At 41.1% G+C, this 72,089-nt stretch overlaps 2 long non-coding RNA genes across 4 annotated transcripts; both read left to right on the top strand.

Annotated features, from left to right (window-relative positions):
• Positions 1 to 22,141: 22,141 nt before the first annotated feature.
• On the top strand, positions 22,142 to 51,122 carry LOC141515326 (uncharacterized). 3 transcript variants are annotated; one of them, XR_012476302.1, is made up of 6 exons: positions 22,142 to 22,335; positions 24,223 to 24,537; positions 40,496 to 41,953; positions 43,797 to 43,879; positions 49,507 to 49,687; positions 50,410 to 51,122. It is a non-coding gene; the product is annotated as an uncharacterized LOC141515326 (long non-coding RNA). The 3 variants fall into 3 exon arrangements; XR_012476303.1 differs by lacking the exons at positions 49,507 to 49,687; positions 50,410 to 51,122 and having other exon boundaries at positions 40,496 to 40,584; positions 41,744 to 41,953; positions 43,797 to 47,182; XR_012476301.1 differs by lacking the exons at positions 49,507 to 49,687; positions 50,410 to 51,122 and having other exon boundaries at positions 43,797 to 47,182.
• A 1,777-nt stretch (positions 51,123 to 52,899) lies between these two features.
• LOC141515325 (uncharacterized) lies at positions 52,900 to 57,953 on the top strand. Its single transcript, XR_012476300.1, has 2 exons — positions 52,900 to 53,006; positions 57,889 to 57,953. It is a non-coding gene; the product is annotated as an uncharacterized LOC141515325 (long non-coding RNA).
• Positions 57,954 to 72,089: the final 14,136 nt, after the last annotated feature.

Genomic DNA, 72,089 nt, shown 5'->3' with positions numbered 1-72,089 from the left:
AAATGTGAAGGTAGAACTAAATGACTTCTGAAATAGCTCCTGGATCTAATTTTGCAATCCCATAATCTCCCCAGTGATCAACTGAGAAATGGAAGGGTTGTTTTAGGTGGCTTCTGGTATTCTCTTATATCTCCAAACCTATAAACCTCCCAAATCTTAGAGCTTGTAGACCTCAATGACCATCTCATCCATGCCATTATGAAAATCCAAAAAAAAAAAAAAAAGAATGACCACTAAAGCAATTCAAACAAATGGCAATCCAACCTTTTTTTTGAAGACTTTAAATGAGGAAGACCACTTTCTACCCCTGAAATAATCTATTTTATTCTGATTATTCAAAGATTTTCCTTATAATCCAGTCTAAATTTGCCTTTTTTGCTGCTTCCCCCTATTCTTTCTAATTCTCTCCTCTGGGTCCAAACTAAACAAGCTTAATCCTTATTCCATTTGATTACTTTTTGGATCCTAGAATAGCCAACATTCCCTGTGATATATCTCCCCTAAGTCTTCCCTCATTCTGGATAAACATCCCAATTGCTTCTATCAATTATCATGCACTTGAAGTCTATAAACATCCTGGTTGTCTTCCTCCTCTGGACTCTCTCCACATTATCAATGTCTTCCTGAAAATATGGTACCAAAAGCTGAAGAGGGTCATAACATTTGGTACTAGAAGCTCTATTAGCATTATTCTGCTCTTTCCTCCCCCTAATTAAAGATTTTATTTATTTTGAGTTTTACAATTTTCCCCCCAATCTTACTTCCCCTCCCATAGAAAGTAATTTGTCAGTCTTCACATTATTTCCATATTGTACATTGATCCAAATTGAGTGTGATCAGAGAGAAATCATATCCTTAATGAAGAAACATAAAGTATAAGATATAGCAAGATCAGACAATAAGATATCAGGTTTCTTTTTACAAATTAAAGTTAATAGTCCTTGGTCTTTGTTTAAATTCCACAATTCTTTATCTGGATACAGATGGTATTCTCCATTGCAGAGAGCCCCAAATTGTTCCTGATTGTCGCACTGAAGGAATGAGCAAGTCCATCAAGGTTGATCATCACCCTCATGTTGCTGTTAGGGTGTGCAGTGTTTTTCTGGTTCTGCTCATCTCACTCAACATCAGTTCATGCAAACCCCTCCAGGCCTCCCTGAATTCCCATCCCTCCTGGTTTCTAATAGAACAACATTATTCTGTTCTTACCAATTCTTTTTACAGATGGGAAAATTTAGGCCAAAAGAGGGGAAATTACTTTTGTGTAGAATGATTACCCTCTCTCTCTCTCCCTACTTGTTTATGTGCCCAAGCAATTGCCTAATCATGTATGTAAGCAAATAAAAGACTGGATATTCAAAATAATGGAAATAGGCCTTTCAAATGATCAGCTAAAATCTATCACTACTCTAACTTCCACCCAGGAGTTAATTTTTTTTTCCTTTCTGGAGTCTGAGAACATAAATTTCATCTCTCATTCACATCATCACTATTGTTCTGTTTCAGGTAAAATGTTATTTTGAGTTTTATCATTCACCCTTTAAAATTGCTTCCAGTTAATATTTTTCTAAAGATATTAGAGCATTATCTGAATCCAATATTCCAGGTGTGATCTTATTCATACAACACTGAGGAAGAGGAGGGACCTTGGAGCAGAGGATATCAGAGACTTCCCTAGTTCTAGTCAATAAACTCCTCTCCATGCAGCCTAAGATTGGACCAGCTTCCTTCATTTGTTTGTATGCCTGTTTATTTGTTTATTTGGTCATTTAATCATTCATTCATCAGTTTATTTATATATTTGCTTGTTATCTTATACTTCCATATTATAATGTTATTTGAGATTGAACTTGCAGTTCGTCTTCTTCCTTTCCTGTTTCCTTTTTTTACTTTCCCAAATGGAAGTTGCCCTGTTAAACCTGTTTTTGTCTTACTGACTTTTGCAAATACAAATGAGGAAGTTTGAATTTATCACTAGTGAAATTTTAGCATTTGAGCTTCACTCCTCTAGCCAGTTAAAAGGTCCTTCTAAGCTGGTAGAAACCATGCTACCTTAATCTAGTCCTCGCATTTTAGAGATAAGAAAACTGAGGACAAGAGAGGTAAGCAATTTGCTCAAGGCCACACAGGGAGTAATCTCTCATAACAGAATTTTATCTAGGTGCCCATCAATTCCTTATTCTACTTTACTGTATATTTCCATTAAGCTGGAACTAGTTGCCATTTTTATATAATTATAACTTCCAACCTTGCTAATATAAACACATGTGACTATTTCATGGGATTCATTATTTGTACTAATTGAGTTAGAAAATGACAGGTGAGTATTATGCTTGAATAGAGTACTGTCCTCTCTTTACCAGGTGACCCAAATAATCCCATTTAAGAACTCTTTTAATTGGACCAATATAGGCATCTTCTTTTAGAGATGGAAATTCTTCTTAAAAAAAACGGCACTGGCCAATACTTTTTCCATTGTGATCACATTCCCTCCCCAGGGTGGGAAAGGCCATATGTTTATGTTTCTACCCACAGGCAAACACATACAACATGTATGTACCTTTGTGTATGTGTGTAGGACTAGACCCATGAGTCACTCATATATGCATATGTACAGAGATGCCTATCTAGGTGACCTTGGCCTGTTTGCAGCCTCTCAAAAGGAGAACCTTTATATACTTGTGTCAAAATAATAAAGGGGGGATAGAACACCGGTTCTGGAGTCAGGAGGGCCTGAGTTCAAATCCGACCTCAGACACTTAATAATTACCTAGCTGTGTGGCCTTGGGCAAGTTACTTAACTCCAGTGCCTTGCAAAAAGCAAAATAATAATAATAATAATAATGATAATAATAGTGCTAATGATAATAATAATAATCAGTAAGGAGAGAGATTTACACATAGTTAATGTTATGTGATTGCCAACTTGGCATATGTGTGTTGTTTGGGGGTTTTTTTTATCACTCTCACTCTGCTCCAAAGAACTAGGAAAGAGCGGCTAGGTGGCACAGTGGATAGAGCACCAGCCTTGGAGTCAGGAGGACCTGGGTTCAAATGTGACCTCAGACACTTAATAATTACCTAGCCGTGTGGCCTTGGGCAAGCCAGTTAACCCCATTGCCTTGAAAAATCCAAAACAAACAAACAAACAAACAAATAATGAATGAATGAATGAATGAATAGATAAATGGATAAATAAATAAATAAAAATTAAAAAATTAAAAAAAACAAAGAACTAGGAAAAACCTTGAAAGAGATAATGTCAAAGTTAGGAAGGCTGGAAAGAATATGGAATGTCAGGACCAGGAAAGCTCTAAGAACAGAAAATATCAGAGCTCTGAGTCCCCCTTAGAATAGAAAATATCAGAGCTGGAAGGGTCCTTAGAACAGAGAATATGAGAACAAAGAGGATTTCAAAAACAAGACATGTCAAAACTGGGAGGTTCCTTAGAACAAGAAATGTCAGAGGTGGGTAAGACCTGAGGAAGAAGAATGTCATAGTTGGGGCGGGGAGAGTCATGACCAGGAAGCAATAGTTTCTTCATTTTACAGGCAAAGTAAGTAAAGCCCATAAAAATGGCTTGTCCCTTGGGGTGACTAGGTGGTGCAGTGGATAGAGCACCAGCCCTGGAGTCAAGAGTACCCGAGTTTAAATGTGACCTCAGACACTTAATAATTACCTGTGTGGCCTTGGGCAAGCCACTTAAGTCCATTTCCATGCAAAAACCTGAAAAACAAACAAGCAAACAAATAAAGAGATAAATAAAAAATAAAAACTGACTTGTCCCAAGTTGCATTGCCATTTATTGGTGGAACTACTATTTCTTTTTGGTTATCCCACAATTATTTTCTGGAGAGTTTCCTCTCCAGAAATCATTTCTCTTAATGTAGTATCTGTGGGTATTGGGATTTAAAAAGAAGGCAAGGAAAATTCACTGTAGAAAGAAGAGTGGGAAGAGGTAAGGGGGGGAGAGAAAGAAAAGGAGATTAGAGAAGGCAGGAGAGAGGGAAACAATGGAAGAGGGAAAGGAGAACCGAAAAGGGAGAGAGGGAGGAGGGGATATTTCTGCATTTTTCCATATTTTTCCACAAGTAATAAATAACCCAAGACCCACACCAGCCCCCCTATTGTGGGCCTGAAGCATCTCATTACCGGAAAGCCTTGGGTGGTAGATGAAGGTGTGGCCATCTCAGCCAGCGCATTACATAACCTGGGCATTTCTAACCGTTGCACTTGCATGTTTCTAAAGGATTATTTTCTTCCTCAAGTCCTAGATATTATAAAAAAAAAATCTGTTCTTCCTCCTCGCTCACACAGACTGAAGTCGCTTGCATCCAATTCCCAATTTTTCCATCCATTTTTTTGCCTCCTTTCTCTGATGAGCCCATCATCAACGTGGTTTGAGCCCATAGATACTGAATCAAACACCAGCTTTTTACAGGCCTAATTACAAGTCAATGACATCTCTTTTCCAGTAACTGCATAGGTGGTTGTGGCCAAGTCCTATCAGTCTCTGAGCTGTAGATCTTCATACCCTGCTCTCCGTGGTTGATCTTTATCTGAGCATGAAGCAATTTCTACCTCTCTCTCTCTTAGCCTGGTAGAATGGTAGAGCTGGGTGTGGAATCATTCATGCTATTGAGGCCTCAAGAAAGGTAACAGATGGGGCAGCTAGGTGGCACAGTGGATAGAGCACCAGCCCTGGAGTCAGGGGACTGATTTCAAATCTGGCCTTAGACACTTTATTTTAGGGTTTTTTTTCCTTTTTTTTTTTTGGCAGGAGGGTTAAGTGACTTGCCCAAGGCCTCACAGCTAGATCATTATAAAGTATTTGAGGTTGGATTTGAACTCAGGTCCTCCTGACTCCAGGGCTGGTGTTCTATCCACTAAGCCACCTAGCTGCCCCTGGCCTTAGACACTTAATATTTACCTAGTTGAGTGACCTTGAGCAAGTCACTTAACCCCATTGCCTTGAAAAAAAGCTAAAAAGAAAACAAAAGAAAACATGGCCCACATCACATTCATTGAACTTTAGTGGCAGATGGGGAATGGGCAGAACTAAGATCATCAAGTCCTTAAATTACTTATAATTTCATCAGAGTAGCACCTCCCTTAATTGACATTGGTTGCTTATCAGTCAACAAACATTTCATGTTTCCCTATGTAGGTAGGGGATACCATCAAAATCAGAGAATTTTAAAACTAGTGGGAAACTAACCAAGAAGGGCTTATCCAAGTTTATGTCCTAAAACCTTTTGAAGTCTGGGAAATGACCCCATTTTAGAATAATGCAACTATTGCTATTTCAAGCTACTGACACTTAAAATTACACTAAGACTTTTAGGACACTCTGTATTTTTATATGCAGAAAATAAACTATAGAGGATGACAAAGAAAACCAATTATATTAAAATGTAAGTTTGAAGTTATATTAAAGTAAGTTATATATATAAAGTATATATAAATATTTATAACAAAATAAATATATATAAATATATATGTATGTATATATACATATATACATATATATATATAATATATATATATATATGTATATATATATATAGTAAGTTATATTAAAAAGTAAGTTTTCTTTGGGTGGCTAGGTGGCGCAGCCCTTAGAGTCAGGAGTACCTGAGTTCAAATCCAACCTCAGACACTTAATGATTTCCTGGCTGTGTGGCCTTGGGCAAGTCACTTAACCCTACTGCCTTGCAAAAACCTTTTAAAAATAAAAAATAAAAAAATAAGTTCTCTTAAGTTCACAGGTATCAAGTACAGAACCCTTGCTCTGGTCTTATACAATGCCAAAATTTATTGGGTTTTTTGGACCAGACTAGTGATTTCCTTGGAATAGAGACCAGGGTTACTTGGGGAGTAGCATAAGATTGACTCACCAATGCACAAACATCTATTAAGGACTTAATTTTTGCTAAGAACTATGGAAATGTTTGAAATACAATACAAGGGAGGAAAAGATAGTTCCTGTCCTCAAGGAGCTTGCATTCTAATGGGGAAAGACAACATAAAAAAGGGAATTTTAATTGAGGGTTAAGAGAAAAAGATATTGGAGAAGTCAGGAATGCAACATGATAGAAAATGAAGAGATCTGGCTTGCCTGGACTCTCTTTTTAAATGGCTATCCTGAAGGGAACTGAGTGGGATCTCAGAACCTGAGGATACTTCTAAGGTATGAGTTCTAGGCTTGAAGTGGTCCCAAGATGTATCTACTGATGAAGGTGCTCTGGAGGTTGGTCATTCAACTGTATATCATAACCTGGACCACAGATAGACATTCTTGCATTGCTGACTTTTCCCATGTAGCTGCTTAGTCCAAACTCTTGAGAGTGATTTTATACCAAGATCTTTTAGGATGCTCTGTAGTAAAGATGCAGAAGTAAAAAGAGGAACATCAGGAAATTTTTACCATCTCTAGGAAGACCTCCCAAATTGAACTCTGGGCTAGATATCCTCTGTGATGATAGCAAACAATTTTGAGCACATGTCTACTTAGTTGATGCCTCACTTGAGATTAATGATCAAAGAGTTATCCGATATGGTTATCTTCATTGTTGAATATTTCAAGGAATTTTGTATGATTTTGACATATACTTGAGAGGCAGTGTGACCTAAAGGAGAGACGTGGGGAAGACTTGGGGTTCCATCATTATTGATATATATATAGTGAGACCCTGGGCAAGTCACTTAGACTTTCAGGGCTCTTGGCAATTCTCTATAACCATTCATCGAAGAGACGTTATCAGACTGAGTTATGTCATTAAAATGTTCCCCATACCAATGAAATCACACATCCAATCTTCATCCCTATGGGGATTTATTGGTGAGTCAGTCTCATATCAAGGAAAGACCTTGTTGGAAGAGAGCTATATTCTGCTATGTAATTGTAATGCTCAATCGTGTCCCTGAAGAAGAAAAGAGATGTTCTGTCCTCCCTTCTTTAGAGAGATAGAGTACTGCAGATATGAAATAGTAAAGATACTGTAGGTTTGAATGATGCATCCATTAGCTTTGCTGAAACACCTTTCTCTTTGTTCTCTTTATAAGAAATATTTCTCTGGGTAACAGAGGGACATATTAAGAAAGTAATGTATTAACAAAAGATACCAATAAAATCATTTTTAAATGAAGTTTTGTTTTATAAAATCCATTGTTGTTGTTAGTATTTAATAAGAATGGATTCTGTATTCTCTAAACTTCTCATGCAAGCCTGCCTGGTTCTTTCTAATTCCCTCATCAAAGATGCCCTAGACACCTGTCTAGATAATTCTTATTCAAATTTCATATAAATGGGGAAACAGACATGAAAGGAGAGAATTAGTGATATTGCCTCAGTCCCCTTTTTTGTATCAATAAGATTAATGTTTTTCTTGTAAGAAAAATAAATCTGAGATTTTTTTTCCATATCTTGCCTATCATCTCCTCCTCCATATCCCTTCAGAATCAATGTTTTAGCATCCTCAAAATCATGTCCCAGATATGTATATTTGGTTTAGTTAAGCTGTTTTTTTTCCCATTCTTTATTTTCTTCAGGATCATTTCCACTGCCTCTAGAAATACTATGATGTTAGAGTTCAAATATGGTAGTTCTATTGCCCTATATATGAAAAAAAAACCCTTTTCAAAATGTTATTTTGTTGTTAATGTTTTTAAAGATATGGGAATGCAGTGATGAACAGCCCAGTTTGAGCCCAAGTCAAACAAACCACAATAATAGAATGTATTTTTAAAAACTTTTAGATTTTATTTTGGGAGCCCCCCACTTCTTTCTTAAGCATCTAGTATGACTAAAGAGTATTACATGTGAATGAGTTTAGATAAGATTTGGTTCCTGCCATCTTATAGCTTATAATCTAGTACAGAGATAAGACATCAACTGAGATATCTATAATGTGGAATATTTTGATAACTACAATAAATAGAAAGGTAATCCTCTGTGTGAGATCCCAAAGGGAAAGGGGGGGTAAGTTAAGCCAAGAATTCAACCTGTAGAGCAGATGTGTCCAACATGTTGTGCCCTTTGATGAATGAGTTTTGAAGCCTATCTATAAGGCTTGATGGATTTTTGTTGGGTGATGCAGCCCAAAAGAACTAACAACTCTGCTCTCAAGCATGGGTGTCCAGTCTGTTTGCTCTTCTGGGATGCATCATTCAGCAAAACTTGTCAAGGGTCACATAGAATTTAATATTTATTTATGACTGCAATGTAGCCCTCATTATCAATGAGTATAATAATAAAAGCTAATGTTGCATGAATGAACTTTGAGGATCACATTTCTACAGTCTAGACTGTATCTTAATTTCTCATTTTTCCAGAGAGATGGTAATAGAAGGTGAGGCTAACCATGCCTGTGATCATACCACAAAGTCTACACAGAATGATCTCATGGCCCAGTGATCCCAAGAGTCTATCTTCAGGATGGATGGAAAGGCCTTTGGATCCTTTGGATATATTAGCAGGTGAGATGATATTAATGCTTGGGACCTGGAGGGCAAAACCAGGACAACTACTTTAAGGCCTTTTTACAGTACTCACACCCATCCCCAAACTGTCCCTTCAATCATAAATTAAATTCATAGTCCACATATTTAAAACTGAAAAGGGCATCTAATCTAATCCCTGCATTTTACCGCAGAGTAAGAAAATGATTTTCACAAGTTCATATGGGTAGTAGAGTAAGCAAGATTTGAACTTGGGTCCAGCTGTTCCTTAGCACTCTTCCTGCTGAAGCAGTAAAAATGGCTGCAGTCACCCTAAATTTCAGCTGAACATCTAACAAGAGACACAAAGGGATTCTTGCCCTTACAGGCTTGCAGGAAAGACAAGCTCTGCACAAAGAAGACAAATAACAATAGAAGACTATATAGAAGTGAAGATAACAGTCACTGAGAGTAAAAACTTCTAAGAGGAGTCATAAATGTCTGTCACAAGGGGCTGTCAAGGAAGATTTCCCTAGAAAGTTCAGAATTGGACTGAACCTTAAAAGAGTGATGAAGGCCTGGGCAAGTGGATGGGAAAGGAAATTTCAAGTTAGGGAGAGCTGACCCTTCAGTCTCCTTCCACACGAGCTCATAGGAATCTGCTTTATAGGGTCCCTCTGGACTTCATCAGTGTTGTTCTAACAATGGATAGACAGACGGATGGATGGACGGATGGAAAGAAAGAGAAAAAGAAAGAATAGACAGATACAGACAGATGATAGATATGAATAGATGACAGATATAGGCAGGTTGGTCAGAGAGACAGACAGGACAGACAGATTATACATAGACACAGAGAGTTAAGGCAGATTATAGATAGGTAGACAGACAGACAGATAGCATAGACAGACACAGACACACCGGCAGATAATAAGATAGACAAAGATGATAGAGACAGACAGAAAGACAGACAAATAAATAGATGATGGATGGATAGATAGATGATAAGGTGAATGGACAGATAGAGAGAACAGACAGGATAGACAGACATCTTAGACACAGTCAGATGATTGATAGATGGATGGATAGAAAGATAGAAAGAAAGATAGATAGCCGCTAAATAGAACAGACAGGATAGACAGACATCTTAGACACAGTCAGATGATTGATAGATGGATGGATAGAAAGATAACAGGTAGGTAGATAGAACAGACATAGGATAGACAGACATCTTAGCAGTCAGATGATAGATAGATGATGGATGGATAGAAAGAAAGATAGATAACAGCTAAGTAGAACAGACAGGATAGACAGACATCTTAGACACAGATGATAGATTGACTGACAGATCTATATTTTGTGTGTATATAAAATATACATTGCACACATGCATACACACACACACACACACACACACACACACACACACACACACACACATCTTTCTGTGGTCTGTAGCCCAGGGCTCCTTCCAGTTCCAGCCTCTCCTGTTCTACAGTTAAGGTCTGTAGAGCCAGGGCTCCCAAGCCCTTCCAGGCCTGGGCCTCCTGGCCCTCCCGGTGGGCTCAGCCACCCTGGGCCTCCTCTCCTCCAGCCGCCCTGATGCCCCCCCGGGTGGCTTCTTGTAAATTGTCCCCAACGCTTAGTGGCAACACCTTGCCAGGCCCCCAGGCTGTGCCGCTCTGTTCTCTATGGGCCTTGGGGCGCCGAGTCGTGGCCATTGGGCTCTTCTGGCTCTGGGTTCTAGGGCTGGGCTGGCTCCTCCCCCTCCGCTGGGACATTGTTTGGTGCTAGGCCCCCTCCTCTGCCATCCGGCGGCCCTCGGCCTGCCCGCGCCCCCCACCCCTCCTGCCCCTGGCTTGGGGCATGGGGGCGCCAGTCGCCAGCGGCTGCCCAAGGCCGCCCCCCGCCTGCCAGCGGGCCTGTCCTTCGGGGCGGGGCTTGGCTGACTTTTCTGCGGAGCTGGAGCCAATGAGGAGCCGGGGCCGGGAGAGAATGGGCTGGGAGCTGGCGCGGTGCGCAGAGCCGAGCCGAGCCCGGGCCGGGCCGGGCCGGGCGGGGAGCCGGGGAGGCCGCAGCGGGCACCGCGGGCACCGCGGGCACCGGGTAAGAGCGCGGGGCTGGGGGGCGGGGGTTCGGCGGCTGCCGCAGCCCGGGGGGGGGGTGCAGCCTGGGCGATGGCTGGCCGGGGAGGGGGCTGCCTCCATCCCCCCGCCCCCGCCAGGTGCACCTGCCTCGGAGGGAGCTGCAGGGTGGGGAGCCCCCTGCGCACCCCCGGGCCCCGGATCACCTGTTGCTCAAGGAGAAGGGCTGAGGAGGCTGTGGGCTGAGTCACGGGAGGGGAGGGGTCTCCCTGCGCCCCGCACCCTCAGGCGGAGGGGAGCGCGGCCGCCAGCCCCCCACCCGGCCCGCTGCGCCCCATCTGCAGGATGCGCTGCTGTGTCATGCCGGCCCTCCGCGTCTGGCCAGCCGGGGGGGGGGGGCCTGGGCCAAGCGAGGAGGGCATCGGGGGGCAGAGCCTCCGGCCGTGCCCACCTGTGAGATGTGAGCCCGAGCTCTCACGGGCGCCATGGCCGTACCTGGGTGACCTTGAGCCGGGGACGCCACCTCTCTGCTCCCCCTTTGCTCATCTCTGAGCACGAGGGACTCTGGGGGCCTCCCTGCACCAAGGTCTGTAAGGCATCGGCTCTGGATCTCCATTTCCTGCTCCTTTTAAAGGAGCCCCTGGGAGTCCTCCCAGCTCCAGTCTGTGCGCGCGGGCTTCGTGAAGCCCGTACTCTTGGTCCCCAGGCTCATGCCGCCCCCCAGTTCTGACTTCAGAGTCCCAGGCGGCGCAGCGCATCAGCCCCCAGTCCCTGACGTCGCACTTGGGAAGCGTCGCCTTCCACGGCCCAGAGCAGCCCCGCCTGCCCCGCAGGTGGGCAGAGGCGCAGCTGCGTGACCTTGGCCCGGTGACTTTACCTATAGCTTTCTGACCGAAAGATAATGGTGATGATGATGATGGTGCTAGACGACTTGGCCTCTCCAGTCGCGCCCAGCTCTCAGGCTGTGGCTTCAGCAGCCTCAGAACCCAGCGAGAGACTGGCCTTTCAGTCCTGCTCTGCACTCACCGCGGCCCTGACCAAGTCTTCTCACCACGAGGTGATTTCCATTTGGAAAATGGAGGTTTCAGTATCTGCGCTCCCTCATTGCAGATTTGTCATGGGGATCTCCTTCCTCTCCCTCAATTCCCACATCCCAATTTTACTAATTGCACACACACACACACACACACACACACACACACACACACGCACATACACGCACACTCTCCCTCTCTCTCTCTCTCTCTCTCACACACACACACACACGCACATACACGCACACTCTCCCTCTCTCTCTCTCTCTCTCTCTCTCTCTCTCTCTCTCTCTCTCTCTCACACACACACACACACATACACGCACTCTCTCTCTCTCTCTCTCTCTCTCTCTCACACACACACACACACACACACACACACACACACACACACACACAGAAAGAGTGAGAGAGAGACAGAGAGAGAACACGAAGACAGACACATTCACCGTTCATCATAGACCTTGGCTGTTTGTTAAGTCTTATTGAACTGCCCTGATCTAATCATCATCTTCTGGTTGACTGAAATTATTCATCTGTAAGCTTATCAGAAAATTCTAGTGTGCTGTGTAGAAGGGGCCAAACACGGTGAGAGTCACTTATGGGACTTTACCAGTGGGCAGCCTTGCCTCTCCCCCAAAAGAGCAGAAGGTGTCTACAGAAGGTAGAGGAGGGACCTCATGGTTTCATGAATGAATTTCAAAGTTCCTTTGAAATTTGAATCCAGAAACTTTACTGGAGCCTCTAGTTTCTCAAGTGGGAGGAGGACATAATGGAGGTGCTTGTAAGTTCAGAGTGTGAAAAATTGGAGAAGCTCAAGAAGAATTCCCAAGTCTAGGATTAACTCTTCAGGGACCATGGGATATTACTGAATTTCAAGTTATAGACTGGCTCTTAGACTGGCTCTGTGTGACCTTCAGCAAGTCACATAACCACTCTTTATCTCAATCTCCCCATCTGTAAAATAAAGGTCCCTTCCATGTCTAAATCCATGATTTGATTGCTACCTGCATTACCTCGGGGAAATCACTTCTCTCTGAACATCTGTTTTCTCCACTATAAAATAAGGGGCTTGGGTGCCATATTCTCTTAAGTTCTAAATCCTCTAATTTTCTAAACCTCAGTCCAAAGAACATTTATTTTTAGCTTCAAACAGAAGTCAACATAGAAGGAAATGGCCTTCGAAATGAACTGATGATGTTCAAAGGGAGCCCTTTGAACCTGATTAGGCTGAGGAGAGGGAGAGGGAGAGGGAGGAGGAAGAGAAGGTGCAGAGAAAGGGGAGGGTTATTAGAAATTGGCTTCCTCATCATCTCTTTGCCAAAGAAACGCACACTGCAGCTAGGCAAAGGCCTAGCTGGGGCCCACTAGAGAGAGAGCCCAGGAAGATCCTACAAATAAGATGAGATTAGACTGCATTTGGACAAGCTTTTTGATCAGGGCCCCCAGCATTCACATTTCCCCAGACTCTGTTTCCTGTATTTTTGGAAATTAGGCTAACCCTAGAATTTCCCCCCTACACCTAGAAGGAGGCAGCATTTCTGTCAGCAATAATCCCATGGTGTCCCCCAAGAAATGATGGCATCCTCTGATTTATGACTATATGAGAGAACTGGATTTTGGGTTGGCCTGGGATACTTATACATATCCTATGAATCCACAGTTCCTAAGATCAGTAGGATTTTAGACTTGGAAGTTTAGATATTATCTAGTTTAAATATTTGATTGTAAAGATAAAGAGTCTGAGCCTTAGAGAGCTAAAGCGACTTGCCACACAGAACTGGGATTCAAACCTAGTGTTTCAGCTCCAAATTCAGTACTCTTTGCCTTTTTGCATTTTTTTCTGTGAATAATCATGTGAAAAGAAGATGGCAGGCAAGGAGGGGAGAGCCATTGTATTTAATGTAGAAGTCAAGATATGGATGTAAGATTTCCCAAGATGGTCCTTGATGACCTCTCTCAGCCATAGCACAGAATAGGGGGCAAAAGCCCTGAAACGAAAAATCAAAGGACCTGGGTTTAAATCTCCATTCTGACACTACTTGTAGGAGTTGGCAAGTTATTTCCCTTTTCTGAGTCTCAGACTCATTTTTAAAAAGAAGGCATTGGACTAGTCTCTGAGGGTCCTTCTGCTATGAACTTAGGCTTCCATGAAGTCATTCAACACTTCTCTGCCTCTGTTTCTTCATCTTTAAAATAAGGGAGTTGGATCAAATAACCTTTAAGGTCCTTTCCAGTTCAAAATCTATGATCCATGTTTTTTTTTTTTGTCAAATAAATATAAGGTCTGTGGAAATTTAGGTTCACTTTCATTTACTGGTAGACACTAAAAGTTTTAGTAAACACGACATGTCTGTGCTTTGAAGAAAAGATGGCAGCTGTTCGTGCCTAGTATTTCCTCTCTCCGAGGGATCTCTATTGTAGGATTTTTTTCTTACTGTATTTCCCTTTCCTCTTACACTGATAAGGCAAAGTGTAAGTATACTAATGTGCACTATGTCTGTCACATAAAACATTTTGGACTTGGATAAACAAGCAAATTGGAGCTCAATACCTTTATAAATTCAGAATCTGCATTGTGTCAAGGATCTTTAAAGGGGAAATGTGAAGTATTCATGCATTGTTTGAACATCCATCTATTCCAATCTCTTATTTTTTTCAGATGGTGAATAAGCCTCAATCGGGTTAACAATTCAATCACCAAGCCTATAGTAAGCCCTTCTTGTGTGTGTCAGAGATTAACGTAAGCTCTGGCGATTTAAAAAAAAAACCAAAACAGTCTTTTGCCCTCATGGAAGTTACAATATAATAGAGGAGACATCATGTGCAGAAATAGGGATGTGGCAGATACGTGCAGATTAGATGGAGGGTGAACTCAGAGGAGAAACTCTGGCATCTGAGGGACTGGGAAAGACATCTTGCAGGAGATGATTTTTTTTAAGGGAGCCAGAAATTTCAGAAGGTGAAGGTGAGGAAGCAGTGCATGCTAGATATGGGTGCAGCCAATGCAAAGGCTTAACCAAAGAAACATAGGGAGTTCATAGCAATATTGAATTTGAACTCAGATCTCCTCATTCCTAAAACAATGCTTTCCATTTATCAACCTGCTTTAGTCTGATTTTCCCTGTTATATTGGGGCCTTGTTTATCCTTTAGCAATGAAATTGACCATTATGAATGGTATCTCAATGGGTGCATGGACAGATGGATGGATGGATGGAAGGATGAATGATGGATGGGTAGATAATGGATAGATGGATAAATGGCTAGATGGATGGATGGATGGATGGGTGGTAGATGAAGTTTCCTTTCTTTCAATTCTCAGTTTGTCTAGGTATGGGTTGACCTAAATATTCTTTGGGATCTCTTCACACTCTGAGATGGTATGACTCTGTGGATCTACAGAAGTGAAAAATGAGACTGTACCTCACCTGTCTTAGAGAAGGGGATATAAACAATGTCTAGTCTTCAGGCAGTGCCTGAAGGCCACTTGTCAGGAATGTGGCAGGAAAGAATTTTGTTCAAATATGACTTCAGATGAGGGTAGAAATAGCATTACCTCTCATCTCCCAATCTGTGACCCAGAACCAAGATATTTAAGGGTCTGAGGTGGGGGTGAGGGGGGGGGGCGAATGCAGCATAGTGGATTGTAAATTGACCTGATAGTATAAGGCACTGACACTTAGATACTAGTTCCCTAACCTGGAACAGTCATCTAATCCCTCAGCCTCAGTTTTTTAATCTGTAAAATGAAGGGATTGGATTTGACCTCTAGGGTCCCTTCCATTTCTAAATCTATGATCCTGTGACTAGAATATTATGTCCTGGTGCAGAGGAAATTGAGCTGATATCTAGAATATTCCTTGAAGAACAGGATTCCAGTCATGTCCTATCATAGATTCAGAGAGCTGGGATGTCTTCCAGCTCTGAGACTCATGATTCTAGCTACATCCCTAGCACTTAATAAATGTTTTTGAGTGATTGATTCCCTCCAGCCTGGAAATTAAGGATATATGGTTCCTTTCTCTTCATTTTGCTGACCTGTACTGGCAGAGAGTTCCAGACATTTTGTTCCAGACAAAGGCAGGGTCAGATGCAGCAGATTCATCTCTGTACAAAGAATGAAGATGAGTGGGAATGGGTCATTTAGCCCCCCCCAAATCCAAGCTTAGCTCTGGATGCTGCTTCCTGAGGGAGCTTATGATCTCTGGGGCATGCTCAGAGAATTTAAGGTATCATCTAGCATTACTGAGGGCCTGACAGGAAATAGACACTGGTCCTTTGGTTTAATTAGAAGCAATTCTACTGCTGCCTATTTCCTGTAACATATATATATATATATATATATATATATATATATATATATATATATATATATATATATATATGATCAAATTGGCTCCGTCTCACTCTTGAGAACTATACCAATTCATATTTATTTATTTATTTATTTGTGTGTGTGTGTGTGTGTGTGTGTGTGTGTGTGATCAGATTGGCTCCATCTCACTCTTGAGAACTATGACTTGAGAGGATCCAACTGATGAATGTTCAGAAAGGGTGAATCCCAAGTGACAGTCAATAATCCCTTTTCTTTCTTCCTCCCAGGTGAGGTCCAAGAAAGGGTTAAGCAGCTAGCAACAGCACTCTGCCTTCCCAGGATGGTTAGCCAATGAGCATCCTTCCTGATGATGTAATGTTCGGGGCTGACTACTCATTGGTTAAATCTATTGTTTCTTTTCGGGGTGGGGGAGTGGAGGGGGAGAAACCCAAAGGGTTAATTATTCTGTGCACTGGATAGATGGGGTTTTCCCTCCCCCCTTCCTTCTGCCAGCTGTGTGGCTGGGTACCAGGCTTAGTGGAACCATCGATTTCTCCTCTGCCAACCAACAGCTGCAGTTCCTTCCTCCTCTATTCTCATTTCATCTCTCCACACCCAGCCATGAGACACATGTGCCTTCTAGTACTACTCCTGGAAACAAGGGGGTAGAGAGGAGGAGAAGGATTTGGGGGGAAGCAGGAATGGCAGAGCTGAGCAGCACAGCCTCTCTCTCTTCCCCAAGGGGAGGCTAGCAGCCCCAGCTGGGCTCCCTCCTACCCTCCTGAGAGCCTCCTGGCAGGCTCTATAGAATTCATGCTGGTCAAACAGAGCCAAGGCCACCAGGCTGGTTGGGGAGAAGTCACCTGATTTGATGAGAAAAGCCCTATTCACCAAGGGCAGTGAACAAGACTGTTCTGCCTGGTGGGCTCCCATCTGTACTGCTCTGCTCTGCTCTGGGGAGCACATTTTAGCAAGGGGTATTTTCTTTTAATCTGGAAAGTATCCATAGAATAGAAATCTGGATGGGGAGGGGTCTCATGATGAGAGGGAGGAAGAAGGGAGGGAGGGGATGAGAGATGGGGAGGAGAACAGGAGTAGGAAAGAGGAGAGAAGGAAAGAGAGGTAAGGGAAAGTAACAGTTGGGGAGGAGGGAGGGAGGAGTGACAGAGATAGAGAAAGGAGGAGAGAGAGATCATAAGAGAGAAAGGAGTGGGAAAGAGAGGGAGAGAGAATGAGAAAGAGATAGGAGAGGGAGAGAGAGAAAGAAAGGGAAAGAGAGTGAGAGAGAATAAAAAGGAGAAGGAGAGAGAGGAGGAGAGAGAATGAGAGAGAAAGGAGTGGGAAAGAGGGAAAGAGAATGAGAAAGAGATAGGAGAGGGAGAGAGAATGAGAAGAGAAGGAGGAGAGCAAAAGAGAGGGAGAAAGGGCAGGGAGAAGGAAAAGAAGGAGAGATCTTCAAATATAAACTGAAATAGCACTTTTCAGTCAATCATTTAATGAGCATTTATTAATTATCTATTATGAACCTCCACCAACCTGCCCTAGATTTAGGGAAATAAAGAAAAAGAATCACTACTCATAAGAACCCTATTTATTTATTAAGTTTATTGATTAACAAATATTTATGAAACATCCATAGTTTATCTCAGAAAATAAACATTACAAATGAAACTGTATCTAATCTCAAGGAGCAAAAAACAAACCAACAAATGTGTATCTATAAGGATATACAGAATAACAAGTCAGTCTATCAAGTCATTTATCAAAAAACTACTATAGGGGCAGCTAGGTGGCAGCATAGTGGATAAAGCACTAGCCCTGGAGTCAGGAGGACCTGGGTTCAAATCCAGTCTCAGACACTTAATAATTACCTAACTGTGTGGCCTTGGGCAAGCCACTGAACCCCATTTGCCTTGCAAAAACAAACAAACAAAAAAAAACTACTATATGTCAGAGAAAGATAGCAAAGCGGGGTACAAAGTCAAACATGAAACCAAGACAGCCCTCAAGGAGTTTCCATTCTAATGGGTAAGAAAAACCATCCATCTCAATATGAAAGGGATTCCAGGAACAGTGCCCCCATTTAACTGATAGGAACACTAAGGTCCAAAACAGTTAAATTATCTTTTTCAGAGGTAGGATGTGAACCCAAGATGCACATTAGACCCAAGCAGAATATAGATCAAACACCAGATTTGCACAAAGCATGGGGAGACTATATTTTACATGAGAGAGACAAAGAGCACAGACAGAGAGACCTGGGGTGTAGAGACCAAATGGAAGGCTATTTAACAGTTGAGTCAGGAGGTGATGAGCCCCTGAACATGGACAGTGGGTGTGGATGTGATAAATGTTCTAAAAACTGAATGGCCAAGAATTGGCAGCTGATTCAATGGGGGGAAGGCTTCCTTTGGGTATGGATTGTACTGCACGACTACTGAGTTTCCTTCCATCTCTAATAATTTATTCAATCAATGAACTCTGAGAGGTTGCTTCTCTCAGGATGGGCTTAAATCCTTCTTGAAAGCATGTGCAGTTAAGGCCCTAATCCTTTTCAAATTGCAAAGACCTGTTTATAGGAATCAGTTTTCCCTAGAGTCAATTGAATGCAAAAAAACCAGGTGTTTGGTCCCCTATAGCTGTTTTCTAGGCTTCGCTAAAACACAGACTGCAGAGATTAAAGGATAACAGAAGGCTAAGAACATTGGCTACTAGAACATCAGAGCTGAGACTACCTATAGAACATGGAATGTCAGACCCGAGAGGATCCTTAGAACAGACAATGATAATTTGGATGAATCTTAGAACAGTGTCATGACTGGAAGGGCCCTTAGAACAAAGGCTACCAAAGCTGGAAGTGGCCTTAGAACAGAGGATGCCCAAACTGGGAGGGTCCTTAAAACAAAGGATAGCAAAGCTGGAAGAGGCCTTAGAACAAGGAATGTCAACGCTAGAGGGGGTTGAGAACATAGAATATCAGAGATGGGAGGGGCCTTAGAACAGGGAAAGTCAGAACTTGGAGGGACCTTAGAGCAAAATATCTCAAAAGGGGGAGGAATTTTAGAGCAGGGAAGGTCTTAGACCAGAGAATGTGAGAACTAGGAGGAGCTTAGAGACTGAGCTCAATCTGGTTTTGTAAATGTGGGAATTGATACTCAGAGACAAAATTTTAAAAATCATTACCCAAAGCTACACAAATAGAGGCAAGACCAGGACTCGAACCTTGGTTTAAGATCTGATCACTTTCTTCAGAAGGCTCAGAAAACCAGCAATCCCAGGTCAGAAGTCAGGAAACTTTTCCACAGTGGATATACTAAATTTTGCCTATAATCCTTTCCTTCTGACAGGCTGAGATGAGGGAATATGGGAAGGGTGAGGTGCTGAATTCTTCCTTTTGCCATCTTGTAGCTATACTTGCCTAGGGAGGATGATGAGGGTCTAATGAGCATGGTAGCCTGATCATAGGGAGAATAATGTTGGGGCCACATATCCCTGGAAAAACGTGAGCACAATTCTCAGTATACCAGTTTGGGATTATCAAATCCTGGTCTGGATCATCATTATTATTATTATATTATTATTATTCATTACTAATGTGCTACTTGGTGATACTTTCAAAGGAAAAGGAAGGACTTATAGGACACAGAGCTAAGCACTTTACAAATATCTCATTTGAACCTCACAACAATCCTGAGGAGTAGGTTCTATCATTACCCCCATTTTTCAGATGAAGAAACTGAGGTAAATGGGATAAGTGACTAGGCTAGGGTCACATAGCCAGTAGCTATCTGAGACTGGATTTGTACTCAGATCTTTCTGACTCTAGGCATTACACCATTTAGCTTCCCCATATAGAATCTCATTGGTTTTAGCAAAAGTGCACATTTGGAGCAAAGTAACTTCAGGAGTGATATTGACTCTCCACGGTCATAGAGAAAAATGTTTTCTATATGTATTATATTCTCATCTAAAGGGTGGTCTCAGCTTTCCAAAGGGCTCTTATCCCAACTACCCTGCAAGCTAACAGGTGAACATAGTAGTCTCATTCCCATTTTGCAGATGAAGAAATGGAAAATGGGAGAAGTTAAATGACTTCCCCAAGGTCACATAGCTACAGATCTAGAATTTGAACCCAGGTGTTCTCAGCACCTTTTGCAGTGTTTCTTCCACTATTTTACATTTCTTGAGGTTTGGGAGAAAGGAAGTTGTTCTCTTTCTCCCAAGAATCACTCGGATGAACACAAATACCCATACTTTATACAAGATATTGATTTATTTCTTTAATTTATTCATTTAAAGACATTTTTATTAAACATTTAATATGTTCCAGACACAATATTAGGTGCTGAGAATTCAAATTCAGTGCTTCCCCTCATGTCTCTTACACTCTAATGAGGGGAAGATGATACATAAAAGGGAAACTGAAGAGGAAGGTTCCCTATGCAAGGTGAAAATGAGGAGTAGCTGTTCTGAACCCTTCCCCAAATAATGGAGAAGATGGTGAGTCTGGCCTCTTCCCCAAAATGGAGGTTCCAGGAACAGGAGGTTCTCACCAATGGGAGAAGGTACCTCTAGACAATTCTAGAGGAGAGAGGAGAAATCTGAGATATGTTAGTGAAGTCCATATTAAGCATCTACTTAGTCCATCCTGTGCCCCAGTTTTCCAATTATTTCAAGAAACAGGGTTCCTGAAGCAACAACTGCTGGGAATACAAAACCTCAGTTTGCTTATCTGTAAAATGCGAGCATAGATGATCTCCAAGATCACTTCCGTCTCTTAATTTAGAATTAATAAATTGTCCGCTTTTTACTAGCATGACATTGGACAAATAAGTCATTCCCTTCTCTGGGTCTCAGTTCACTCACCTGTAAAATGAGGTGGCTGGACCCGTGGATCTCTGTGCTGCCTTTGAGCTCCAAATCTAGATTTGTCAAAGAAGAGATTAGGCCACTTCTATAGGCCAACCAAGAGGAGGAAGGGGCGGATCAATGTCCATGGAATTCCAAGACAATTCCAATAGGCCCTCCATGAAATTGCCATTCTGCTTTCTCTGAATAAAGGAAAGCATGTGGGTGAAAACTGTTCAAACTGTTGAGGGGGAGACGTGTCATATGGAAGCTGATGACCTCCAGAAATAGAAAAGCTGTTATAGTAAGGCAGGAATCTTTGACTTCTAGTCCTAGAGGGTGCTGCTGACTAGGAACGAGAAACAGGAAAGAGATCTAAGATCCGGGCCTGCTTCCTTATTTGATAGATGGGGAAACTGAGGTCCAAATGGGGAAGTACCCAGTTAGAGGAGAAGCACCCGGATCAGAACCCATGATTAAGAGGACATCGATAGGGACATGGATTTAGAACTAGAAGCTAGATGCCATCTAATTCAGGATCACCCAGCTCACGGTGATCTCAGACACAATTCTAACCTAGTTCTTGTTCTGCCTTGATCTTCTTGTGGTACAAAGTTGTTGCCACCTTTCAAGCTTTATTTTTGGATTAGAAAAATCCACACACCTCCTCATTCCCCTCTCCTTAACCTTGACACCACGAAACCATGCAAGGTAAAGATAATATCCATCACTCATCTCAATTTGATTAAAAGGGTTGAAAAGGGATTTTTTTCCCCCACTGATCATTGTGAGGTGAGTGGTATAAGGAGAGCCATGTGGAGTGATGGGCATTTTGCCTCAGGGTGCTGACAGGACCAGTGTTTTCTTAGCAACATCGAAAGACTAAAGCATGGGAAGTAGATATTAAAAATGAATTAAAACAGGAAGATTCCAGATGACAGAGTAGGTTGAGTTCACACACACACACACACACATACACAGAGCAGCGACTTGCTCAAGGTCACACAGATAAGTAAGTAACAGATGTTAGTCCAGAGTCTTCCGGCCTGAGAAAAATATTTTTCTATTGCCTTAAACTGGCATCTTCGAGACCTGGGCCATGCTTATCGGCTTGCACTAATTAACTGGCTCCTCTGGGTAGTGGCAAGGCTAGGCCCGCCCCTAGGATTCCTTTCCCTGACTGCATGTCTTTTTGATTGCTTGCAAGGCTCAAACAAAAAAGGCCGAGAGAAAGATGCTGAGTTGTCCTGGCTGGGCTGGAGGAGGGAGGAGAGGAGGGTGGGAGGCGGAGGGCGGCATAAATGAGGGGTTTGGCCAGGGACTGACTCATCCAATGGGGCCGGGCTGTTCTCCAGAGAGCCATCGGGGATGGGGGAGGGGGAGGAGAGGGGAGGGAAAGGGGAGGGAAAGGGCTGGAATGAGGCAGCATTTTACTCCAATAGCAGAACCACAACGTGAGGTCTCTAAAGCTTCTGAGTTCCTCTCTGGCCTGCCCTACCTGCCTCCTTAAGACAAGATCTCCCTCCCTATCCTTCAGACTTTCCTTTCCTATGAAATGGGCCCAATCTTTGATCAAGGTGGATCATTTGGGGCTGCCGGAAGCCGAGACCATGTAAGTACCTTGTTTTAATTTTAGGCTCTAGGGCTGGGAGGGAATCCTCTCATAGAAGAGGGAATAGGCAGCCCAACCTGGGGAGGTGATTACCCACAGCTACCCGGGAAATGGGTGACCCAGGGTTTGGAGCAATCTGTGACCCTTCTGTTTCAGTTCTCCCCTCACCGCCCATCAACCTTCAAGCAGAACTAGCTAGCCAACATTTATATTTATTTTTGAAGTGATCTCATTTAATCTTTGTAACAGTGCTGTGAGATAGGTGATATGATTATCACCCCCATTATAGAGATGAGGAAACTGAGGCTGAGTTCAAATGATTTCCCCAGGCCCAAAAAAGCATAGTGCCTAGATGGTGAGATTGTGGGGTCAGGAATACCATTTTTTTCCAAATCTGGCAGACCTCGGCTGTGTAGACCTGTGAAACTTGCAATCGCCTTGAGCCTCAGTTTCTTTCATTGTACATAAAGGAGAGGATGCAGGATCCTTCGGCATAACTAGATTCAGTGTCTGAAACCTGGATCTGCTGCCTTTCTGCCTCCTAAATGAGGGAGAGACCTTGAGGCAGTGAAATGATTCATGGCCCTACTAGCTCTTGGAAGGGGGAGGGGGGCTTTTTAGAGATTCTGCCTCTTCTCTCTCAGATCTGGGGACCTGAACTTGGCAGCTGATCTGCCAAGGGTATCTGCTGCAGATCAGAAAGGCCAGGGAAGAGGCTCTGGCCACAAGGGAAAGACCCCAGTGGTCCCTCTGAAAGTGGGTTGGCTATCCCTTCAACAGCATTCTCAATGCGGCTGAGGCTTCTATCCACTGGCTGCTGCATTGCCGTTCACTGCAGGAACTGGGGGGGTGGAGGGAAGGAGGAGGAGGAGGAGGAGGAAGAGGAGGAGGAGGAGGAGGAGGAGGAGGAGGAGGAGGAGACAGAGGAGGTAGAGCAGCAGCAGCAGCAGCAGCAGCAGCAACCTCAGCTCCAGGGGCTGAAAAATCCCTTTGTTGTCTGGTTGGGGCAGTTGGGCAAGATGCCAGCCTCTTTGGGATCAAGGAAGCTGGAGGATGGCTCTGGGGGGGCCTCCCTATTCCAGAGCTGGGGAGCTTTCTGCCCCTGCCCCTCAGGTCTGCCGAGGCAGCCAGCCCTCCCCATCATTGTCTCTGCCTTAAGGGAAAATGACTGCTGCTTGGCTGGGGCCCAGCCTTCCGAGCTGTGCCACCGAGAAGCTTTGGAGGGGGGAGATGTGGGTGGTGATCCAGCCCAATCTCCAGGCAAGCCTCTGCTCTGCCTTCCTCCTTTATTCCCCAGCGGCCTGCCTTGAGGGCTGGTCCTCTGGACTCCAGAGATCTGGGTCCGACTCCCACCTCCGAAGCTGCATCACCACAGACAAGCTGGCCACCCTCCTCTGAGGCTCAGCTCCCTCATTTGCCAAATGGACCAGTAGCAGAAATAGCAGAAAAAGCAGCCTGGAAGAGTGGATGGATGAGAGTCCTGCCTGGCCTTCCATGTCTTCCTTCACAGCATGGAGGGAGGGGAGGCGAAGTGGAGAGAGAAGCAGCCTTCAAGTCTTGAAGACCCGAGTTCAAATCCCATCATAGAAATTTAATCATTATAGATATGAGCACCCTGAGAGGCTCTTCAGCCTCAGTTTCTTCACCTTTAAAAGCAGGGTTGTTCTGAGGATAAAATGAGATTACAAATCTTAAAATGACATGGCTATTGTCCTATGATCCTCTGCTTGCTTTTTTTTGGAAATCTAGAATTATCAGAAGAAAGTCAGTAATTATTTGTCTTTAATAAATGAATAGTTATTAGGTTTTTTCATATAGTGCATAGGCTGTTTTTCTAATAGACTCATTCCTTGATTTCTTAATTCCAATCCCTTCATTTTTTATCAGAGAGGAAACCGAGGCCCAGAGAGGTATAGCACCTTGCAAGGTAATACAGCTTAAACTGACAAGCACTTTCCCAAGCCCTCCCTTCCATGGATAGAATGGATCGACATGGGTAGGATTTGAACCTGCTCCTGACCTTCAGCCTGGAGGGTGTCTATCTTTCATTCGGCCTTTGAGGCTGCTCTGGGGAGATCTGATGACTCAGCCTGTCCAGAACCAAGGGGCATTGCAGACGCTTCACAGGAATGAGAAAGACTCTGGGGACAGCGAAGGCCTAGGAAGAAAAGGAAGAGAAGGAAAAAAGAACTGGAAGGAAAGGTAAGACACAGAAATCTTGACTTGGGGAGCTGGGGGGCCAGTGGGGAGGAGGCTCCTGGGCTTCTCTCTCTCTCTCTCTCTCTCTCTCTCTCTCTCTCTCTCTCTCTCTCTCTCTCTCTCTCTCTCCTCTCTCTGTCTCTCTCTCTCTCTTTCTCCCTCTCTTCCTCTCCCCCTCCCTTCCTCTTTCTCCCCTTCCCTTGCTTTCCTTCCCATCTCCTCTTTCTTTTTCTCCCTCTTTCCCCTTTTCTCTCCCTAGCTCCCTTCCCTTCTCTCCTCTTCCCCTTCTTTCTTTTTCTCTCCCTCACTCCTCTCCCCATCTTTTCTCTTTCCTTCTTTTCTCTCTCCTCCCTCTTCTTTCCCTTTCCCCATCTCCTTCTCCCTCTGCCCTCTCTCCACCTTTCTCTCCCTCTCCCTTTTTCTTTCCTTCCTTTTTTGATACTAGAGGTAGTTGAGCCCCAGAAAGTGAAATCATACACATTGGATAAGTCAATTCACAGCTAGACTTGAACCAAGATTTTTTTTACTCCAGCCTCAGGGTTCTTTCCACTCCACTAACCTGCCACTGAAAACCTGAGAAATGGGATTGATAATTTTGTACAGAGAGAAGTAGAATTTGTTACCATTCGCATTAACTTGGGAATTTTTCATTTTATATAGTGCCAACTCTATGCAAAGCTATGTACTAAGTGCTTTTCAAATAAATAAAGGCTTTCTAAATTGTTATGCATAGATATGCATATATATCTCCCTATCTCTATCTCTATTTCTAATTCTCTGGAGAGAGAGAGAGAGAGAGAGAGAGAGAGAGAGAGAGAGAGAGAGAGAGAGAGAGAGAGAGAATTTGATCCTCATAACAATCTTGGGAGACAAGTGGTATCATTATCTCCATTTTACAGTTGAAGAAACTGAATGGAAAAGGTGAGATGACTTTCCCAGGGTCATACATTTGTGGTTTTTTTTAGGCCAGATTTTAATTTATATCTTCCTGACCTCAAGTCCAGGGTCCTTTCCATGGGGCCACTAACTTCCCCAGGAGTTTTCACTGGAATAATTATGAGACAGAAGCTCCTCTCTCCATACTTTATACCCATTCCTCACTGAGGTTTGGAAATGATATGTGTACAGTCATGGTGACACAGTTAAAAGATCACCGGGTTTTATATATATATATATATATATATATATATTCACATTGGGACTACAAGGTCTTCATCTATGAAATGAGGTGGTTGGGCTAAATCTCTTCCAGTTCTCAGACTATGGTCCTATTACCTTACCTGGAAAGGGCATTAAACCTAACTCCTCATTTTACAGCAGAGGTAACTGAGACCCAGAGAAAGAAGTGACCTGTCCAAGATGATGATGGTCATATTGATGATGATGGTGATGGGAATGATGATGATGGTGATGAATGATGATGATGATAATAGTGATGTTGATAGCATCATTTCTATAGCACTTTACATGAATTATCTCATTTGATCCTCACAACCACCCTGGAAAATAGGTACTTGATTATCCTCATTTTTATATTTGAGGAAACTGAGGTAAATAGTTTAAGTGACTTGCCCAAGGTAATAAGCAACTGAGATAAATTTGAGCTCAGGTTCAAATAAATTGTTTAGACTGATTTTGAATGCAAGTCCTCTGGCTCTCGATCTCATTCTCTTTCTAGCAGAGCAAGTTTTCCTTAATAGAATACTGTGATGCCTCTGATGCAAATATGATTGTTCCCATTTGGAGTTCAAGCAGTAACCCTTTGGTTTTTGTCCTTATGTTTCTCTAGGCCTACACAATATGTGTGTGCTACACATTATAACTAGATTTGAAATCAGAAACACCCATTGGAATGCAGCCTCAGACACTTAACTGAGTGGTCCTAGGCATGTCATTTAACCTATGTCTGCCTCAATTTCTTCATTTGTACAATGGGGATCAGTACTAACCTCCCATGGTTGTTGTGAGAATCAAATGAGATACTCATTTTAAAGACCTTAGCACATGTAGAAACTATATAAATGTTATTCTATTTGCTTCCTATGAGATAATAAGGGCTGAATGAATGAAAGAAACTGAAGCTGAGAGACTTTGCAAAGTGGAGAAATTTCTGGCTTGGGAGACTGGAGATCTAGGTTCAAATTTCAGCTGGGCTACTTATTACCTGTATAATAATCAGTTCACATGGGTGGCTCTGGGTTCCTCATCTGAAAAATGAAGTGATTGGATTGAATGACCTTTGAGGTTGCTTCTAGATCCAGATTTTTGATTCTTTGTAGGGAAGCAACTTGCCCAAGCTTGTGCAGCCAGTTAGTCCATCAGTCAACCAATAGGAATTCATGAAGCGCTGACCATGTGCCAGGCAAAAAGACCCAATAAAACAAAAAGGAACTTACCATCTAATGGGGGAGACAGCATTTAAATAGATGGAACCAAAACAGGATATGGACAAAAAGCTTTCTGAAAGGGAGAATTATTAGGTTAATGACCAAGTCCAAACTTTGACCCACATGTCTTGACTCAGTTTCCCACTCTGCATTCTCTCATGAGTAAATGCAGTAACACTTACTGAGCCAGACACTGCCTGGTGTCCAACTCAGAACTAAGAGAAATTTTCCCCCTTCCTTAAGATTTCTGATCCTCCTAGACTCCAACTATAAACTTTTTCTCCCTAGGGTGCCCCTTGGCAACTCTAGGAAGGTTACAATCAGATATCTGTCCCAACCAGGTAACTGTGGGTAAGGCCAGGTGATAAATAGGCAGGAAATACTCACCTGTACTTGGCAACAGAACCCACACTACCCATCTGTCTATTAGCTTCATTTCCTGTACTCATAGACTCTATGAGAGTCCCCTTTATTTCATTCCTCTCCCTCTCGGGTATACTCCACTTGTTTATTGATATCCTTTAATATAATAATTCTGCCCCATAACCCCCTCAAGTGTAAACTCCCAAATAGAAGCATCCAGAATCAAGATACAGTTTAAGTCAGCTTCAATATTCAGTAATCCAAAATTCAAAATCATGGCTTTCAGATTCAAAACCACAGCTGGCAAGACACCAATGAATCTTTTACCAGGCAACAATACTTTTTAGATAGAAGACTAGTTTTGAATTTTGAGCTCAAATTCTGCCCCTCACTCACTAGCTTTATGACCCTAAGTCATATAACATTCATCACCCTTGGTATCCTCAATAGCATAATGGGGTGATAATAATAATAATAATAATAAGACCTATCTCACAGCTATATCTGGAAAATACTTTATAAAATGTAAATTGATATATGAGTTCTATCTGTTATTACCACATGAAACTAGAAGGTACATGGGACAGCTCGGCATTGCAGTAGATAGAGGGCTGGCCCTGGAGTCAGGAGGAGCTGAGTTCAAATGTGACCTCAGACACAATGCTTGTTTAACTATGTGACTTTGGATAAGTCACTTAACCCCATTGCCTTACATAAAAAAGCTACATTAATTCAGAACAAAAGGCATCTAATTTTAAAAACATTAGGTAAATAAAAAGAAAACACTTGCCTACACATCCATACACACATGAGCACACTCTTCTACAGGTCTCCACAGCCCTGGTGGGAGAAGAAGGCCACATTAAGAACATACTTAGCTTAAGAGATATATGGGAGAATGAACATATGGTTCAGACAACTCTAGGGTTGTATCCAAACTGAAATTCTCCTCTAGAAGGACGGGAACAGCCTAACACATATCCGACATTTGGGGGGGGGAGGATTTCAAAGGGTTCTCAAAGGGAATAATTAGGATCCTATGTAAGAAATTTCTATTAGGAAATCATCCCAAGAAGGATGGAATAGTCTCAAAAATTAAATTCTGAAGACACAAGGAAGAAAAGGGAGGTTTTTAATAGAGATTGATTTAGAGTTGACAGACAACTCAATGACCAATTTACATCTTCTGGAAAAGGGAAAGAAGGACCATTAACAAGGATACACCATGACATGGTCCCCTAAGAATAATGTCAGTAATACTAACGCTCAGAATGCCAAGTGTCACAATAATTGGTCCTTTTAAACCTAATGTCCATGTAGTTCCTCAGTTTCAGATGAAAAGTTAGGAACACAATTGCAATTACTCTGAGTCACCAGTTAGAAAAACAAATTGGGGGGTAGCTAGGTGGCACAGTGGATAAAGCACTGGCCTTGGAGCTAGGAGTACCTGAGTTCAAATATGGCTTCAGACACTTAATAATTACTTAGCTATGTGACCTTGGGCAATTCTCTTTAACCCCATCGCCTTGCAAAAACCACAAATTTGTCAGAAGCTTAATTCTCTGCTTTAGTTTACATTACTATTTCTCTCTGCTTAATCCCTTGCCTCTTTCACTTAGGGAAATTCTGCTTATGAGATCCATTTGGATTAATAAAGAAAGGCAATTATTAAATTTTAATATCTCAATAGGCATTGAGTAGGGAAATTTGGGGAAAAAGAAGACTTTTTTATTTTTATTCTCTTTTTTTAATATCTCTCATTTGTGTAACTAGTGGGTCCAACAGGTAGAATCATCTTGAGACTTCTGCCCAGAGACCTATAAGCCTAAGGCCTTTCTTCCTATCTCCCTTCTCTGATACCACTCGCTCATACCTTTCTCTTTCTGTTTTTGAGGTTCTCACTAGTTCAGTTTTGTTTAGCTCCACCCTTGCAAAAGCCAAAAAAGAAAACCAGCTACAATAATCCTAATCATACACAACCTATCCTCCAATGGAATTTGGCCATAGATGACTGATGAAATTAAGCGACATTCCTATAAATCACTGGGAACCTGCAACCTCAATCATAGAATAATAGGTGCTCTTTAGAAATGTACAAAATGTGATTCAAAATGAAGAGGGGTTCTATGAGTAGTGCTAGTTGAGTACTGGGGGATAAGGGAAAAGAGTATTAGAGATTAGAAATCCACCAGTTCCGTCATTGGAGGTCCAGGCCTGAGTAGTGACTGGTATAATAGAATGGAAAGAATAGCAGACTTGGAATCAGAGAACTGGAGTTCAAATCTAGTTTCTGAAGTTTACTTGTGTAAACTGGTGTAAACTGGTAACAAGTCAGTTAATCCCTCTTACTTCTGTTTTCTTCTTCCATAAGACATGTGATCAACACATTGGCCGTCTTTGATTCTGGAGGTCCAATGATGGAGCAAGTTTTGTATATCCTAATCAAGAAGTGATAGATTTAATGTATATAATGAAACCAAAAAAACAAATTTGACACATCCACATTCAATGAAGGGATTTGTTACTGCCTAACTATGTATATTTGTTTTTCTTTTTTTTTTTTAACAGGCAGAGGGTAGAGGTAAGAGAAAATGATTTCTATTCATTAAAAAATTAATTTGAAAATGTGAGGGTTAGGCTGTATCATGTATAAAGCATAATCTCTCTCTCTCTCTCTCTCTCTCTCTCTCTCTCCATACACACACACACACACACACACACACACACACACACACACACACATGCACACACGCACACATACACATTTATTATTTTATACTCTCATATTTCCAGGAAATTGGCCCCAGGTCTTTAATCAGCAAGTACACACCACAATTATTTAGACAGAAAGTCTTTAGACTTTCTGTGGGGGTAATTCATCAAGTTTTTACAGCCTAATGGAAAAATTCCTGAAGGATATGCAATTCTCTCTGCCCCAGTCATGCTGTTCAACAAGCTATCCTTTTAACTGGAATTTGGTTTCCTGAATGGTAATTGGAATAAAGATAGATAGGACCAATTAGTTGGACTCTGAATGGTAAATGCTTCACCTTGGTAGAGGAAATATGATGCATTGGAATTATGTATGGATTTATAATTAGAGGATTTGGGTTCAAATCTTACCTCTGACCCATACAGGTTATTGGTAATTTCTTCTAAGCCTCGGTTCCCTTATCTAAAAAATAGGGGTAGGGATATTATCCCCTCCATCATATACTTCTTGTAGCTATTAAAAAGGATTATGAGAAGCATTTTTAAATACCAAAGAACTATTGAAATTTTAATGATGAATTCAATTGTTGCTAATTATTCTAGAGACCATGTGCCCTTAGTTGTTGAGCTGGACCATTGTGACAGGGTTTTCCAAAACACCACATGTGAGCTTAGGTAAACTAAGGTGGTTTCTTTGATTGTGCTTGGATGTCAGAACTCTGGATGCCCCTATTATCTGTCTGCAACACTAGACAACTTTCTTTTTTTATTTATTATTTTTATTCTTTAAATATACATTGATATATTGATACATTGATTAAATATACATTATATATTATATATATATATGCATGCAATATAATACATTGTTTTCTTTTGTTTTGATATCATCATCATTTTCTAATTCCATATACACACCTCTTCCAAGCAAACCATTCATTGTAAGAAAGAATCAAAAAGAAATGGGTATGGGGAACACAGCAAATCAGGCAACCATTGCAAAAAAGGGAAAGCTACATTTACTCATCTCTTCTTCAGGGCCAGGTTGTGCCATATAATTACATAATGTGTGGTTCATCCCTGTTTTTTTGTTCTTTCCATTTGTGTTGTGATCCTTGCGCAAATTGTTTTTGGTTCTGCTTACTTTGCATTGCATCAGATCATATATGTCTTCCAATGCTTCTCAGAATACTTATAGTCCATCATTTCTTGTAACATAAATATATACTGTGACATTCATGTCCCACATTTTGCTTGGTGAATTTCCAATTAATGGGCATTAATTATATTTGCAATTCTTTATTACACCAAACTGACAATTTCTTTGATCTCAGCTAGTGTATTTAGTAACCCATGCTCCAAAAAATATGAGGCATCAGATTCTCTCTTTAAAGTTAATGTTTGTACATGACCCCATACCTATTTTGATCCCTGCTTCTTGAGGGTTTCCCAGTGATGCTTTGTTTTGATCACTTTAGTTCTCTGTCCTAATAAGTCTCCCATATGCTAACTGTCTTAACTGGACCTTCTGATTTTCCTGGGTGATTGTGAGAATCATGGGATCATAGATTTGAAGGTGGAAGGGACTATAGAAATTTTCATAGATCCCTTGGCAGTCCACTAAAACCTATGGACCCCTTTTCAGAATCATGATTTAAAATGTTCAAAATAAAATACACAAACTATCAAAGGAGATTAATTATAGTGACAGCAAAAAACTTTCACAACCCCCCCCCCAGCCTTTGAACCCTTGCTATAGTTCAATTTCCCTATTTTTACAGTTGAGGAAACTGAGGTTTAGAAATGTCATGTGACTTTCCCAAGGTCAAACAGCCTGTGTCAGAGAATGAATTTGAACCTCGAATGATTCAAAATTTTTCAAACACTTTATCAACAGTAAAACACTTAAATGTCCACTTTGATGCTGTTATTTCTGTTGTCTTGTATTCTGTTGACCCACCTGACCTGATCCAGGACTTAAGTACAGAGAAAATGTCGAATGGCTATTTCCATTTAAGGAAATGAGAATCTTCCCTTGGAGGAGAGAGGGTTCAGAGGAGATATGAAAATTCTCTTTAAGTATTTGAAGAGCTCTCGGCCAGACCAGGAATTGCCCTTGTTCTGCTAGCCTCAGAGGTCAGAACTAAGAGTATTAGAGGGAGGGGGGAAGTTGCAAAGAAGGTGATTTAAGCTTAATTACATGGGAAAGTTTCCCAACACCAAAGATGTCCAAAAAAAACCAAACAAAAAGTGAAAAGAGAATTCAGTTTCAGCTGGGTCAGGCTGCTGGGGAAGAATCCTCCCTCCCTCTACAGGCAATTATTCCTCTGGTCTTAGCTGACCCTAGAGAAGGAATTAGGAAGCTCCCTGGTCTGCGTCAAAGGGAGCTTTCCAACATAATGGTCTAAACACATACTTTTTAAGGACATAGAGTCCAGTCTGCATAGCAACTAAATCAATTGCCCAGATACTGGATCATGGATTTGTGTTTCTTAGCTGTGTCATCTTGGTCAAGACCCTTCCTCATTTTTAAAATAAAAAGCTTAGGTTAGCTCACTGCAAAATTCCCTTCCAAAGGGGTGGCTAGTTGGCCCAGTGGGGTGGCTAGGTTGCTCAGTGGATAGAGCACCAGCCCTGGAGTCAGGAGGACCTGAGTTCAAATGTGACCTCAGACACTTAATAATTACCTAGCTGTGTGCCCTTGAACAAGCCACTTAACCCCATTGCCTTGCAAAAAAAATTTAGAAAAAAATTCTTTTTAATTCCCTTCCAAAACTAAAATCTATGATTCTAAGAGGGGAAAATTTGAAGAACAGTCTATATGAAAAAAAATCTGGGGGTCTTAGTGAACTGCATGCTCAATATGTCAACATTGTGATGGAACTGCTGGGAAAAAAATAATGATTTAGCTTTAGTCTCCACTAAGAGAGATGCTGTGACTCAAACCAGGTTGTATATTACCATTGCCTTTGACCATGGTCAGGCAACTAGGGAGTGTTTTGTCTAAATCTATGTCCTATGTTTCAGAAAGGATGTTGACAACCTCAAAATGTTTTAGAAGGAGAACAAATGAAACTATGTCGTATGATGATCAGCTGAAGAAATGGAAAAAAAAGACTTGTGGATGGGGAGAATAAACAGGAATTATTTTTAAATATTTAAAGACTATCATGTAGAAGAGGGATTGGTCCTAGAGAATTGAAACTAGAACTTATGGGTACAAAATAAGAGACAGAATTTGGCCTGAGAAAAGGAAAAATACAATTACTTCACAAATTGCTGCCTAAAAGTAAACTTGCCTTCATAAGCAATGAACTCTTCATCATTGAAGAAGCTCAATAGGCAAAAAAGAATGATAATCTCCCCAGTCTCTATCCCAATAAGTCTTTTATATCAGAGATTCTTATACAGGCTTGAGAAGAGCTAAGTAAATCTAACTCTTCTATTTATTTCCTTTGTGACCCAGAGAGAGTCTCTTTATCTCAGTTGCTTTCTCTCTAAATAGAAAGCTTGAACAAAATGGCCTTGTGAAGCCCTTTCCCTCCCATCTCTGGGATTCGGTGTTTCAAGGACCCAGCAGCACAGCTGATCAATTTTTTCATTTTGGGAAGTCTTCTGAAGTCATTAGATGAGATTCCCTAAGGTCATCATAATCTCTTGTCAGCATAGACCCCATTGCAGGTGTGATTTCCTGCCTTCCCCTCAGCATCAAGGGAGCTGCTGTACTAGTCCTAATGAGAGTCATCAATCATTCCAACTCCAGTCCTAAGGCCTTGAAAATTAAAACCCATAAATCTGGGCCCCAGCTGCCAGAGAAAACAGACCATGGCTATTGCTTTGTGACAATGATGTTAATGCTTTGACTAAACCCCTGGAATCTGTGTTTGGGGGATTCCCCTCACTCCACTCAAACGGGAGAAGTGCAGCCTGGGAAATTTATGAAAATTTACTTTCCCAAAATGGGCAGAGTCTTGCCCAAGCGGCTATGCTGTGGGGTCCTAGGACTAATTAGCTCTCCTTTCTTCTAGAATTTATTATATCGGCCACATAAGAAAATAAAGTCAACCTGGGTGTTGGGGGAAAGAGTGGTGAACCAGGGTGAAAACAAATTCTAATCCTAGCTCTGATAATAGCTGTGTGACCTTAGGGAACTCATGTCTCTTTTCTGTTCATCAATTTATTGATCTGTAACAAAGTACATGGTACCCCATAGACATTTGATATATATTTAATGGTTGGTTGGTTGGTTAATTGATTAAAATGATAAATCTAGGATCTTGGATAATCTCTCAGGTCTCTTCCTTCTTCAAAGTGGCTAGATTCTCTGTGACTAGATAATTCTTTGTCAAAAATATAGCCAAATGTATTCCACCACTGGGAGGGAGATGAGGCCCAGTGATCTCCAAGACTCTACCCAAGGCTAATATTATAACACCCATAGGTCTTTCTCATCCATTATCCTATAGAATGGAAGCCCCTTGAGGGCAGGTACTGCCTTGATTTTTGTATTTAACTATTCATCACCTAGAAGTGGCTGAAGAGAATCAACGGCTACAAAATATGCCTTGATGGACCTCGATGCCTCTTACAGTGCCTGGCACATAGGAGCTTCATAAATGTGTGTTGATTTATTTATTGATCTCCAATGCCTAGCACTGTGTCTGGCGACAAAAGCTTCAGAAAAGTACATGGAGTGACGCCTCACCATCATCATAGGAGCAGAAGGAGCATGTTCATTGATTGATTGCCAAGTCCAGTGCCTGGCACATAGGAGTTTCATAAATGTATGTTCATTAATTTATTGATCTCCAATGCCTAGCACTGTGTCTGGCACATAGTGGGAGCTTTATGAACACATCTTGAATTATTTTATTTAATCATCATAATGTACTTGGAAAAGAAAGGACTTGGGGGTGAGTGAATAGTTGGGGGTCTCTTAGAGATCTCCATGGGTAGATGAGAGGTCTTTTATAGATCTCCATGAATAAATAAGAGGTCTCTTAGAGAATCCCCTACTTCATCAGACAGATCATTGCTTTTCTAGAGATACCCGAATCCCTCCCATGCCTAGAATGTCTTCCCTCCTTCCCTCCACCTCAACAAGTCTTTTTCTTTCTTTAAGCTGGGACTCAATCACCATCTTCCGTATGAAACCTTTTTCTGATCCCTCCCAAATTACTATATATATATATATATATATATATATATATATATATATTATATATATATAACTACTAACTACTTTGGAAATATTTGTATTGTTCGATTTGTGTATGTATATGTAAATATGTAGTTTGTATGGACTATTCTCTTTGATTAGACTGTCAACTCTTTGTGAATAGGGATTGACTTCTTGGGATATAAGCCCAATAATGGAGTCTTCATTATTCTTTATACTTGTATTCCCCCCTGTGTCTAGCAAAGCTGGTGTTTAATAATTTCTGCTTGTTAGATGGTTACTTTAAATAGTTTTCTAGCACTTTGGGGAAATGTCATCTTCTACCACATCAGCAGTTGGCCGACATTTATCATTGCCTTCCATTGTTTCTTCCAAATAAGTTTTTGTTGATTTCTGTTGTGTTTTTTTTAAGCATCACCATAATTTTCCTGAGTATCACTCCCTTCCCATGCCCAGAGTTATCCCATAAAACAAATAATGTTTCAAACAGAAAAAGAAAGGGGAAAATCCATATAAGTATTTAATAAATTGTGGACCTCCCACCCCTTCAAAAGCTTGGGAGGCACAGTATCTTCTTGCATCTCTTCTGAGTAATATTTATTCAATTTTTATATAATTACACTTTTAATGTAATTTTATTTTTTAAATGTACATTATTTAATATATTGTTTACATTATATTATGTTATATAGTATGTTAATTATATTAATATGTATTTATATAATTATACTCCTTTATAATAAATATAACTTTCAATATTTTAGTTGTGATTTCTATTTTCCTTGTTTCTGATATATATCTTATTTTTGGCTCTATTTATATCATTATTCATCGGTTCTTATAGATCTTTCCATGTTCTGTATTCATCATATTTGTCATTTCCTACAGCTTAGGCATATTCTATCACTTCCATGCACCACCATTTATTTAGCCATTCACCAATCAATGAACATCTACTTTGTTTCTGATTCTTTGCCTTTATCAAAAAAGTGTTTCTGTAAATATTTTACTGTATATGGAGACTTACTTCTTATTGTAATTGGCTTTCATGGGATGTAAGTCTCTGGTTCAAAGAATAGAGACAATTTTGATATTTTATTGTTCTAATTCCAAATTGCGTTCCAAAATGGTGGTTCATTTCACAGTTCCACAAACAATGTATTAGTATGCTTATCTTTCCACAATTATTCCAACATCGTTCCCATTTTCGTCATCCTCAATTTTCAGTGTGAGGAAAAATCTCACAGTTGTTTTGATTTGCATTTCTCTTATCATTAGTTATTTATATCATTTTTCATGTGGTTGTAAATAGTTTGTAGTCTAATGAACTGTTGTACTTTTTTCATATCCTTTGACCTTTTATCTATTGGGGAATGGCTATGGTCCTATGTAAATCAACGTTATCGGTTTACATTTAAGGTAACACATCCTTATCAAATATATTTGATATAAAGGGTTTTTTTCCTCCCTTTTTGACTGCTCTTTTTCTTATGCTGGGAAAATTAATTTTGTTTGTGTAGAAGGTTTTCAGTTTTCCATTCTCTAAATTCCTTAAAAGGAATTCAAGTAGGTCCATTTCTTTATCTGCTGTCAAGCTGACTTAGTGGTCATAAACCTATTTGAAATGAACAATGGCACAGATATTACAGGGTCATGGTCACTGACTTATCCATATAAAGAACATGGAGTCTACTTATTCTGCTCATCAGATTAGAACATTTCCAGCTAGAGAAACTTCTAAATCTGCAAAGTAAGCATCCAAGAAAGCAGTTCTATGAAAAAAGAACAGTTCCTCTGCTTGCAAACTCTCTCAAGCCTCTGATTCTCTCCCTCTCCTTCCTCTGTCCCTGCCTCTTCCCCTTCTTTTCTCTTTCTTCTTCATCCTTATCTCTGTCCATTTTTCTCTCTTACTTTCTCCTTTCCCCTTTTCCTCCCTTCCTTCTTTGTCTTCTTTTCCCCCTCCCCTTTCTTTCTCTCCTTTCTTTCCCCTTTCTCTCTCTCTTCCCTTTCTTTTCTCTTTTCCCACCTTTCTTCCCATATCTATTTCTCCTCCTTCTCTCTCCCCCATTTGTCTCCTCTGTCTCTTCTTCTTCATCTTCATCTCCTCCTCCTCCTCCTCCTCCTTCCTCTCTCTCTCTCTCTCTCTCTCTCTCTCTCTCTCCCACCCACCTACCCCCATCTCTTCCCCCCTTATCTGCCTTTACCTTTCAATGCTCTGGGCAGCTCTCTAAGACCATCACTCCTAGTGCAGGGACCAATCTGCTCTAATAAAACTCATTCTTTACTTGAAGCTCTCTATGCTGATGAATCCAGTCAGTAAAAACAATAACAATGATTCTTCGTTAATGAAGGGTTTTGAGGTTCCTGATGTGCTTTCTTCCCAGTGGACTTGTGAGGTAGATCATGCAACTATCATTATCCTCATGTGATAGATGAGGAAACTGAGACTTGGACAGGAAGAATCAGTAATAATTATAATCAGTAGTCACTTATATAATGAGCGTATTTATATGTTATGTTCATATACTGAGTACTTTACAAATGTTATCTCATTTGATTCTCACAATATACCTAGGAGGTAAGTACTGTTATTATCCCTGTTTTTCAAATGAGGAAACTGAGCCAAACAGGGTCGAGGGACACCATCAACTAGTAAGTAAACTGGAAACAGCTGTGTATAGTAGAAACTCCAAACAGAAGCTTCCGGGAGGGTAGTGGGACTATGGAATGCTTGATGGGCAAGGCGATATCATAAGTATCCTGCTGAGCTTGGAGTCTAGAAACTTTCATATCCCTTATCTGAGATTTACTGACCTAGGAGCATGGACAAGCCATCTCACTTTTATGAGCCTCAGTTTCCTCATCTGCAGAAAAGGGGATGATGATGATGTTGATGCTTCCCTCTTTACCTTGGGTCTAAGGAAAGAAGCCTATAGGCTTTAATGTGCTTTAGCATATGAATGCTAATCGGGAGTTAGCTAGCATTTGCATATCACTTTAAGGTTTGCAAAGTGCTTTTAAAATATCTTAGTCCATTTCTACCACAATCCTATGAGATTATTCCTGGGGAATTTGAGGTTTAGAAAAGTCAAATGACTTACCCAGGGCCACACAGTTATTAAGGGTCTGAGGTAGGATTTAACTGGAGTCTTTCTAACTCCTGGTCAAGCATTCTACCCAGCTTTTTCGATCATTTCTAATAAAATTATAAGCATAGAGCTGACAGGGACTTGAGAAGTCATCAAATCAAATCTAATTTTACAGATGAGGAAACTGAGGCCCAGAAAGGAAAAGAGACTCACCTAAGGTCAAATAGGTATTAAAAGGCAGAACAACTATTTAAAGCCAGGCCTTTTTGCTCTAGATGCTGTTTTTATTCTCTGAAAACAGTCATCATGTCCTAGCCTAGTTTTCTTTCATTGCTAAGTTAAATGCACCACAAACCACAACCACCACCGCCACCCCAGCCTCTTCAAATCCTGGGTCAAAGTTCTATGGCTTCAAGGCTGGTTTTTTTTCCCAGAAAGCTCTTGAATGCCTTTATTCCCCATGGTAACTCTGCTGACATGCCTTGGAGTCCAGACAACCAATATCTTTGAAGTTTTGGATGATCTGTTAAGACAGATGGCTAGATGATGGGTAGATATCCATAGCAATGGACAGATTGGTACATGAATGATGAATGGATAGCCACGTATTTAGATATCAATAGATGATGGAAAGATAGGGAGAAAGAAAGAAATGGATAGGTGAATGGTACAGTTAAATAGATGGTAGATAGGTGGGCAGGTAGCTAGAGAGATGAGCAGACAGGTGAATGAATGAAGAATGGATGTCTAGGTAGGTAGATAGATCAATACGTGATGGACAGATAGGAAGAGAGAAAAAGAGACATGAATGAGTGGGTGAACAGTAGAGAAAAACTGATGATAGGCAAGTAGATAGATGAGCAGAGGTACATAAATAATATATAGCCATAGATTTATATATTCATGTGTGTGTGGAGAGAGAGTTCAATATAGATAGCTAGGTAAGTAGGTAGGTCGATATGGGGGGAAGGACTAGGTGGTGCTGTGGATAGAGCACTGACCTTGGAGTCAGGAGGACCGGAGTTCAGATTTGACTTTAGGCACAACACTAGCTGTATGACCTTGGGCTAGTCATGTAACCCTGATTGCTTGATATTCAGGGCCATCACCAATGGTTCTAATTCATATCTGACCCTGGATCCAGATGGTTCTGGAGGAGAAAGTGAGGCTGGTGACTTAGCACAGCCCCCCCCCTCTTTTAAATCCAATTCACATACTTTCATGACATCACCTTCCTGGGTCTTCTTTGAAAATGGATTGGAGCAGCTAGGTAATGCAGTAGATAGAGCCCTGGAGTTAGGAGGACCTGCGTTCAAATCTGACTACAGACACTTACTAATTACCTAGCTGTGTGATCTTGGGCAAGTCACTTTATCCTATTGCCTTAAATAAATAAAAAAAGAAAGTAAGAAAATGAAGGATAAACATTATGGATGGGGAAGACAGAGAAGCAGACAGAGACACAGACATGGAGATCAAGGGTGGGGGGCTGGATGGGTGAACGATAGAGATAAATTGTATGTATGTAATATATGGCCATCTAACTATAATAGGAAATTAATAAATAATTGTTGGTTGTTTAGCATCTGCTGAAGATCCTATAAAAGTTTATGGGTTGGACACTGGCAATCCCATGATTTATGTAGAAACTTTACAACTGCAATATGTAGCAGCTTTAGAAATGACTGAACTCACTCCCATCATTTTATGTGTCTAAGCTAAGAGGCAAGTTTCTGAGATGTAGAACTAAAACCCAGTAGTCACACACACACTGGAATCCTTGCATTATTCTGTATAGAGTTCTGGACTTGCTGTCAGAAGACTTCGGGTTGAAGGTCATTTGGCAGCTTCCGAATCCCATCTAAAAGCAGGGTTCAAATACCAGCAGAGACATAACCAAGATGAGGCAGAAAGAGCTTTGCCCTAAGGAAGTGACTTTTTTTTTGACCCAACCTGTGATTTCATTGGTTTGATTTGTCTAATTCCCCTCGACCAGTGTAGAACAGCACATGCTCTGTGATTTGGGGACTTAAGAGTTACCAAATGACCCCAGAGGCATTGAGAGAGCAGATGCTTGAACTCTTCAGAGTGATGGAGGAAGGTTCCATATGCCAAGGTCTGTAGAAATCAGAATCAGGTTCTCCCTTTTGGCCTTGCATTCCCAATAGCTCTTAAAGTGCCTTGTATGTAGTTGGTGCTTAATAATTACTTGATTCATGTCTTTCTTCTAGGGACTGTGCTTTCACCACTCTGGGTACCTCTCCACTTAACAGAGACTAAGAATGAGGATCCAGGAGGACTTAGGAGAAGGAAGGCAGGGGTGAGTGAAGCATGGGGTTACTCTGTTCTCTAGGAGCAGACTCCAACCTGGCCTCTTCCAACTGGCACCTCCCATGGGTGCCTGGCAGATTCAAATATGCATCAGAGTTGACTTCCTGCTTCTCGATCCACATTTGAAATTTCTTAATTACAGTTTGAGGTTTGGGGTTTGGAGAAATAGCTTCAGAAAGCAGAGGAAGCAGTCTTGGATTTGGAGGAGCTGGTTTTAAATTCTGATACTACCAATGTCATCTTAAAATATCTATCCAGGCCTCAGTTTCCTCATGAAGTGAGGAGGGTGGACCCTGTGGTCCCCAAGGTTCTAGGTCTCTCGTCCCCACTCTACATCACTCTGCTCTGGGTCTTCATTTTCCCATATATAATATTAAAGAGATTGGACTAGATAACCTCTGAGGTGCTTCATAAATGTAGACCTCAAATCCTTTTAACTTTGAGCAAGCCATTAAACTATTCTATGACTCAGTTTCTCCATCTGGAAAATGAAACACTTAGTCTCAATGGCCTCTGAGGTCCCTTCTAGGTCTCGAGCAATGATCCCTTTGACCTATTTGACTTTGGACAAGGCATTTCCCCCTCTTCAGATTTCAGTTTCCTCACCTATAAAATGAGAAGTTTATGTATGAAGTTGGGCTCCTGGGGTCCCTTTGTCAAGAAAATACATCCATAAGGCTGGATTTATCAAGAATAAACCTTTACTGCAATATAGTAGGAAAGAGAGACCCCCCAAGGCTTGAATTCAGAATGGATTATCTCCCCCCAAAGAGTCACAGAGAAGTTTTTTAAATAAATTTCAAGAGTACAAAGATTATCCATCAAAACCTTTAATGACTTCAGAGAAAAACCAGATACCACCAAGAAAATTGGGGAGGAATATGACAAAGAGAGGGAACCAAAATTAATTCCCTTGGGCAATTGATTTCCATTATAATCTGGAAGGAAAACAAAGAGTCATTACAAATTTCAAATAACATTCTCAATTATGACCATTCTACTGCCTCACCAAGGTAAGTCTTGCTACTTGAGAACTATTTTTTTTAATTTCCATACCAATTTCCTCCTTCGGGAGTCATTAATACATATTTTATGCAATATATGCATGTATGTATCACATAAAAATATATTTAAAATATTTGTGGCAGGGCCTCGAAGACCATTTGTATAATACTTTCCTCACTAATGGAATAATTGACTCATTGCTCCATGTCTTCATGAGGGGACAGAGTTCTAAAGACTTTGAAAGAGAGATGAGATCTTGGACTTCTGGCTTCTAGCTTCAAGAAAGGAGATGTTCAGTTCCAGATTCGGTTCCAGATTCTGAAGGGAAGGAAAGACTGAGAAAAAGTTAACAGGTAGACTACATCAATCACTTCCCCAACCCTGATTTGCTACACTAGAGACTTCAGGGGATTGCATTTTGGGTGAGATCTGGGACTCTCTTAGTTGAGTTGAGATATCTCACTCCTTGTGTGAGAGCTCATTCACCCTGTGTATGTTTGAAATTTTCTTATCTGTATACCTTCTGATTTCTGTTTGTTATCAGCTTGGAGAAGTGGATTTATTTGCTCTTTGCTATATGTTGGCTTTGTACAACTGACTTTTGGTGGGAAGAGAGTTGCCTTAGCTACGTACCCTGGAGAGCTCCTTCCCAGTTAAGGGATACTGATCAGAAAGGCAACTTGAACCTAACAATAATTTCTACCCTCCAGGGGTTGACAAACTACAGTCTTTTTGTCCTTTAAGCTAAGAATTCTTTTAAATAAAAAGAAACACTTTATTTAGAACTATAATAACCATCCTTAGAGCTGTACAAAAGAGGGGAGTGAAGTTTACCAACCCCTGCCCTAGAATAATAATTTTGGGGGACAGGGAGGTATAATTACAGCCTGGTACCTCACCTTTCTGAGGAGAATAGACTGATTAGTTTGGTGGCTCCAAACTTGTCTTTTCTTTCTGATAGAAATCAAAGTCTCCCTTGAAGAAAGGTGAGCAGACAAGACTCTAAAAAGAATTATGCTTCCCTGTGAGCCTTGTCTAGACAGACCCGTGTGGACAGAGACAAAGTGCAGGGAAAACACTCTTAGAGATATTCAAACACCCTACTCAATACATAGATGGGAGTGTTCCACATCATTTTTCTCTGTATTGTGGGTAGCTACCTCATAATTCTAGCCTCAGATTTTGAGAGAATAGATGTGGTCCTGCACAGGAAAATCCTAACGGTAGTTTCATTTTTTGAGATTTATGGTTTGCAAAATGCTTTATTTTAATGTCCCCATTTTGCAGATGAATTAACTTAGGCTGAGAAGTAATGTGACTTGTGTAGTCACACAACTAGTAATTTTGGAAGGCAGACTTCTGACTCAGATCTTCCTGGCCTAAAGTCAGTGCTCTAAACCAAAGAGCAAAGAGATGGCAATTTGTGGAACTGATCTGCTAGCTGAGGGATTCTGAGTAAGCAGCATGGAGAACAATAGGAATGTGAACAATAGGGTCCTTTATCCCTTAACCCTTGGCACAGTAGGTTCAAGTCTGTCTGGTTCACAACTCACTGTAAGAGATTGCCCATCTGCCTGCTTTGTTAAAAGATGTCAAAGAGGGAAATGGTTAAAACAGCATTAAAAGTGCACCGCCCCTGGAGTCAGGAGGACCCGAGTTCAAATCCAGCCACAGACATGTAATACTTATTTAGCTGTGACCTTGGATGAGTCACTTAACCTCATTGTCTTGCAAAAAAAGCAAAAAACAAAAAAGTGGTCCATCCCTGTTAAGGAAAATGATATCCACATCCAGAAGAAAAACGAAAGTACAAACTATAGAGTCTGAATGTAGAGTAAAGTATACTATGTTCACTTTTTAAATTTTCTTTTATTTTTTCTTTCTTTCTCATGTGGTTCTTTTTCTCCTTAGTTCTAATTCCTCATTCATAATGACTCATTTGACGTGATTATACATGTCTGATTTATACCAGATTGTTCATTGCTATAAAGAGGGAGGAGAGAAGGGGGTTAAAAAAAGGTGGAACTCAAAAACTTGCAAAAGGATGATTGTTAAAACTACTTTCACATGTAATTAAAAAACAAAAAATAAAATATTTTTTAAAAGTGGTGTATTAGATCTATACCTAAAAACCATAGACTGGTTCTATTAGAGCCATAATTGGACAAAATCTACCTCAACTCCATTTGATTTCAGGTAATTATCATATATGCCTCTTGGAATGGCTGCAGAAATCCATCTCATTCAAAGGATATCATAGCCAACCCATGATCTAACAGGTGAGAAACATTCCTATTCAGAAGCAATTTATCATGATGGAGAGACTGAGTCAGGAAGCTCCCACTAAAATATTTGGAGATACATAGACAGGAGTCCTTGGGACAGCATTTTCCTTATAATGGTAGATTACTGACTTAATGTTATTTAAAGCAATTTTACCTGCATTCCATGCTAAAAACATTACATTAAAGTTCCATTGGTTACAGTTAAAGTGAATGGGGTGTATAGTCATCTATCAAATTTCCAGTAATGTCAGTAAACTCCCAATCAATGACAGTTAATGATAATATTCATCCCATGTGTCCAAAACCTTGCAATGTTCTCTCTCTTATTTCTAAATAAACATAATCTGATATAAAACAATAAAAATCCATCTTTAGAAATAAATTAAGTAATCAGATCCTGGGATTTTACACAGAAAATGAATTCCTTATAGTTCACTCAAAGTCCAAAAGACACTACTTTAGATATGACCTTCAAGTCTTTTAAACTGGAGTCTGTGGATCTGAAGTTCAACAGCAATGCTTAAGGTAGGAGGTCTCTGGTGAGATCCCTCCTTTAACAGGCTGCAGGACTAGCTCTCCTCTTCATGACTTAAAGTAAACCCTGAAGCCTTGGAATAAAAAAAAAATTACATATTGAAGCAACTGGTAAATGTGTTGTACATAATAAATAGTTGGTACAGTGGAGTCAGGAAACCCTGAGTTCAAATCCAGTCTCAGATAATAAATAATTAGCCTCTGTCATACTGGGTAAGTCACTTAATCTCTGCCTTAGTTTCCTCATCAGTAAACTATGAATAATGTCTCTCAGGGTTGTCCTAAGAATTGAATAAAATATGTGCTAAATACCATAAACCTGGAAGTATTATCAACTTTATTATTACTGTTATTGTTAGTGAGGGTATAAAGATGAGCTAGGGGTAGCTAAGTGGCGCAGTGGACAGAGCACTGGCCCTGGAGTCAGGAGAACCTGAGTTCAAATGTGACCTCAGATACTTAATAATGGCCTAGCTGTGTGACCTTGGGCAAGTCACTTAACCCCATTGCCTTAAATAAATAAAAAGATGGTCTAGTGCTTCATGCAATTGCCCTAATGTTCAGCCTCTAAAAAGCAGATGGGGCAGCAAGAAACTCTAATGTTTACCTATCCATTTATTATTCACAACATTTCTATAGATTCCATGATCGCAAGAGTTAAATAATTTACACTATACTTTCACACTTTATAAGCTAACCTCTCTATTCTTCCTTTTAACAAATTATCAAATAGTCATAGATATTATTCTTTGATTTGGCAGAGGTCATGGAGAACCGTAGGTTCTGTAAGATAATTTCCTAATTCCTCTAGTTCCAGCCTTGGGATTCTTAACCACTGAACCCCAAGAGATCTGTGGATACATTTGGGGGATCCTTGAGCTTGAATGGGAAAACATCACGTCTTTAGGATTGATTTCCTTTATAATTTTGTATGTTTGGGGCATTTCAGAATATGATTCTGAGAAGGGGCCCGTCCACTTCCCCAGGGATCCTTGGCACAAAGGAACTTGAGGACCCTGCTGTGGTCTCAGGTTAGCATTCTCCAAGACCTCTCACATGTTTGGATACAGTCCTAAAACTTCCCTCAAGGAGTCGCTGATTTGGTTTTATGATCCAAAGCTCAGAATCTCCATATCAAAATGCCAGTCATGAAGAAGCGTCAGTAAGACCACAGTTCAGGGGGTGCGGCAAGTGATCTTGGTAGCTCCCACCATTCTACTGGTGTAATGGTGAGTCTGCAGTGTGAGGCAACCATCCCTGTGGTTGGATAGAGTTCAGGAGCAGATCCTTCTAGCATGGGCGAGGCTTCTTTAATTTATTTAGAGATTATAAAATTGACAAATTTACATAAATTAATACAACACTGCCAAATGAGGCAGATGATCCTCTTGAAAACAAATCAGCAAAGTCTATTTGAATAGGGGAGAATGGCCAGGTAGCCTTGGGTATTTCCTTTTCTAGAACAAGCAGCCACAAGTAAAGGTAAGAACAGCACAACCATTAGAAGAATTCTAAAGGAAGTCATTCCATTCTGGATCATAACTCCTTCTCTTTTTTAGCCTTTTTTTCCCAATGGCAGCATCCTGTAACAGGAAATAAGAGGGAAAGAAGGAAAGATGGCATGGATGTAAGAGAAGCTGGGTAAGATCAGCCTTCTCATCCAAGGCAGGGCTCTGAGACACAAAAATGTTTTATAGCGATGCAATTTCAAGTAAGCACTAAGATAAATAATGACTCCTTCCAAGGGATTACTCAAAGGACAGAGTCATTAATAAGTAACTGCTAAAATTTACATGGATTTCAAAGCACTTTGCTTGTGTCATTGATCCTCACAGGCAAGGAGGTGCTTAATATTACTCCTATTTTGTAGATGGAGAAAGTGAGAGTGAAAGAGATTTTGTGACTTGCCCAGGGTCACACACCTAGTAAGCATCTGAGGTAGGGTTTGAACTCAGATCTTCCCCACCCCAAATCTAGCATTCAACTGTGCCAATTAGTTGTTTCTAATGAATGCCAAGGAATTTCCTCTGTACTGAGGATCTAGCGTTGCTTCCCCGAAATGATGAGCTATATAAATGTAATTAGGAATGATGTCCCAAACAGTCAAGATTATATTAGAGAAACAAAAACACAGCAGAGATATTAGAATTAGTTGATTCCAGATGGACGCTTTCAGACATGGAAATAGTGGCTACATTTAATTTACAAAGCAGGTCTCTTCCCATTAAAATATTTTTGTTTCTATTCTTTTTTTTATTAAAGATATTGAGTTTTACAATTTTCTCCTTAATCTTACTTCCCCCCCCCATGGAAAGCAATCTGTCAGCCTTTACTTTGTTTCCATGTTGTATATTGATCCAAATTGAGTGTGATGAGAGAGAAATCATATCCTTAAGGAAGAGACAAGAAGTCTAAGAGGTAACAAGATAAACACTAAGATATCTGTTTTTTCTAAATTAAAGGGAATCCTTAAACTTTGTTCAAACTCCACAGTTCTTTCTCTGGATACAGGTGGTATTCTCTCCATTGCAGACAGCCCCAAATTGTCCCTGGTTGTTGCACTGAATGAACGAGTCCATCAAAGTTGATCATCACCCCCATGTTGCTGTTAGGGTATACAGTGTTTTTCTGGTTCTGCTCATCTCACTCAGCATCAGTTCATGCAAATCCCTCCAGGCTTCCCTGAAATCCTGTCCCTCCTGGTTTCTAATAGAACAATAGTGTTCCATGACATACATATACCACAGTTTGCTAAGCCATTCCCCAACTGAAGGACATTTACTTGATTTCCAATTCTTTGCCACCACAAACAGGGCTGCTATGAATATTTTTGTACAAGTGATGTTTTTACCCTTTTTCCTCATCTCTCCAGGGTATAGACTCAGTAGTGGTATTGCTGGGTCAAAGGGTATGCTCATTTTTGTTGCCCTTTGGGTGTAGTTCCAAATTTCTCTCCAGAAAGGTTGGATGAGTTCACAGCTCCACCAACAGTGCAATAGTGTCCTAGATTTCCCACAACCCTTCCAACAATGATCATTATCTTTTCTGATCATATTGCCCTATCTGAGAGGTGTGAGGTGGTACCTCAGAGAAGCTTTAATTTGCATTTCTCTAATAATTAATGATTTAGAACAATTTTTGATATGGCTTTTTCATATGGGTTGCTTATATTAAAAAATTTCTCCTATTAAAATTGAAATCAAGATTCTCAAAGAGGAAAAAGGCATACTCAATCTTAGGGGGCCATTTGTAGAACGAGAAAAAACACTAAGGATAGGTTTTCCTTTAATACTTACTGCCACAATATTCCTATTGTGGCAATCAACAGAGAAGAACAGGAATATGGTCATCCCAGCATCAATCACAAATAATTTCAGGTTATTTGGCAAAAGGAATTCAGGGGAGGGTGTTGAGAGGAGAGAGATTAGGTCAGATGAGTACCCCACATTCTTATTGTTGGAATCTTGGTTGTTGGGATAAGAGTTACCTTCAGATTTCCAGTGAATCATTTGTTTCTAGTAATAAAAATATAATAATAATAATAATAATAATAATAACATCAATTTATCAGTGGTAAAGGTGACTTTTGAAGACTAGGAGAATTAAAGGAGAGGATTTTTACGTTCTGAATTTGTCTTACCATTAAGTTACCCTAGGCAACAAACTCTCAGCCACTTCCTTGTTGTGGTGGTCTGCTCCAATAATGATGTCATCAATGGGTTTAGTTTCCTAGCATATGACTGCATATTCTATCTCCTTGAGAAATAATCTTTTCCAGTCCATTGACCAATGTCTGCAATAACATGGGTTTTAATGCATTTTTACTGTCTGAGGGGACAGGATGATTCTGGAAATCTTCTAACAGTCTGTTATAATCATTAGAGGGTTTTCATCAGGCTTCTATTTATAGGCTGCAATGTGGTTCCTGTCAAATGTGTGGAAGGCAACCCTTACGAGTTGCTTCAAGAAGGCACTGGTGAACATCCTGGAAGATTTTGTCATTGTGAATTTTTGGTCAACTGACAAATTGCACAAAGCTGTCCGTCGCTCATGGGATGCAGACATAACAGCAGTTCATTAATATCAGTCCAAGCTGACTGGTAGACGGAAAAAAAAAATTTATTCCAAGTTATTTTTGCATTCCCCTGGATTTTCATATTATTTAGGGAATTTATTGAACTAGGGAATAATGAAATAAAATGAGCAGAGCATATGGATCAAAGTAACAGCACGATTTTGAAGATGAGAATGTTGTTGGAGAGGCACTTAAACACTGGAGACAATGTTTGCCCTTTGTTCTTTTTTTTTTTTAGGTTTTTGCAAGGCAATGTAGTTAAGTGACTTGCCCAAGGCCACACAGCTAGGTAATTATGAAGTGTCTGAGGTCTCATTTGAACTCAAGGACTCCTGACTGCAGGGTCCGTGCTCCATCCACTGTGCCACCTGGCCACCCCTGTCCTTTGTTCTTGAAGAGGACCATGACATCAGGGAGGTGATGCCATGACATGCTCATGAGTTGGATTTGGATGAGGGGGCGCTGTGCTAAATCATCAGCCTCCCTTTCTCCTCCAGAGCTATCTGGATTCAGTGGTCAGATATGAATCAGGACAACTGGAGATGACCCTGGATGCAAAGCAGTCAGAATTAAATGATTTGCCCAAGGTCATACAGCTAGTGAGTATCAAGTATCTGAGGTTGCATTCAAACTCCCATCCTTCAGACTCCAAGACCAGTACTCTATTCACTGCACCACACATTAGATGTAGCACAGGAAGCATCTGTTTTCAGCTCCTAAAAATTTTTCATCTCTAAGATAAAACCTAGCTGCCCCTGAGGTTCCCATTTTTCTTGACAAATTCACTGATCCACCATACAACCATTCTTAAAGCTGATTTTGAAGAGATCGCTGGGAGTCATCATGACATTTGATTACTTCAGTAGTCAAGTTCACTTTAAATGGACACTTTGAATTTTTCTTTTAGTTCTTTAGCAAGGTAGTGAGGTTAAGTGACTTGCCCAAGGTCACACAGCTAGGTCATTATTCCATGTCTGAGACTAGATTTGAACTCCAATCCTCCTGACTCCAGGGCCAGTGCTCTATCCACTGCTCCACTTAGTTGCCCCTAAATGGACGCTTTGGAGAAGTCACTCTTGGATTCCTGAGTAACCTCGAGAGGAGTTGAAGTTGTTGGAGACCCAAAGTTCAAAGTGGATTCAAGGCTGGAAGCATCTGTCCTAGCCAGAGTCAACATGGGAGATTACAAGCTGGTAAGGATAAGTATAGAGAGAGACAGAAATTGGTTCCGTTTCCAACTTTAATTTTTCCAATTCCAGTCTTAACTTTGCTCTGTTCTGGAGACTGTTGCCACTGCTTTTCTGCCTCTGCCTCCCACAGAAACTATGCCTCATTCACTTAGGATGGGGTCTCAAACTCTCATAACAATAGCTGAGAATTGGTTCTCAAGCTTTGTGAACCCTCTGACATTCTGGTAAACCTACTGACCCCTTCTCAGAGTAGCACTTTCAAGTAATTGAAAGAAATGCCACATTTCCAAGAGATTAATGAAAGTATAGTGTAATCTTTTTTCCATCCAATTTTATGATCCCCTTGAATTCTATCCATGAGCCCCACTGAGCCTAAGTTAACCACCTCTACTCTGCTGCAATTAATCATCTTAAATAAAAGCAAAAAGTGTAGCTTCTTAAGAAATCAGACATTTTCTCCCATGACAGAATGGCAGTTCTGAACAACACAATAACGCAATGGACTCATAATCATTATATTAAAAATCTGTAAATGTGAACAAGAAGTCTTAGAGCCAATTCCTCATATTATAAAATCTTAGATGTTTCCCATGCGCCCCGCAGCAATGGATAGAAAAGTGAGTGTGACGCAATTATGCTTGGCAAATTCTGCAAAGTTTGGATCAATTCTAGTTGGTCTTGATAGATTTCTGTTGTTCCTAACTGATTCTGCTTTATTCTGACAGATTCTGTTTGATCTGGACAGATGATTCCAGTGATCTCGACATTACAGGTATTCCTTTTTTTGTTTTTAGGTTTTTGCAAGGCAAATGGGGTTAAATGACTTGCCCAAGGTCACACAGCTATATGATTAGTAAGTGTCTGAGACTGGATTTGAACCCAGGTACTCCTGACTCCAAGGCCACTGCCTTATCCACTAAGCCACCTAGCTGCCCCATGTACATTACAGGTATTCTGAACAGATTCCCATTAATCTTTTTTTTTAAAGGTTTTTTTCCTTTTTGGCAAGGCAATGGGGTTAAGTGACTTGCCCAAGGTCACACAGCTAGGCAATTATTAATATTTGAACTCGGGTCCTCTTGACTCCAGGGCCAGTGCTCTATCCACTGTGCCACCTAGCCACCCCCAAGATTCCCATCAATCTTGACAAATTCACTAATCCACCATACTACAACCATCCCAACTAGGAAGGGAAGAATCTGGCCTCACAGGTCTCTTATGATACCTGGCCTATAGGGTCTGATGGTCAGCAATACAAGAAAAACCAAAGTCAAGGAATTGGATGAAAACAGGTATGTGTTCATCTGGATCCCATCCCTTGGGCATCCTTGGCCTTTTGTCTTCCCACTTTTGACACCAAAACTATTATTAAGGAAATAAATTCTTAAGACCAAATATATCAAAACCAAGCTTTTACTTCAATATTGCAGGAGAGACAGACAGACAGACAGACAGACAAGAGAGAGAGACAGATGAGAGAGACAGAGAGACAGAGAAAGACAGAAAGACAGAAAGACAGACAGAGAGAGAGAGAAAGAGAGACAGACAGACAGACAGACAGACAGACAGACCCTGGAATGATGGAATGGACTTTGTTTCTCCCAAAACTGAAACCCAGTATAAACACTATTAATACCATTAATAGCTTAAGGAAAAACAGAGATATGACATAATCCAGAAGAAAGGAACTTCAAAGAAGAGGCAGAAGAATACCTTACAGGTGAAGTTAATGCAAAGAAGCCTTCCAAGAATAAAAACTTCCTGGTGTGACTTTGCTGCCTTTCCCAAGGGAGATTTAGTCTTCGGGGCTTCTAAAACTGTCTTTTATCACCAACTCCAGATCAATGAGTTCTTAATTTCAGCTGTGCAGCTTACTACTATGAAAAGTGAGGAATTTATTTTACCAACTTGGGCCTCAGTTTCCTCATGTGTGAACATGAGGAAGACTGGATAGATTACTTTTGACTTCCTTCTTGCTCTAAATATATGATTTTTCTCTGTGATCCAGACAATTCAGTCACTGAGTAAGCATTTTTTGTGTATTTATTCTGAGTCTGACTCTGCTAATTAATCATGGAGGGAACCATGCAAAAGAAAATACAATTCCTACTCTCATGAAGTTTACTTTTGAGGGGCAGCTAGGTGGTGCAGTGGATGCAGTGGATAGATCACTGGCCAGGCAGTCAGGAGGACTTGAGTTCAAATCCAGCCTCAGACACTTAATAATTGCCTAGTTTTATGACCTTGAGCAAGTCAACCCTATTGCCTTAAATAATTAAAAAAATTTCTTTTTTTTTAAATTAAAGATTTTATTTATTTTGAGTTTTACAATTTTTCTCCTAATCTTACTTCCCTCCCCCACCCCCCACAGAAGGCAAAATAATAAAATTTTTAAAAGATTAACTTTTGAGTTCTAAATAACTTTTCTAAGTTATAGATGGTTGTCGTTTTTATAATTGAAAAAAACTTGCCACAGCAGAAATGTCCTAGGGTGATCAAAGGATGGTTCATTTAGAGCTAGGAGGGACAATCAGATCATCAATGTACTTTAAGAGAATCTTATCCACTCTCTGTCAAGAGGAGGGGAGAGGAAAAAGAGGGGGAGTGTAAAATGTGGAACTCAAGATCTTACAAAACATGAATATTGAAAATGATCTGCACATGTAATTATGAAAAAAGAAAAAAGAAATAATCTAATCCATCCTTATTTTACAATTGAGGAAACTAGAACCCCCCCAAAATGAGGGGATCAGTCCAACATCCCATAGGTAACAAATTTCAGGGTCACATTTGAACTCCAAACTTCTGACCCTAAATCTAATATTCTTGCCACTGTACTCCACATATTAACTTACTTAGTCTTATAAAAATAAGGGAGTGGTTTGGTTTTTTTTTTAATATGATGAGTGGCCAAGGTCTCACCAATTCAAAAGGCTCAGTCAACACTACTTGAAGACTCTCTGGAAACTCCAACCCTCCCATGGGCTCTATGCCCTATATTCCTTTGTTCCTGAGGAAGAAGACCAAGGAGGAGATTCCACTGAGGCTTTGTGATTAATAGGAACTCTTCAGTGACCACAGTGTGTCTTCAGTTGGAGTGGAGGGAGGGTACTCCTGCTGAAAGAGACCTGGGGAAGAGAGAGAGAGAGAACTCAACCCTCTGATATGGGACCCGAACAATAGATGCCTCTGTTTGACCTTTCCCAGGAAGGGAATCCTCTCTTTCCTTGGCCATTTCATCCATCAGCTTCTGTTATTGACCTTCAGACTTCAACAGAGTTCTTTGTTGCCTGTGGTCATCAATCCATCAGCAGGATGGAAGGTATGCTATGGCTATGAATTTTAAAATTTTCCCTCATTATAGAATGGTAGTTGTAAATAACACAAGCCTGACTCACTACTGGAGAAAGAGGACATCCTTGAATACCCATTTTTTGATACCAAAAAAATAATGTGTAGAAAAAGGACATTTGGTGGGGGGAGGAGATCAAGTAGAGAGAATTCTACATTCAAAAGACTGAACATTTAGAATTGGAAGAGTCCTTAAAAATTATCCAGTCCAGTTCCCGCATTTTAGAGTTCCAGCCAAACCAAGTGATCACATTGTACATGAACTTCTACAAATTATTGTCTCATATGCTGAAGATATGTTTCTTCCTCTCTTCCAAGTCACTGAATCTCTCCTCCAAAACTCAACTTGAAGGTGGAGATTGCTTCTTTATTGACTTCATATTTCCACTGCCTACCATGATGCTTAGTGGGTGCTGTCTAAGAAATATTAAATGAAAAAACTCATAAGCGTTATTAGGAACCTTAGATAGAGGTGATCTAATCCAACCCTCAAGTTTGCAAAAATATCAGATTTTTATTAAATCCATTTGTTTTTACATCATCTTCATTTCCAGTCATATCCCTCCCCTTTCCCTACCCAATGGATGTATCTTATAACAGGCAGAAAATGGTCCAGCAAAATCTAACCAACAAAGTCTAACAACTGATGCAAGTTCCAAGCCCATGATCCACTACCTCTATAAAGGATAGAGAAAAATAGATTGATTATAATTCCACAGGACTCCATTTTATATATACATATATATATATATATATATATATATATATATATATTGTTTCATTTACATTGCACCAATCATTGTTTCCTTTGTTCTGTTCACTTTACTCTGCATCTGCTCAATGAATTAATCTTTAAGTATTTATTAAGCATCCACTGTGGCCAGGCATTGGAGATAATAACTGAACCAACCCTGTCCTCAAGATGCTTACATTCTAATAGGTGAGACAACATGTACCTACATTATTAATATATATATATATATATATATACATATATAATATATAAACTAAATTTAGATGGCTTTTTGAGAGGGGAAGGCATCAAATCATAGAGGTAGGCAGAGGTTAGTCAAGACATTTCTCATTCTTCTGAATTTCTTAAGATCATTGACTTTGAGATGAACTCTAGAAATCATATGGTCCAATTCCTTCATTCTACAGATGGCAAAATTTAGGGCCAAAGTATTACTGTAGTAGCTTGCCCAAGGTCATTTAGGTGATAGGCAAGAGAGACAGATCTCAAAATATTCCTTACCTCTTAGAGACATATTAATATTCTCTGACTCTCATATACCCTACTTTGTTTCGCCATTCTTCAATCAATGGTGGTCTCATTTGTAGAACCAAAAATACTTTTCATATGTTGATGCCTGTGAGGGCTTTGTTTTTACCTATGATTTTCTTGGGGGTTTATGCCTCGCAGTGATGTGGCTCCAGCACCATTTTCTGTGGGAAACTTTTCCAAATCCTCTTCCCCAAGCCTACTCCCATCCGCTAGTCTCTTTCCCTCCATGGTTGCCACACTCACTTTGTAAACATATATGTATTGTATGTATTTGTGTGTATGAACATATAGAAATTGGTATCATTTCACCTCTCAGAATGTAGGATCCTTGAAGGCACAACCTGTCTGACGGTTGTCTTTTTATCTCTACACACCACCCCAGCAGTGTCTATCACATAGTGAATACTTAACAAATATTTGTCAATTAACTGACTAATTGGGATCTCTGGATCAAGAACAATGGCCATTTTGGTCCCTGCTAGCATTATTCCAAATTGTTTTCCAGAATGGTCAGATCAATTCAAAGTCTCACCAATAGTACATTAATGAGTACAACCCCTCCAATAGCGATTATTCCCATCTTTTGTCACTTGGGGCAAATTTCTGAGAGTGAACTAACATATCTAAAGTTATTCAGAGTTGCATGCTCTTTTGATAAATGGTTTTGAGTCATCTTTCTTTTTTTTTAAAGATTTTATTTATTTTGAATTTTACAATTTTCCCCCTATTCTTGTTTCCCTCTCCCCATCGCCCACAGAAGGCAGTTTGCTAGTCTTTACATTGTTTCCATGGTATACAATGATCTCAGTTGAATGTGACAAGAGAGAAGTCATATCCCCAGGGAAGAAAAATAAAGCACAAGCGATAGCAAAAACACATAAGATAATAGGTTTTTTTCCTAAATTAAAGGTAATTTTATCTCTGTTCAAACTCCAGAATTCTTTCTCTGGATACAGATGGTATTCTCCATCGCAGACAGCCCCAAATTTCCCTTGGTTGTTGCACTGATGGAATGAGCAAGTCCATCAAGGATGATGATCACCTCCGTGTTGTTGAGACATCTTTCAAGGGAATGTTATTAATTGAAAAGCTTTTTGACTGTTTATTCCTGTCTTTTGACCATTTATCTATTGGGAAGTGACTTTGATCTTATAAACTGAACTAAGCCAGATATATGCATGTAACTAGATATAGACACACATGTGAAAATTAACACACAATCACATAAGCTCATGTACATTGTTTGATTGCACCAGCACATGTTTATAAATGCCCATGTATGCATAGAAATGCATATCGGGGATATCAGAAATATTTTGATGTAAAAGTTTTTCAGTCAATCAACAAAACACATGAAACTTAAAGAATTGCATTTACCTGTTTGGTTGAGGCTAGCTTTAGCCTTCAGGACAACAAATTTTCCAATGTACTGTATAAAATTCTTGATCCTTATACCTAGCATAGTGCTTTTCACATGATAAAGTTGGGCAATGAGGTGGTATGATGGATAAAGTGTTGGGACCTTGTGTCAGGAAAGTCTTAAGTTCAAATCCAGCCTCAGATACTTACTAGTTCTATGACCCTGGGCAAGTAACTTAACCTCAACCTGCCTCAGTTTCCTCATCCATAAAATGAGGGCAACCCCTGCCTTCTCTGATTATGAGAATTGGAAAAGATAGCTTACTTAATGCTTTTATACTTTTCTCCTCTAATGGTTAGGGTTTGTTAGTTGCTTGACGCTCAGTTGGACTGCCCTCCCATAATGGAGGAGATGTCTGATGATTTTCCTAATGAGGGAGCTGTAGGAAAGTGGGATGGGAAAGTGCTGCTCCTAAGACAGTTGAGACCCAAAGAGGGGAATTCATTAGGCCAAGTTCATTGACAAAACACAACTGCTTTCTTCCTTTTTTTTTTTTTTTTTGGCTTTTGCAAGTCAATGAGATTAAGTGACTTTCCCAAGGTCACACAACTAGTAAGTATCAAGTGTCTGAGGATGGATTTGAACTCAAGTCTCCTGACTCCAGGGCCAGTGTTCTATCCACCGCACCACTCAGCTACCCCCTTTTGACACCAGTGGGTTCCCCATCCCTCTTTTTCAGGACAACCTTGCCTATAAGGTTGAACCCCTATTTTGTCTTTAAGTAGTCCCTGGAATAAGTCCCAGGGTTACCTTGGTTATGTTCTCAATCCAGTCTGGGACTTTCTTATGTGGCCACTGCCTCCCCTGGTGGTCAATGCTGGGAATTCTCATTGAAACTCATCTGAAACTTCTCATTGAGTCTCAGGATGGTAGAATTGGAATCATATAGTCCAGTCTTCTCATTTTGTAGATGGGATAGCAAAAGCTCAGCGAGATTCAGAAACCCTACCAACTGGAAGGGTAAGAGAGCAATCATTTATTAGGTGCCTACTCTATGCCAAGCCTAGGCTAAGCTTAAAATTTTACCTCATTGAATCCTCACAATCACCCAAAGATAGATGCTATTTTCAAACCCATTTTACAGCTGAGGAAGCAGAAGCAGTTGCCTCGGGTAGCACAAACTAGTTGGAAATATCTAAATCTGTAATTTGGAAATATGTTTAACATAGTGGTACATATACAATCCACTCAGATTTCTTGCTGTTAAGGAGGCAAAGGAAGGAGGGGGAAAATGTGAAACTCAAAACTTTACAAAAAATGGAAATTTTCTTTGCATGAAGTTGAAAAAAAAGAATTAATTAAAATTTAGAAAAAAAAGTCTAAGTCTGTTTTTAAATTCAGGTCTTCCTGACTCCAGGTCTAAGACTTTATCTGCTGTACCACCATTAGAGTCACCAAGAGGCAGACATAACTGAAACAACTGAGCAATAAACATTAGAAGCAGAAGACAAGGGAGAAGGAATGGGTTAAGATAACCTTGAGCTTGCCATTCCAATAGAGTAAGTAGGTGGACAATGGTGTGATAGTGATTCCAGGAGAGGATTGGAAGAAAAGGGGTTAAACTGAGTCTAGCTCATGTCAAGCTTGAGGTGCCAATGGAACAAAGGTATCCTGTAAACAACTGGAGGTGTGGGCCTAGAATCCAGTAGAGAGACAAGAACTCAGAAAAGAACTGTGAAAAGCAACTTCCTAGCGAGAGTAGTTGAAGTCATGAAAGCAAATGATATTGAAGAGCTGAGAGAAGTTGGAAGACTTGGGTTCAAATCCTGCCTCTGATAATTACTACCTGTGTAACTTTGGACAAGCAATTTAGTGACCCTGAGTCTCACATTCCTCATCTTTAAATAGAGAAATAGGGACTGCCATGGCTTCTGAAGAGTCAATGGCTTGGACAAATAGCTTCACCTCTGTACCTCAGTTTCCTTATCTGTAAAATTAAAGAATTGAATTGCATGACTTCTGAGAGCTCCTCTGATTCTAGAATCATGATCTTATGAATTATCACATTACAGATCGTGAAAAGGATGGGAATTAATACTAACTAGTATTTTTGTAGTACGTTATCACTTATAAAGCTTTTTTACATATGTTATCTCATTTAACCCTCACAACAACCCTGAAATGCTATTATTTCTCTCCATTTTACAGAAGCAGAAACTGAGGCATGGAGATTTTCAAAGTCAAAAGCCACAACAGCTACTAAGTATCTAAGGTAGGATTTGAACTTGGATCTCTGTTACTCCAAGTCCAACACCTTACCCTGTATCATCTAGAAACCAGCAAAAAAGTAATTTTAAGAGGAAAACCAGGGGAATGTGGTATCTCTGCAGCTAAAAGAAAGTATATTTTTAAAGTCAATTGGTGTTAAATGACTTGCCCAGGATCACCCAGCTAGTAAGAGGTTGAGGCTGGATTTGAACTCAGGTTCTCTAACTTCAGGGCCAGTGCTCTAAACACTTAGCTACCTAACAACCTGAGAAGAGAGGGTATTCAACAGGAGGAGTTAATCGATAGCATCCAGATTCATTAAGGTCAGCAGAATTCAGCAAACATTCATTAAGTGCCTACCGTGTGCACTATATAAAGGGAGTACAAAGAAAAAATGAAATAGCCCCTGATCTCAAGGAGCTAAGTTCTACACAACCTGAGGACAGAGAAATAACCTCAAGAAGGAGAGTCATCACAAGAGGGGAGAAGGAAAATCAGCAATGAATTGTGTGGAAGGAGGCACCTGAGATAGGCTCTGAGGGAAATGAAGGGACCCCAACAGGTGGAGGGGAAGGGAAAGAGATATGGAGGCATGGTGTGTGGCCCTGCAAAGGTGAGAAATGGAATAATAGCTGTCCTTTGTATTCAAAGAGAACCAGGTCCTCACAGACAGGATGACAGGACTTGCACATTACAATGATTATAGTGAGGGAGAATGTGCAAAGGCATCTTTGACAAATGGAAATTCTCATAAAGGTGATAGATGATAGATAGATAGATAGATAGATAGATGGATGGATGGATGATCAATATAGGTAGGCAAATAGATATGCACATATCTATGTGGAGGGGACAGAGATAAAAGAGGGCTGAGGGAGGAAAAAACAGGAATTGAGAGGACAAACAGAGAAGAGAAAAGGTGGGAGGGGAGAAAGGAGATTAGAGAGAGGAAAAGAAAGAAAACTTGTGGGGAGAAAAGAAAGGAGGGGGGAAGAAAGAGAGAGAAAAATTTTAAGTATGAGAGAGAATATGTTTTCTTGGTTTTGTTTACTCTGGATCAATTCCTATAAGTCTTTCCCTACTTCACTGTAGTTTTCATATTCATTGTTTATTATACAGTACCATGATTTGTTTAGCCATTCCTTAGTCAATGAGCATCTACTTTGTTTTCAATTCTTTGTCATTATAAAAAAGTGCTATTATAAATGCTTTGTTTTGTTTTTGCCTTGTATCTGGCCTCTTTGATGTATATACCTAGCAATGACATCTCTGAGAATGGACGTTTCTCCCTTTGATAGCAGAACTCTAAATTGCTTTCCACAAGGATTAAAGAAAAGATAATTTCCCCTTACTTTTTGTGGTTGTTTCTATAGAAGACATTGAAATTGAGGAAAAAAAAGGTCATTTCCAAAGGACTCCCTGGAACATTTAACCCCCTCCTCACCAGGTTCTTGCTTGGCCTCCTTGACCCTTGGCCTCAAGTATACTTAACCTGGCCACGAAGGACCCCATTGGGCTTGTCTTCTCCAACCTCAGCCAGGAACTTTCTCTGGAACTGCCTCTCTGACCATGACCGTCTTGCCCAGCAACTACATGATGGACCTGTCAGGTCCCAGCATTTGCACCAGCTCCCCCATTTTCCTAGCAACGGAAAGAAGGCACCTATACCCTCTGTCTGCCTCCCCAGCCTCTTCAGTTCCTTCCCTAGTGCCTTGAAGATGACAAAGTAGGCAACCTCAGAACTATGAAGCCTCCAGCCTCCTACACCCATCATCCAGAAACCTAAGATCCTGTTGGTGACGGATGATGTACATAGAAGCTGGTAAGCCATGAGCCCAAGTTGTCATTTGGGGCCTTTCAGAGACAAGTGATATACCTTTGAGGCATTCTAAGGAAATAATGGGAAAGATTTGCCAAATGCTATTGATTGATTGATTGAAGCAAAGATGTTGAAATGTTTTTCGCAGGTAATCCAGGGTCCATTGGTTCACTACTCAACACACAAACTAAAAGAAGGTTGATCTTAGGACAAGAATAGTGTCCAAGAATTGCTGATCCTGGGATCTAGAAATGATATAGGCTATAGTCCCAGGAAATAGAATCATGTAACTAGGGTGAGAACGGACCCTGAGGACAACCCTCATTTTTACAGTGGTGGAAACGAGTACCACAAAGACTCACCCAGGATCAAGCAAGTATTAAGCATTAGGTGCTAAATATGCACTGGGAACCCCTAATTTCTTTTTTTCAAGGAAATAGAGTTGCCCAAGGTCACACAGCTAGGTCATTATTAAGTGTCTGAGGCCGGATTTGAACCCAGGTACACCTGACTCCAGGGCTGGTGCTCTATCCACTGTGCCCCTTGAACCCCTAATTTCAGAGCCAGCATTGTTAGAGTGGCATAGCAGATAGAGAGTTGGCCTTGGAGTAAGGAAGACCTAGCTTGGAGTAAGTCGGACCTTCAATTCCTACCCTAGACACAACCTGACTATGTTACTAGTACATCACTTACCCCTCTTGCCAAATATTTCCCTCTCAGTATCCCAGGAAAGTCCCTAATACTTTAAGGTGTCAAGTAGTCATTGATATGTATAGGGGAGGGAGTTCCCACACTGGGAGTTCCTGAAACCAATGAACTCACAGGCACAGACCAAAAATCAACAGTCCCATAGTTCTCTGAGTCAGTCATACCTGGAATATTAGGCTGAGTTCTAGGGGCTACATTTGGGAAAGGACAAAAGTACCGGAGACTACAATCTATTCTTCAGAATCCTCAGTATGAGGAATTAAGAATGTTTAAGCTGGAGAAGTCAAGACTTAGGTTAAATATGACTGTGATTTTCAAGTATTTTAGGGTCCCTTCTGCAGAAAATAGGTTCGACTCATTAATATACTTCCTAGAAGGCAGAGCTAAGGATAATATTGTATTTGTATATTTTAATAAGCATTAGGGGGTGGCTAGGTGGCAGAATGGATAAAGCACTGGCCCTGGAGTCAGGTGTACCTGGGTTCAAATCGGGTCTCAGACACTTAATAATGACCTAGCTGTGTGGCCTTGGGAAAGCCACTTAACCCCAGTGCCTCGCAAAAACCTAAAAAAAAAAAAAAAAAAAAAAGAAAATAAGCATTAGCTGTTTTGCAGTTAAGGAAAACCAGGCGAGGAGAGGTCAAGTCCCTCTCACAGGGTCACATAGCTAGTAAATAAGTTTTGTGGCCAAATATGAACTCGGGTCTTCCTGACTCACATCCAGTAGACTGCCTTTTGCTTGGAAGTTCAAACTCTGCTTTCAGTTTAATACAAAGAAAAACATAATAGCAATTATAATCATCCCCAAATGAAATGGATTTCCTTAGTAGGGTCATGGGCTCAGGACTGGAAGGGACCTTAGAAATCATCTAGTCTAGCTTCTCCATCCCACAAGAAACAGAGGGCCAGAGAGAAAAAAAAAGAGACTTACCCAAGGTCATACATGAACAAGATGGTAGAATTTGGAAATCAATAAATATTTATAAATATTATCATTTTATTCTCACAACAGCCCCTGGAGATGGGGGACTATTATATTATCCCCATTTTACAGGTGGAAAAATGAGACTAACAGGGTTTCGCAGGGTCACATAGTAAGTGTCTGAGACTGGGTCTTCCAGCTCCTCACCTCTAAAGGTTTTCAGATGGAGGTGAGATGAAGCTGGGAAATAGGATGGCACTAATCAATGGCTTAATAGATCCCACACTTCTCATAGCTAGTGGACATGATGACTCAGAGAACCCATCTAATTGATTCTTGAGTTCTATTCAAAATATCAATGGATCTGTGATCAAGTCCATCTGGGTGTTGTTTTCAGTGAGGCAGATCAAAATCTAACTCTGCCCACCTTCTTAATTGGCTTATTGCCTATTGCCGTTGTTCTCCCAAATAATAAGACCAGGGGAACCACTCAATGTGTTGGAGATGTCCTGACATCTTTAGGGTACCAAGGGACCACTTGCTTTGTAGATCTCTCATTTATCACCATATGGTCTTTTTCAATGATAACTTCTATAATGTTGTCCTTCAGGGCTCAATATTCTTTCTTTCTTTTTTTTAAGGTTTTTTTCAAGGCAAATGGGGGTTAAGTGGCTTGCCCAAGACTACACATCTAGGTCATTATTAAGTGTCTGAGGCCGGATTTGAACTCAGGTGCTCCTGACTCCAGGGCCGGTGCTCTAGCCACTGCACCACCTAGCCGCCCCTCATTATTTCTTACATATCCCGGGTGCCTCTCCTACTTTGCAAGGTTCTTTGAATTGTCCTAAGACTCATATGAAATATCTAAGTGCTTTGCAAGCCTGAAAGCCTTATGTCAAATACCCACTATTCCATGAGAACCAGTGGGTTATTCACCGTTTAACCCTAGACTATGCCACTGGTCTTTTTATACTCAAGTATCACCCTGGTCATGGGATCCCAGGCCTAACTAGAAGGAATCATAGAGTTCATCTGGTCAGGCACCATTCTGATTATAAAATTTTTGATCTAGGACTGGAAAGAACAACAGAGTCCACTGAGTCATGCATCACTGTGATCATAGGACCCTAGATCTAGCCCTGCCACAGAGTTTTATCTAAGTCATGTACCATTCTGATCATGAGATCCTAGCTCTAAAACTGGAAGGAACCATAGAGTTCATTGACTCGAACCCTCTCTCTAGAGACTGGCCCAGGGCCTTAGGCATTAAGTGTTTGGGAAAGAATTTGAATTCAAGAACTGTGACAAGTTCAGCCACTTAAATTCTCTAAATCATAATCTCCTCTACTAGCTCTCCTCTGTAATTCTTATAGAGACATCTAGATCTCCTTTCGGGGACTTCAGAGATCATCTAATCTAACTCCTTCCTTTGATAGATGAGGAAACGGGCAAAGATAAATAAAATTACTTACTGAGAACACACAAGTAGGAAGTAACAGAGAAGTTCCCTTTGAACCCCAGGGCTCTGATTTGGAGAGCCATTGATTTTTCCATGATAGCATGCTCCCCTCCTTCAAATACCAGTAGGTGGCTGCCTAACCTGCTTATGGTTAAAGCCAATCTTGAGTGTTGCAATGAAGACATACTGTATTTTCAGCAGGTGCATTTGAGAATCAGTTGGGATGGAGACACAGGGTGTAGCGAACTAACTACTCCACACATGAAAGTTTGCTTCAGGGCTAGTTCGATTCAAGAGTCAGCTGTAGGGGCAGCTAGGTGGCGAAGCGGATAGAGCACCGGCCCTGGAGTCAGGAGGACTTGAGACACTTAATAATTACCTAGATGTGTGGCCTTGGGTGAGCCACTTAACCCCATTGCCTTGCAAAAAAAAAAAAACCCTAAAAAAAAGTCAGCTGTGGTGGAGGTACTCTATCCCAGGTGCTGACCTTACAGAGTCAAGGTCCACACCATGCAGGAGGAGATGCAATATTTCCAAACACAAATAAATAAATGAAAATTATTGTCAATTATATCAAGTAATTTCTTCAAAAAATTGTAGTCATTTTGCTAATTTATTTTTTCCACTTAAAATACTTATTTTTCTCTTTTCTGTTCCCATAAATGTACAACAAAAGGAAAAATGAAAACCCTCAACAAATATTCATAGCTATTTGAAGAAAATTGCCTCATTCGTCATAGCCAGAAAATGACTCATTCTGCATTTTGATCCCATCAGCCTCCCTGGCAAGAGGTGGGCAGCAGCAGATTCATCATCAGAATTCTGCTTTGGGACTTCATTTCCTAGCAATCTAGTTATCAAGCAACTTCAAGAGGGAGAGAATATTAGTTCCTTTGGCATAGATCAAGAGCCAGTCGCTCCATGCAGTGGCCCGGGTAGCCACCCCATCCCTAGGCATGCCCCGTTTGTTCCCATTTCATCTGCTCACCAAGTGTGGGGAAATTTTCTCTGCCAAAGCTAGTGTACTTCCCCAGTGTGACCACGGGATGGCAGGCATGCTCTACTTCTCCCTCTGGTAAGGCCAGCCGATGGGCAGCCTCTCTGACCACCAGACTCTTCCCAGGGGCTCACGGACAACCTTACATCGTCCTTTAGGACGAGCAGCCCGTGACAAAGGAGACATCATCAGTGTAGACGGAGCCAACCCACACAGCCCTCATTCCTTCCCTATTGGGAGGTTAGAATGAGGAGGGCTGGGGAGATGCTGAGTTGATGGAGAAAAACAGGAGCCCAGAATATAACATCTGAAGACTGCTGTAAGTTCAAAGGAGCAATCGGGCCTCTTCCCAGTCGCCCTGGACCCATGCTTGGGATCAGCTCTTCAGACTTCAGCTATTTGTGCAATTTTGGGGGGGTCTCGGAAGGAGAGAGGACAGCGGTCTCCAGTATAGCCCCGAGACACAGTCCCTTAGATGGATGCTCACCTGGTGGGAACTGAGTCCTAGGCAGCAAGGAATAGTCAGGATACCTGACAATGCCATGGCCACTAGGGCTTATAATAATAATGTTTGTCCTTCATTCTCAAAGAAGACCACAACATCAAGGAGGTGATGCCATGACAAGTACCTGAATTAGATTTTAGTTGCAGGGGGGAGGACTGTACTAAGTCCCCAGCCTCCCTTTCTCCTCCAGAGCCATCTGTAGGATTGAAAACTCTGTGTGTGTGTGTGTGTGTGTGTGTGTGTGTGTGTGTGTACAGGTTGTATGACGGAGTTGTGTTGTGTGTGATGTTTTCAATCCTACAGTGGCCAGATAAGAATCAGGACGACCGGAGGTGGCCCTGGATGCCAGGCAATCAGGGTAAAGTGACTTGCCCAAGTGTCAAGTGCCACGGTGGGATTCGAATCCCATCCTCCTGATTCCACAGCCAGCGCTCTATCCACTGGGCCCCCTCACTGCCCTGTGTGGCTTAAAGGAACATTGAATGAGAATAAGAATTGGGAAGAAGCTTAGAACAAAGACTGCCAGGGCTGGAAGTGGCCTTGGAACAAAGGTGTGAAGGCTGGGAGGGGCCTTGAAACATTAAAATGTATCAGAGCTATAAAAAGAGACTAGACTGAGCTTCTGCATCCTTTGACTTGAGTCCCAATGGCATGCCATCCCTGATGCCACGGTCCCCAAAAACAGAGAACGAGTAACAACAAAGTCTGAAACTGCTCTGATTGCTAATGTGATGGTCTCTCTCCTCCATCGTATAAAACTCAATCAGTCCCATTCAGTTCTTTGAACAGGAAGGCATGGGAGGGACCCGAGGGGGATGCTGAGAACATCCCGTCCCCATCCTTCCCTCTTACTCACCCCTGCAACGGATACTTTCACCGCTCTGAAAGGTCCTTCAGAAAGCACGCCCATCATCTGACTTGTGGTGGAGAGAAAGTTGAGGGGTTTCTATTTTTATGAATGTATTTTTATTTCAAAATGGCTGTTTGTACTCTTTGGCCTGACTTGATGGTAGTAAAACTTGGGGCTACCAAGCTCATCTGTTCCGCTTCCCCCAGGCTGTGTTGTGTGTGTGTGTGTGTGTGTGTGTGTGTGTGTGTGTGTGTCTGTGTCTGTGTCTGTGTGTCTGTGTACAGGTTGTATGACGGAGTTGTGCTCTGTGTGTGATGTTTTCAATCCTACACCCTGAAACACCTTAAAAATGAACAAGCTTCAGAGAAGCTGCCCCACCTTGGGTTGAGGTTTGGGGATGGGCAGTGGGTGGGGCAAGGACATACATGTGAGGCTGACTTCTACCTGAGAAGAACATCCCGGCTCTTAGCCTGCCTCAACACAACCCAGCCTTCCTCCTGCTGGAGCCCCAGTGAGGCCGGATGTTCTGGAATGCTGGCTGTCCTCTCCCTTTACCTCACCCATGGCTTTGTTCCCGGAATGTCCACTATTCCATCCGAACAATGACCAATTCTTACCTTTGATTTACCCCCACCCCCATTTATTGATTTTCCGAGAGGTGAAAGAAGGGGGGAAATCTCCTACTGGAAAATTCCCCAACTTTCTGCTCACCAGCCAGTCCTGTCTCCTTCTCTGTCTGTGTCTGTGTGTCTCTGTTACCCTTTCCTCTCTCTCTCTCTCTCTCTCTCTCTCTCTCTCTCTCTCTCTCTCTCTCTCTCTCTCTCTCTCTCTCTCTCTCTCTCTCTCACCCTCCACCTCTCACATGTTCTCCTTTCTCTCTCTGTCTCACACACATGCTCTCCTCCCCTCCCTCGCTATTTTTTAAAATCTATCTTCCTTCTCATCACCTCTCTTTCTCTCCCTTTCTCTTCTCCCCTTCTTCTTCCTCTTCCTCTCTGTCTTCCTTCAAGGGTAGCTAGGTGGCACAGTGGCCCTGGAACCAGGAGGACCTAAGTTCAAATCCAACTTTAGACACTTATTAGCTGTGTGACCTTGGACAAGTCACTTCACCCTGATTGCTTCCCATCCAGGGCCATCTCCAGTCATCCTGATCCAGATCTGCCCCCTGGACCCAGATGGCTCTGGAGGACAAAGTGAGGCTGGGGACTTATCTCAGCCCTCCTCACTCCAATCCAATCCATGGGCATGGCATCATCTCCCTGAAGTTAAGGTCTTCCTTAAGAACAGAGGACAAGGGGCGGCTAGGTGGCGTAGTGCATAAAGCACGGGCCCTGGGGTCAGGAGTACCTGGGTTCAAATCCGATCTCAGACACTTAGTAATTACCTAGCTGTGTGGCCTTGGGCAAGCCACTTAACCCCATTTGCCTTGCAAAAACCTAAAAAAAAAAAAAGAACAGAGAACAAAAAAAATCATGTTTTTCTTCTCATCACCCCCACACACATCCCTTTCTCTGTCTTTGTCTCTCACTTTCTTTCAGATCAGGGGAGGGGGAAACATTTTCCCAACATAGTCCCAAGTTGACTTTACTTTGCGTGAAATTGTGTCATCTCTGAAAAAGCCTGAAAAAGTCAAAAGTCAAAAAGGAGGTAGGAGACTACCTCCTTTCTTTGCATCTCTGCATTCCTAGAACCCTTGACCTGTCCTCACAAAGCTCTCTTCCAACTTTTCCCCAGACAACCCTGCTCCCTCACTTCACTGATACAGGACTCACTTCCTTGGAGGTCTCCTAAGACTCTGTCACCCTCCTGGATCCCTTTGTCTTTCCATTCAACACTCTTGCAGTTGCAGATCTCATTGGCTCCATGGATCAAAGTGGCATCTCTATTTGGATAATTTCTAGATCTGCATACTCAGCCCGAATATCTCTGTGGATCCCCTTTGCCAAATGTCTGTTGGATATTCAACTGGATGTTCTCTAGACATCTCAAATACCTTGTGTTCAAATTCATTAACTTTCCCAAAAAGATGTATTTTGATTCATTTGCCACAAAACCCAGGTTCACAACCTTCAGCTCATCCTGATTCCTCTCACTCCATAGAGCTAATCCATTGCAAAATCATGCTCTTTTTTTTTTGGCAAGACAATGGGGTAAAGTGACTTGCCCAAGGCCACACAGGTAATTATGTGTCTGAGGTGAGATTTGAACCCAGGGCTGGTGCTCTAGCCACTGAGCCACCTAGCCACCACAAAAACCATGTTCTTTTTAAGCTACCATTGTAGTATATATATATATATATATATATATATATATATATATATATATTCCCTTCTCTCCGCTTACATAGCTAATTCTCTAATTCAGACCCTCCCCTAAATAGACCTCCCCCTACCTCCACTTAGATGATTTTTTCCTAAAGCATAGATTGGATCATATTAATGAGCAACTCATTCAATCATGTCTGATTCTCTGGGGCCTTTTTGGTAGGGATACTGTAGTGGTTGGCCATTTCCTTCTTCAGCTCATTTTATAGATAAGGAAACTGAGGCAAATAGGGTAAAGTGACTTACCCAGAGTCACACAGCTAATAGATGTCTGAGGCTAGGTCCTCTTGACTCTAGACCTAGTTTGTACCCACTGTACCACCTAGCTCTCCTACTACCTCTAAGATGAAATATTAATTCTCCTCTTTGACATGTAAAACCATTCATAACTTGGCCCCTTCTTAGCTTTCCAACCTTTTTTTTCATATTATTTCCACTCACCTTGTGTTCTGTTTATACAAGCTTCATTGGAGTCTTCCCTTGAACACTGCAGAGCCCACCTCTTTACCTTTGACTTGGTCATCTCTCATCCTGGCATGCTCTCCCTCCTTACCTCTACTGCTCCTGGTCTTCCTTTGAAATTCAACTCAAGTCCCACCTTCTTTTTAAAAAAAAGTATTTAAATTTATTTTAATTTTGAGTTCCAAATGATCTCCTTCCTTTCAGCCCCCCACCCCCTTTCCACTCATAGATCAGATCCTACCTTCTCCAGGAGGCCCTTCCCAGTACCCCTCCTCCCCTAGGTGCTGATGCTCATTTCTCCTCCATTCCAGTATGAATCTTGTATGTACACAGTTGTCTGCATGCTGCCTCCCCTATTGGATTGTAAGCATCTTGAAGACAGGGGCTGGTTTTTGCCCTTCTTTTTATGCCTAGCAATTAGCACAATGTCTGGCTAAGTAAAATAAGAATTTAATTGATGTTTGATTGGCTCATCATAAGACAATCTTTGAGAATTCCTAAAGCTGAAATATTTATCCCCTCCTCCAATCAATCTAATGATAAGCTTCTCTGACCTTAGCCAGTTAGGCCAGTCCCTCAGATAATTCAGACCCTGATCACCTGTCCCCTAGATCAATGAAATTGCCTCCAAACCCATCCTATCTCATCCCTTTCTAATCCTTCCTCCACATGACTAAATGATTTTCTTAGAGTACAAGTGTTTTTTCTCTTCAATAAGCCCCTTACTGATTGGGGGATAAAGTCTGAACTCCTTTGTTCACCATGTACATCCCTTCGCAACCTGCCCTAACCTACCTTTCCAGCCTCCTACATTCCAAACTTCCCATTGTTCCTTATCACAGCCCTCCATTTCTCCTCACCCAGGCTTTGCACTGGCTGTGTCCTCTGCCTAGAATGATCTCCCTCCTCTCCTTGACCTCTTAAAACCCTGAGATTCCTTCACTACTCCCCTTATATGTCACCATCCACATGAAGTCTTTCTTGAAGGCTCCAAAAGAACCCTCCCTCCTTTAATTATCTTGCATCTAGTTGATAAGCGTTTTGTACAGGTTGTTTCCACCAACTGAATATAATCAACTCAAGGATAGGGTTTCCCTTATGCCTTGGGATCATTAGTGCCTAACACAGTGCCTGGAACTATTTTTTGTTTGTTTTTTAGACTTGTGATTTCCTGAGTGTTAGGAAGATTCTACCAATAGAAGCCATCCTACAGTCTTGGAGAGAGGTCTAGGGATGCTGGAATTGGAATAACTCACCCATCTGGAATTTCATAGTCAATCTGTGTCCAAGGCAGAACTTGAATTCAGGTCTTCTTGGCACTGGGGCTGGTTCTCTATCTCCTATATCAAGGATGAGGGGCTTTTTTCTGCCAAGGCCATTTGAATACTTATAACATCATTCAAGGGCCACATTTGGTCAACGGTTAATTAATTCACCCCTAAAAAGCTCCTAGATTTATTGAATTTCAAGTTTCCACCTGCTGGAACACTAATACAACCCCTGGGTTGAACCTACCCTACATCATGTAGCGGATGATTTATTCCATTTCTGATGGTTTACATTTGTGCAATCTTTCTTTCCAGAATGGGACTCCTTCTCAGAACTCACCCTCTACCAGCATCCTTTGCAATAGCCCAAGATTACCTCCACACTCTAATATCAGAGGGGTCTTAGGTAGAAACAAATCCCCAGTTAGATTTCAATGATGGATAATCATTGAATCTCAAGGTTGGAAAGGACTCTGAAGGCTGACTTCTCTAATCTGTATCTAAATAAGAATCCCTTCCATGTCCCCAATATTTAGACCTTTGCTTAAAAACCTTTAGGGGCAGTGAACTTACTACCTATCTCTCAGGAAGCCTCTACTGGTTTCATGTATCATTTCTCCCACAGGTATTTGCTTGTGTTATAGTGGTAGTTGTTAATGGAAACTCCCATCCCCGGCACTGCCTTGACCCAAAGGAAAGCATCGTTACTGGCTCTAATGGTATCATTTCAGACACCACGGCAGGCCAGTAGGAGAGTGAAGCTTTCCAGGGCTGCACACATCAAGCCAAAGGCCTGTTCTAATTAAGCGTGAGTTCTGTATAAAGTCTCAGTCTCTTCCTAGAGAGAGGCCAAACCCTTTCCACAAACTCTGCTATTTCTAGGAACATAGTGAAGAGAAATGCAGAGATGATCTGGTCTGGCCTCTTCATTTTACAGATAAGGGCACAGAGGCTAAGAAAGCACTTTGGTCAAGGTCACACAGTCAGTAAGAGGTGGGGCAGGTCTTCTGAGTTCAGATCCTTCTTCTAGGTTCATGGGATTTGAGTGACCCTAGCCAAGTTGCCATCTCTCTGCATCTCCATTTCCCCATCTCTCTAATGAATGAGCTGATCCTTTATGGCCTTTATGGTCCCTTCCACTTGCTCGCTAGGCCTCAGTTTCCTCATCTGTAAAGTAAAGGGCACTAGACTCTATGGCTCTGTAGGTCCCTTCCAGTTCTCTGATCCTACTTTGTCATTTATAATTAATTTAAATATAATTTATTATAATAACAATAAATTATAATTAATCATTATAATTTATTACAATAATAAATTATAATGATTATTATTATAATAATTCATTTATTATGAGAGCCTGGTACAATGGAAAGCAGGAGAAGTGGACCCCAAGTGAGAACCAGGATCCAAATCTCAGCTAACCATGATCCCAGACTCTCAGAGCAAGCAGGAACCTCAGTGGCCCTCCGTCCAACCTAAACATTAACTGGGATCTCGCTCTCTCTGTAACATCCCTAACAAATGGTCAGCCATCTACTTTGGGAAGAACTCTACTCAGAAGATACTCACTATGTCTTGAGACAAATCATTCTCTGTAAGGGAAATTTTACCTTCCATTGACCCCAAATCTGATTCTCTGTAGTTAGAAGTTGTCACTTCTATGGGAGAATAAATGGAAGCCAATGAACCATCCTAGATAGTGGGCTTCCTTATGACTTGATGGTAGCTGTCATGTGTCCCTGGTCTCTTCTTCAAGCTAAACATTCATTTATTCAATAAATATTTACTAGTCTTTGCCAAGTGCTCTGCCAAATCCTGGAGATATGGAGGGAGGAGGGAAGAGAAAATCTCTACCCTCAAGAAGCTCCCATTTTGTTGTGGGGCCAGAGACAAATACATATATATATGTGTATGTAGTGGGGAGGTAGGGGAGAGAGAGACAGGGAGTAATTTCAGGGAGTTACTTCAAATTATATATATATATGTATATCTATATTTATATCTATATATCTATATGTAAAACTATTTACACTAGCTTTAGATAAAAGATAGATAAGCAGGTAGATAGGGAGATAGCTAGATTGATAGACAGAGAGACAGAAGATAAAAGATAGACAGACAGATAGGAAGGTAGACAGGTAGATAGTTAGATTGATATGCAGAGAAATAGAAGGTAAAAGACAGACAGACAGACAAATAGGAAGGTAGACAGGTAGATAGCTAGATTGATAGGCAGAGAGATAGAAGGTAAAAGACAGACAGATAGAAAGGTAGACAAGATAGGCAGATAGAAGAGATGGGCAGACATATAATTAGACAGAGGTAGATTGATAGGTAGATAAAGAGATAGAAGATGTTAGACAGACAGACAGGTAGATAGATTGATTCACAGGCAGATACCATAGCAGATGATAGACAGACATAGACAGACAGACAGACAGACAGATAGATGGATAGAATGATAGATAAACAGACACATAGGCAAGTAGATAGAATTGATGGGCAGGCAGGCATATAGAAGATGATAGATAGTCATTTGAACAGATGCCAGGGGTATGGGTAGATCAGCTGGGCAGATTATATTTGCATGAGCCTTGGAGGTAGCTGGGGATCCCCAAAAGGGGAGGAGGCAGCTCCTTCTAGGTGTGAGGAACAGCCTGCCCAGAGACAGGAGCTCTCACATAATAGATAAGGACAGAAATTAGGACAGTTTGTCTGGAAGACAGGGATCCTACAAGGGAGTAAAATACAGCAGACCTGCAAAGGGACACTGGAGTCAGTGTGTGAACATATTAAAATGGCAAGGAGAGGAGTTTGGGTTTTATCT

This window comes from Macrotis lagotis, chromosome 2, assembly GCF_037893015.1.
Source record: "Macrotis lagotis isolate mMagLag1 chromosome 2, bilby.v1.9.chrom.fasta, whole genome shotgun sequence".
Classification (NCBI taxonomy): Eukaryota; Metazoa; Chordata; class Mammalia; order Peramelemorphia; family Peramelidae; genus Macrotis; species Macrotis lagotis.
This window is presented reverse-complemented; position numbering and strand designations above follow the sequence as displayed.